Source organism: Pezoporus flaviventris, unplaced genomic scaffold (genome assembly GCF_033815535.1).
Source record: "Pezoporus flaviventris isolate CSIRO_AGI_PZ_B2104156 unplaced genomic scaffold, CSIRO_AGI_Pfla_v1 ptg000706l, whole genome shotgun sequence".
Lineage (NCBI taxonomy): Eukaryota > Metazoa > Chordata > Aves > Psittaciformes > Psittacidae > Pezoporus > Pezoporus flaviventris.
Window position 1 is genome coordinate 120,119 of NW_026893251.1, and position 70,303 is coordinate 190,421.

Sequence of the window (70,303 nt, forward strand, 5' to 3'; positions counted from 1 at the left end):
TGGACTAAAGTGGGCTGGCCTGGATTAAACTGAACTGGACTGGGTTAAACTTGGCTGCGCTGGGTTAAATTGAGCTGGACTGGGTTAATCTGGGCTGGACTGGGTTAAACTGGGCTGGGCTGGATTGAACTGAGGTGGACTGGGTTAAATTGGGCTTGACTGGGTTAAACAGTGCTAGAGTGAACTGAAGTGGGCTGGGCAGGATGAAAGTGGACTGGGCAGGATGAAAGTGAGCTGGACTAGGTTAAACTGGGCTGGGTTGTATCAAACTGGGCTGGCCTTGGTTAAACTGGGCTGGACTGGGGTAAAACTGGGCTGTACTGGGTTAAACTGGGCTGGATTGGGTTAAAGTGGGGTGGGCTTTATCAAATTGGGCTGGACTGGGTTAAACTGGGCTGGAGTGGATTATACTGAGTTGGAGTATATTAAATATGGCTGGACTGGGTTAAACTGGGCTGGGCTGGATCAAATGGGCTGGACTGGGTTAGACTTGGCTGTACTGAGTTCACCTGGGCTGGGATTGATTGAACTGATCGGGAGTGGATTAAACTGTGCTAGAGTGAACTGAACTGGGCTGGGCTGGATTAAAGTGAGCTGGACTGAGTTAAACTGGTCTGGTCTGGGTTAAACTGGGGTGGACTGGAGTACATTGAGCTGGTGTGTATTAAATATAGCTGGACTGGGTTAAACTGGGCTGGGCTGGATTGAACTGAAGTGGGCTGGGCTGGATTGAACTGAGGTGGACTGGGTTAAAGTGGGCTTGACTGGGTTAAACAGTGCTAGAGTGAACTGAAGTGGGCTGGGCAGGATGAAAGTGAGCTGGACTGGGTTAAACTGGGCTGGCCTGGGTTAAACTGGGCTGTAGTGGGGTAAAACTGGGCTGTAGTGGGGTAAAACTGGGCTGTACTGGGTTAAAGTGGAGTAGATTGAGCTGGTGTGTATTAAATATAGCTGGACTGGTTTAAACTGGGCTGGGTTAAACTGGACTGGAGTGGATTATACTGAGCTGGAGTGTATTAAATATGGCTGGACTGGGTTAAACTGGGCTGGACTGGGTTAAACTGGGCTGGGCTGTATCAAACTGGGCTGGCCTGGGTTAAGCTGGGCTGGGCTGTATCAAACTGGGCTGGCCTGGGTTAAACTGGGCTGGACTGGGTTAAACTGGGCTGGGCTGTATCAAACTGGGCTGGACAGGGTTAAACTGGGCTGGAGTGGATTATACTGAGCTGGAGTGTATTAAATATGGTTGGACTGGGTTAAACTGGGCTGGGGTGTATCAGACTGGGCTGGACTGGGTTAAACTGGGCTGGGCTGGGATGGACTGAACTGATCTGGAGTGGATTAAACTGGGGTGGACATCCTTTAACTGTGCTAGAGTGAACTGAAGTGGGCTGGGCTGTATCAAACTGATCTGGACTGAGTTAAACTGGGCTGGGCTGTGTTAAAGTGTGGTGGACTGGATTATACTGAGCTGGTGTGTATTAAGTATGGTTGGATTGGGTTAAACTGGGCTGGGCTGTATCAGGCTTGGTTGGACTGGGTTAAAGTGGGCTGGGCTGGATTGAAGTGAGATGGACCGGATTAAACTGGTCTGGACTAAGTTAAACTATGCTGGACTGGATTATACTGAGCTGGAGTGTATTAAAAATGGCTGGACTGAGTTAAACTGGGTTGGACTGTATCAAACTGGGCTGGCCTGGGTTAAACTGGGCTGGCCTGGGTTAAACTGGGCTGGAGTGTATTAAATATGGCTGGACTGGGTTAAACTGGGCTGGGCTGTAACAAACTGGGCTGGGCTGGTTTAAACTGGGTTGGACTGGGTTAAACTTGGCTGGGCTGGATTATACTGAGGTGGAGTGTATTAAATATGGCTGGAGGGGGTTAAACTGGGCTGGACTGGGTTAAACTGGGGTGGGCTGTATCAAACTGGGCTGGACAGGGTTAAACTGGGCTGGAGTGGATTATACTGAGCTGGAGTGTATTAAATATGGTTGGACTGGGTTAAACTGTGCTGGGCTGTAACAAACTGGGCTGGGCTGGTTTAAACTGGGTTGGACTGGGTTAAACTTGGCTGGGCTGGATTATACTGAGGTGGAGTGTATTAAATATGGCTGGAGGGGGTTAAACTGGGCTGGGCTGTAACAAACTGGGCTGGACTGGGTTAAATATGGCTGGACTGGGTTAAACTGGGCTGGGCTGTATCAAGGTGGGTTGGCCCGGGTTAAACTGGGCTGGGATGGATTGAACTGAGCTGGACTGAATTAAATTGGGCTGGATAGGGTTAAACTGTGCTAGAGTGAACTGAAGTGGGCTGGGCAGGATGAAAGTGAGCTGGCCTGGGTTAAACTGGGCTGGGTTGTATCAAACTGTGCTGGCCTGGGTTAAACTGGGCTTGCCTAGGGTAAAACTGGGCTGTACTGGGGTAAAAGTGTGCTGTACTGGGTTAAAGTGGGGTGGGCTTTATCAAATTGGGCTGGACTGGGTTAAACTGGGCTGGAGTGGATTATACTGAGCTGGAGTATATTAAATATGGCTGGACTGGGTTAAACTGGGCTGGGCTGTTTCAAACTGGGCTGGCCCGGATTAAACTGGGCTGGGCTGTATCAAACTGGGCTGGCCTGGGTTAAACAGGGCTGGACTGGGTTAAAGTGGGCTGGGCTGGATCCAACTGGGTTGGACTGGGTTAAACTGTGCTGGAGTAAACTGAACTGGGTTGGGGAGGATCAAACTGAGCTGGGCTGTGCCAAAGTGGGTTGGCCTGGGTTAAACTTGGCTGCACTGGGTTAAACTGGGCTGGAGTGTATTAAATGTGGCTGGACTGGGTTACACTGGGCTGGGATGGATTGAAGTGATCTGGAGTGGATTAAACTAGGCTGGACAGGGTTAAACTGTGCTAGAGTGAACGGAACTGGGCTGGGCTGGATGAAACAGGGCTGGGCTGGTTTAAACTGGGGTGGATTGCATTCTACTGAGCTGGTGTGTATTAAAAATGGCTGGACTGGGTTAAACTGGGCTGGGCTGGATCCAACTGGTTAAAGTGAGCTGGGCTGGATTGAACTGAGCTGGACTGGATTAAACTGGGTTGAGCTGGATTGAATTGAGCTGGACTGGATCAAACTGAACTGGCCTGGATTAAACACAGCTGGACTGGGTTAAACAAGACTGGGCTGGGTTAAACTCTGCTGCTGTGAACTAAAGTGGGCTGGACTGTGTTAAACTGCGCTGGGTTTGATTAAATTTAGCTGGAGTGGATTAAACTGGGCTGGACTGGGTTAAACTGAGCTGGACTGGGTTAAACTGGGTTTGTCTGGATTAAACTGGGCTGGAGTGTGTCAAACTGAGTTGGGCTGGATTAAACTGAGCTGGACTGGATTAAACTGGGCTGGACTGGATTAAACGGCGATGGAGTGTATTAAGCTGGACTGGACTAAAGTGGGCTGGCCTGGATTAAACTGAACTGGACTGGGTTAAACTTGGCTGCGCTGGGTTAAATTGAGCTGGACTGGGTTAATCTGGGCTGGACTGGGTTAAACTGGGCTGGGCTGGATTGAACTGAGGTGGACTGGGTTAAATTGGGCTTGACTGGGTTAAACAGTGCTAGAGTGAACTGAAGTGGGCTGGGCAGGATGAAAGTGGACTGGGCAGGATGAAAGTGAGCTGGACTAGGTTAAACTGGGCTGGGTTGTATCAAACTGGGCTGGCCTTGGTTAAACTGGGCTGGACTGGGGTAAAACTGGGCTGTACTGGGTTAAACTGGGCTGGATTGGGTTAAAGTGGGGTGGGCTTTATCAAATTGGGCTGGACTGGGTTAAACTGGGCTGGAGTGGATTATACTGAGTTGGAGTATATTAAATATGGCTGGACTGGGTTAAACTGGGCTGGGCTGGATCAAATGGGCTGGACTGGGTTAGACTTGGCTGTACTGAGTTCACCTGGGCTGGGATTGATTGAACTGATCGGGAGTGGATTAAACTGTGCTAGAGTGAACTGAACTGGGCTGGGCTGGATTAAAGTGAGCTGGACTGAGTTAAACTGGTCTGGTCTGGGTTAAACTGGGGTGGACTGGAGTACATTGAGCTGGTGTGTATTAAATATAGCTGGACTGGGTTAAACTGGGCTGGGCTGGATTGAACTGAAGTGGGCTGGGCTGGATTGAACTGAGGTGGACTGGGTTAAAGTGGGCTTGACTGAGTTAAACAGTGATAGAGTGAAATGAAGTGGGCTGGGCAGGATGAAAGTGAGCTGTACTGGGTTAAACTGGGCTGGGTTGTATCAAACTGTGCTGGCCTGGGTTAAACTGGGCTTGCCTAGGGTAAAACTGGGCTGAACTGGGATAAAACTGTGCTGTACTGGGTTAAAGTGGGGTGGGCTTTATCAAATTGGGCTGGACTGGGTTAAACTGGGCTGGAGTGGATTATACTGAGCTGGAGTATATTAAATATGGCTGGACTGGGTTAAACTGGGCTGGGCTGTTTCAAACTGGGCTGGCCCGGATTAAACTGGGCTGGGCTGTATCAAACTGGGCTGGCCTGGGTTAAACATGGCTGGACTGGGTTAAACTGTGCTAGAGTGAACTGAAGTGGGCTGGGCTGTATCAAACTGAGCTGGACTGGGTTAAACTGTGCTGGAGTAAACTGAACTGGGTTGGGGAGGATCAAACTGAGCTGGGCTGTGCCAAAGTGGGTTGGCCTGGGTTAAACTTGGCTGCACTGGGTTAAACTGGGCTGGACTGGGTTAAACTGGGCTGGACTGGGTTACACTGGGCTGGACTGGGTTACACTGGGCTGGGATGGATTGAAGTGATCTGGAGTGGATTAAACTAGGCTGGACAGGGTTAAACTGTGCTAGAGTGAACTGAAGTGGGCTGGGCTGGATGAAACAGGGCTGGGCTGGGTTAAACTGGGGTGGATTGCATTCTACTGAGCTGGTGTGTATTAAATATGGCTGGACTGGGTTAAAGTGGGCTGGGCTGGATCCAACTGGGTTGGACTTGGTTAAAGTGGGCTGGGCTGGATTGAACTGAGCTGGACTTGATTAAACTGGGTTGAGCTGGATTGAATTGAGCTGGACTGGATCAAACTGGGTTGAGCTGGATTGAATTGAGCTGGACTGGATCAAACTGAGCTGGCCTGGATTAAACACAGCTGGACCGGGTTAAACATGACTGGGCTGGGTTAAACTCTGCTGCTGTGAACTAAAGTGGGCTGGACTGTGTTAAACTGCGCTGGGTTTGATTAAATTTAGCTGTAGTGGATTAAACTGGGCTGGACTGGGTTAAACTGAGCTGGACTGGGTTAAACTGGGCTTGTCTGGATTAAACTGGGCTGGAGTGTGTCAAACTGAGTTGGGCTGGATTAAACTGAGCTGGCCTGGGTGAAGCTGGGCTGGACTGGATTAAACTGAGATGGAGTGTATTAAACTGGGCTGGCCTGGACTAAAGTGGGCTGGCCTGGATTAAACTGAACTGGAGTGGGTTAAACTTGGCTGCGCTGGGTTAAATTGAGCTGGACTGGGCTGGACTGGGTTAAACTGGGCTGGGCTGGATTGAACCGAAGTGGGCTGGGCTGGATTGAACTGAGGTGGACTGGGTTAAAGTGGGTTTGACTGAGTTTAACAGTGCTAGAGTGAACTGAAGTGGGCTGGGCAGGATGAAAGTGAGCTGGCCTGGGTTAAACTGGGCTGGGTTGTATCAAACTGTGCTGGCCTGGGTTAAACTGGGCTTGCCTAGGGTAAAACTGGGCTGTACTGGGGTAAAACTGTGCTGTACTGGGTTAAAGTGGGGTGGGCTTTATCAAATTGGGCTGGACTGGGTTAAACTGGGCTGGAGTGGATTATACTGAGCTGGAGTATATTAAATATGGCTGGACTGGGTTAAACTGGGCTGGGCTGTTTCAAACTGGGCTGGCCTGGATTAAACTGGGCTGCGCTGTATCAAACTGGGCTGGCCTGGGTTAAACAGGGCTGGACTGGGTTAAACTGGGGTGGGCTGTATCAAACTGGCCTGGACAGGGTTAAACTGGGCTGGAGTGGATTATACTGAGCTGGAGTGTATTAAATATGGTTGGACTGGGTTAAACTGTGCTGGGCTGTAACAAACTGGGCTGGGCTGGTTTAAACTGGGTTGGACTGGGTTAAACTTGGCTGGGCTGGATTATACTGAGGTGGAGTGTATTAAATATGGCTGGAGGGGGTTAAACTGGGCTGGGCTGTAACAAACTGGGCTGGACTGGGTTAAATATGGCTGGACTGGGTTAACCTGGGCTGGGCTGTATCAAGGTGGGCTGGCCTGGGTTAAACTGGGCTGGCCTGGGTTAAACTGGGCTGGGCTGTATTAAACTGGGCTGGCCTGAGTTAAACTGTGTTGAGCTGTATCAAACTGGGCTGGCCTGGGTTAAACTGGGCATGCCTGGGTTAAACTGGGCTGGGCTGGATCAAACTGAGCTGGACTGGGTTAAACTGCGCTAGTGTGAACTGAACTGGGCTGGGCTGGATTAAAGTTTGCTGGACTGGGTTCAAGTGGACCGGGCTGGATCAAATTGAGCTGGACTGTGTTTAAACTTAGCTGTAGTGGGTTAAAGTGGGATGGAGTGGGTTAAACTGTGCTAGAGTGAACTGAACTGGGCTGGGCTCGATCAAACTTAGCTGGACTGTGTTTAAACTGAGCTGGACTGTGTTAAACTGGGCTGGACTGGCTTAAACTGTGCTAGAGTGAACTGAAGTGGGCTGGGCTGGATGAAAGAGGGCTGGGCTGGGTTAAACTGGGGTGGATTGCATTATCCTGAGCTGGTGTTTATTAAATATGGCTGGACTGGGTTAAAGTGGGCTGGGCTGGATCCAACTGGGTTGGACTTGGTTAAAGTGGGCTGGGCTGGATTGAACTGAGCTGGACTGGATTAAACTGGGTTGAGCTGGATTGAATTTAGCTGGACTGGATCAAACTGGGTTGAGCTGGATTGAATTGAGCTGGACTGGATCAAACTGAGCTGGCCTGGATTAAACACAGCTGGACTGGGTTAAACATGACTGGGCTGGGTTAAACTCTGCTGCTGCGAACTAAACTGGGCTGGACTGTGTTAAACTGCGCTGGGTTTGATTAAATTTAGCTGGAGTGGATTAAACTGGGCTGGACTGGGTTAACCTGAGCTGGACTGGGTTAAACTGGGCTTGTCTGGATTAAACTGGGCTGGAGTGTGTCAAACTGAGTTGGGCTGGATTAAACTGAGCTGGACTGGGTGAAGCTGGGCTGGACTGGATTAAAGTGAGATGGAGTGTATTAAACTGGGCTGGCCTGGACTAAAGTGGGCTGGCCTGGATTAAACTGAACTGGAGTGGGTTAAACTTGGCTGCGCTGGGTTAAATTGAGCTGGACTGGGCTGGGCTGTGTTAAACTGTGTTGGACTGGATTATACTGAGCTGGTGTGTATTAAATATGGCTGGACTGTGTAAAACTGGGCTGGGCTGTATCAAACTGGGCTGGGCTGTATGAAACTGGGCTGACCTGGGTTAAACTTGGGTGGACTGGGTTAAACTGGGCTGGGCTGGATGAAAACTGTGCTGGGCTGGGTTAAACTTGGCTGGACTGGGTTAAACTGGGCTGGACTGTGTTACACTGGGCTGGACTGGGTTAAACTGGGCTGGGATGGATGGAACTGATCTGGAGTGGATTAAACTGGGCTGGACATGGTTAAACTGTGCTAGAGTGAACAGAGCTGGGCTGGGCTGGATCAAACTGAGCTGGACTGGGTTAAACTGGGCTGGAGTGGATTATCCTGAGCTGGTGTGTATTAAATTTGGCTGGACTGGGTTAAACTGGGCTGGGCTGGATGAAAACTGTGCTGGGCTGTGTTAAACATGGCTGGACTGGGTTAAACTGGGCTGGACTGGGTTAAACTGGGCTGGGATGGATTGAACTGATCTGGAGTGGATTAAACTGGGCTGGACATGGTTAAACAGTGCTAGAGTGAACTGAACTGGGCTGTGCTGGATCAAACTGAGCTGGACTGGGTTAAACTGGGGCACACTGGATTATACTGAGCTGGTGTGTATTAAATATGGCTGGACTGGGTTAAACTTGGCTGGGCTGTACCAAACTGGGCTGGGCTGGATGAAAACTGTGCTGGGCTGGGTTAAACTTGGCTAGACTGGGTTAAACTGGGCTGGGATGGATTGAAATGATCTGGAGTGGATTAAACTGGGCTGGACATGTTTAAACTGTGCTAGCGTGAACTGAACTGGGCTGGGCTGGATCAATCTGAGCTGGACTGGGTTAAACTGGGGTAGACTGGATTATACTGAGCTGGTGTGTACTAAATATGAATGGACTGTGTTAAACTGGCAGGGCTGGATGAAAACTGTGCTGGACTGTGTTAAAATTGGGTGGACTGGGTAAAACTGGGCTGGGCTGTATCAAACTGGGCTGGACTGGATTATACTGAGTTGGAGTGTATTAAATACGGCTGGAATGGGTTAAACTTTGCTGGACTGGGTTAAACAGGGCTGGGATGGACAGAACTGATCTGGAGTGGATTTAACTGGGCTGGACTTGGATAAACTGTGCTAGAGTGAATTGAACAGGGCTGGGCTGGATCAAAGTGAGCTAGACTGTGTTTAAAATGAGCTGGACTGTGTTAAACTGGGCTGGACTGGGTTAAACTGTGCTAGAGTGAACTGAAGTGGGCTGGGCAGGATCAAAGTGAGCTGGACTGGGTTAAAGTGGGCTGGGCTCGATCCAACTGAAATAGACTGGGTTAAACTGGGCTGGAGTGGATTATACTGAGCTGGAGTGTATTAAATATGCTGGACTGGGTTAAACTGGGCTGGGTTGGATGAAAAGTGGGCTGGACTGGGTTAAACTTGGCTGGACTGGGTTAAACTGGGCTGGGATGGATTATACTGAGCTGGAGTGTATTAAATATGCTGGACTGGGTTAAACTGGGCTGGGTTGGATGAAAAGTGGGCTGGACTGGGTTAAACTTGGCTGGACTGGGTTAAACTGGGCTGGGATGGATTGAACTGATCTGGAGTGGATTAAACTGGGCTGGACATGGTTAAACTGTGCTAGAGTGAACTAAACTGGGCTGGGCTGTATCAAACTGAGCTGGGCTGGGTTAAACTGGGGTACTGGATTATACTGATCTGGTGTGTATTAAATATGGCTGGACTGGGTTAAACTGGGCTGGGCTGTATGAAACTGGGCTGGCCTGTGTTAAACTTGGGTGGACTGGGTGAAACTGGGCTGGGCTGGATGAAAACTTGGCTGGGCTGGGTTAAACGTGGCTGGACTGGGTTAAACTGGGCTAGAGTGAACTGAAGTGGGCTGGGCTGGATCAAAGTGATCTGGATTGGGTTAAAGTGGGCTGGGTTGTATCAAAATGAGCTGGACTATGCTGGACTGTGTTTAAAGTGGGCTGGACTGGTTTAAACTGGGCTGGAGTAGATTATACTGAGCTGGAGTGTATTAAATATGCTGGACTGGGTTAAACTGGGTGGGGTTGGATGAAAACTGGGCTGGACTGGGTTAAACTTGGCTGGACTGGGTTAAACTGGGCTGGGACAGATTGAACTGATCTGGAGTGGATTAAACTGGGTTGGACGTGGTTAAACTGTGCTAGAGTGAACTGAACTGGGCTGGGCTGGATGAAACTGAGCTGGACTGGGTTAAACTGGGCTGGGCTGTGTTAAACTGGGTTGGACTGGATTATACTGAGCTGGTGTGTATTAAATATGTCTGGACTGGGTTAAACTGGGCTGGGCTGTATCAAACTGGGCTGGGCTGTATGAAACTGGGCTGGCCTGGGTTGAACTTGGGTGGACTGTGTTAAACTGGGCTGGACTGAATGAAAACTGTGCTGGGCTGGGTTAAACTTGGCTGGACTGGGTTAAACTGGGCTGGACTGGGTTAAACTGGGCTGGGATGGATGGAACTGATCTGGAGTGGATTAAACTGGGCTGGACATGGTTAAACTGTGCTAGCGTGAACTGAACTGGGCTGGGCTGGATCAAACTGAGCTGGACTGGGTTAAACTGGGGTAGACTGGATTATACTGAGCTGGTGTGTATTAAATATGGCTGGACTGGGTTAAACTGGGCTGGGCTGGATGAAAACTGTGCTGGACTGGGTTAAACTTGGGTGGACTGTGTAAAACTGGGCTGGGCTGTATCAAACTCGCTGGACTGGATTATACTGAGTTGGAGTGTATTAAGTACGGCTGGAGTGGGTTAAACTTTGCTGGACTGGGTGAAACTGGGCTTGGATGGACTGAACAGATCTGGAGTGGATTTAACTGGGCTGGACTTGGTTAAACTGTGCTAGAGTGAACTGAAGTGGGCTGGGCTGTATCAAACTGAACTGGACTGGGTTAAACTGGGCTGGGCTGTATCAAAGTGGGCTGGACAGTGTTTAAAGTGGGCTGGACTGGGTTAAACTGGGCTGGAGTGGATTATCCTGAGCTGGAGTGTATTAAATATGGCTGGGCTGGATCAGAGTGGGCTGGACTGTGTTAAACTTGGGTGGGCTGGATGAAAACTGGGCTGGAGTGGGTTAAACTGGGTTGGCCCGGGTTAAACGGGGTGGACTGGATTATGCTGAGGTAGTATTTATTAAATATTGCCGGACTGGGTTAAACAGGGCTGGGCTGGATCAAAGTGAGCTAGACTGTGTTTAAAATGAGCTGGACTGTGTTAAAGTGGGCTGGATTGGGTTAAACTGTGCTAGAGTGAACTGAAGTGGGCTGGGCTGGATCAAAGTGAGCTGGACTGGGTTTAAGTGGGCTGGGTTGTATCAAACTGAGCTGGACTGTGTTTAAACTGAGCTGGACTGGGTTAAACTGGGCTGTAGTGAACTGAAGTGGGCTGGGCTGGATCAAACTGAGCTGGACTGGGTTAAACTGGGCTGGGCTGGATGAAAACTATGCTGGACTGTGTTTAAAGTGGGCTGGACTGGGTTAAACTGGGCTGGAGTAGATTATACTGAGCTGCGGTGTATTAAATATGCTGGACTGGGTTAAACTGGGTTGGGTTGGATGAAAACTGGGCTGGACTGGGTTAAACTTGGCTGGACTGGGTTAAACTGTGCTGGGATAGATTGAACTGATCTGGAGTGGATTAAACTGGGCTGGACATGGTTAAACTGTGCTAGAGTGAACTGAACTGGGCTGGGCTGGATGAAACTGAGCTGGACTGGGTTAAACTGGGCTGGGCTGTGTTAAACTGGGCTGGACAGTGTTTAAAGCGGGCTGGACTGGGTTAAACTGGGCTGGAGTGGATTATCCTGAGCTGGAGTGTATTAAATATGGCTGGGCTGGATCAGAGTGGGCTGGACTGTGTTAAACTTGGCTGGGCTGGATGAAAACTGGGCTGGAGTGGGTTAAACTGGGTTGGCCCGGGTTAAACGGGGTGGACTGGATTATACTGAGGTAGTATTTATTAAATACTGCCGGACTGGCTTAAACTGGGCTGGGCTGTATCAAAGTGGGCTGGCCCTGGTTAAAGTGGGCTGGGATGGATTGAACTGAGCTGGACTGAATTAAATTGGTGTGGAGAGGGTTAAACTGTGCTAGAGTGAACTGAACAGGGCTGGGCTGGATCAAAGTGAGCTAGACTGTGTTTAAAATGAGCTGGACTGTGTTAAAGTGGGCTGGACTGGGTTAAACTGTGCTAGAGTGAACTGAAGTGGGCTGGGCTGGATCAAAGTGAGCTGGACTGGGTTAAAGTGGGCTGGGTTGTATCAAACTGAGCTGGACTGTGTTTAAACTGAGCTGGACTGGGTTAAACTGGGCTGGAGTGAACTGAAGTGGGCTGGGCTGGATCCAGCTGAGCTGGACTGGGTTAAACTGGGCTGGGTTGTATCACACTGACCTGGACTGTGTTTAAAGTGGGCTGGACTGGGTTAAACTGGGCTGGAGTGGATTATCCTGAGCTGGAGTGTATTAAATATGGCTGGGCTGGATCAGAGTGGGCTGGACTGTGTTAAACTTGGCTGGGCTGGATGAAAACTGGGCTGGAGTGGGTTAAACTGGGTTGGCCCGGGTTAAACGGGGTGGACTGGATTATACTGAGGTAGTATTTATTAAATACTGCTGGACTGGCTTAAACTGGGCTGGGCTGTATCAAAGTGGGCTGGCCCTGGTTAAAGTGGGCTGGGATGGATTGAACTGAGCTGGACTGAATTAAATTGGTGTGGAGAGGGTTAAACTGTGCTAGAGTGAACTGAACAGGGCTGGGCTGGATCAAAGTGAGCTAGACTGTGTTTAAAATGAGCTGGACTGTGTTAAAGTGGGCTGGACTGGGTTAAACTGTGCTAGAGTGAACTGAACAGGGCTGGGCTGGATCAAAGTGAGCTAGACTGTGTTTAAAATGAGCTGGACTGTGTTAAAGTGGGCTGGACTGGGTTAAACTGTGCTAGAGTGAACTGAAGTGGGCTGGGCAGGATCAAAGTGAGCTGGACTGGGTTAAAGTGGGCTGGGTTGTATCAAACTGAGCTGGACTGTGTTTAAACTGAGCTGGACTGGGTTAAACTGGGCTGTAGTGAACTGAAGTGGGCTGGGCTGGATCCAGCTGAGCTGGACTGGGTTAAACTGGGCTGGGTTGTATCACACAGACCTGGACTGTGTTTAAAGTGGGCTGGACTGGGTTAAACTGGGCTGGAGTGGATTATACTGAGCTGGAGTGTATTAAATATGCTGGACTGGGTTAAACTGGGCTGGGTTGGATGAAAACTAGGCTGGACTGGTTTAAACTTGGCTGGACTGGGTTAAACTGGGCTGGGATGGATTGAACTGATCTGGAGTGTATTAAACATGGCTGGACATGGTTAAACTGTGCTAGACTGAACTAAACTGGGCTGGGCTGGATGAAACTGAGCTGGGCTGTGTTAAACTGGGGTAGACTGGATTATACTGAGCTGATGTGTATTAAATATGGCTGGACTGGGTTAAACTGGGCTGGGCTGGATGAAACTGGGGTGGGCTGGGTTAAACATGACTGGACTGGGTGAAACTCGGCTGGGATGGATTGAACTGATCTGGAGTGGATGAAACTGGGCTGGACTGGGTTAAACTGTGCTAGAGTGAACTGAAGTGGGCTGGGCTGGATCAAACTGAGCTGGACTGGGTTAAACTGGGCTGGGCTGTATCAAACTGGGCTGGACAGTGTTTAATGTGGGCTGGACTGGGTTAAACTGGGCTGGAGTGGATTATACCGACCTGGAGTGTATTAAATATGTCTGGACTGGACTGGGTTAAACTGGGCTGGGCTGCATCAGACTGGGCTGTACTGTGTTAAACTTGGCTGGGCTGGATGAAAACTGGGCTGGAGTGGGTTAAACTGGGTTCGCCCGGGTTAAACGGGGTGGACTGGATTATACTGAGGTAGTATTTATTAAATACTGCCGGACTGGGTTAAACTGGGCTGGGCTGTATCAAAGTGGGCTGGCACTGCTTAAAATGGCAGGGCTGGATTGAACTGAGCTGGACTGAATTAAATTGGTCTGGAGAGGGTTAAACTGTGCTAGAGTGAACTGAACAGGGCTGGACTGGATCAAAGTGAGCTAGACTGTGTTTAAAATGAGCTGGACTGTGTTAAAGTGGGCTGGACTGGGTTAAACTGTGCTTGAGTGAACTGAAGTGGGCTGGGCTGGATCAAACTGAGCTGGACTGGGTTAAACTGGGCTGGGTTGTATCAAACTGAGCTGGACTGTGTTTAAACTGAGCTGGACTGGGTTAAACTGGGCTGGAGTGAACTGAAGTGGGCTGGGCTGGATCAAACTGAGCTGGACTGGGTTAAACTGGGCTGGGCTGGATGAAAACTATGCTGGACTGTGTTTAAAGTGGGCTGGACTGGGTTAAACTGGGCTGGAGTAGATTATACTGAGCTGGAGTGTATTAAATATGCTGGACTGGGTTAAACTGGGTTGGGTTGGATGAAAACTGGGCTGGACTGTGTTAAACTTGGCTGGACTGGGTTAAACAGTGCTGGGATAGATTGAACTGATCTGGAGTGGATTAAACTGGGCTGGACATGGTTAAACTGTGCTAGAGTGAACTGAACTGGGCTGGGCTGTATCAAACTGAGCTGGACTGGGTTAAACTGGGCTGGGCTGTATCAAAGTGGGCTGGACAGTGTTTAATGTGGGCTGGACTGGATTAAACTCGGCTGGAGTGGATTATACCGAGCTGGAGTGTATTAAATATGTCTGGACTGGGTTAAACTGGGCTGGGCTGGATGAAAACTGTGCTGGACTGGGTTAAACTTGGGTGGACTGGGTTAAACTGGGCTGGGATGGATTGAACAGATCTGGAGTGGATTAAACTGGGCTGGACTGGGTTAAACTGTGCTAGAGTGAACTGAACTGAGCTGGGCTGTATCAAACTGAGCTGGACTGGGTTAAACTGGGCTGGGCTGTATCAAAGTGGGCTGGACAGTGTTTAAATTGGGCTGGACTGTGTTAAACTGGGCTGGAGTGGATTATACTGAGCTGGAGTGTATTAAATATGGCTGGACTGGGTTAAACTGGGCTGGGCTGGATCAGAGTGGGCTGGACTGTGTTAAACTTGGCTGGGCTGGATGAAAACTGGGCTGGAGTGGGTTAAACTGGGTTGGCCAGGGTTAAACTGGGGTGGACTGGATTATACTGAGCTGGTATGTATTAAATACTGCTGGACTGTGTTAAACTTGGCTGGGCTGTATCAAAGTGGGCTGGCCCTGGTTAAACTGGGCTGGGATGGATTGAACTGAGCTGGACTGTATTAAATTGGGCTGGAGAGGTTTAAAGTGTGCTAGAGTGAACTGAACAGGGCTGGGCTGGATCAAACTGTGCTGGGCTGGGTTAAACTGGGGTAGACTGGATTATACTGAGCTGGTGTGTATTAAATTTGGCTGGACTGGGTTAAACTGGGCTGGGCTGTATCAAACTGGGGTGGCCTGGGTTAAATTTGTGTGGACTGGGTTAAACTGGGCTGGGCTGGATGAAAACTGGGCTGGTCTGTATCAAACTGGGCTGGACTGGATTATACTGAGTTGGAGTGTATTAAATACGGCTGGAATGGGTTAAAGTTTGCTGGACTGAGTTAAACTGGGCTGGGATGAACTGAAGTGATCTGGAGTGGATTAAACTGGGGTGGACATGGTTAAACTGTGCTAGAGTGAACTGAAGTGGGCTGGGCTGTATCAAACTGAGCTGGACTGGATTAAACTGGGCTGGGCTGTATCAAACTGGGCTGGCCCGGGTTAAACTGTTCTGGACGGGGTTAAACTGGGGTGGACTGGATTATACTGAGCTGGTGTGTATTAAATATTGCTGGACTGGGTTAAACTTGGCTGGGCTTTATCAGACTGGGCTGGACTGGGTTAAACTGGTCTGGACAGGGTTAAAGTGGGCTGGGCTGGATTGAATTGAGATGGACTGGATTAAACTGGGCAGGACTGGTTTTAACTGGGCTGGACTGGATTATACAGAGCTGGATTGTATTAAATATGGCTGTACTAGTTTAAACTGAGCTGGAGTGGGATTAACTGGGGTGTCCTTGATTAAACTGAGCTGGACTGGACTACACAGGGCTGGTGTGGAGTAAGCTGCGCTGGACGTCATTAAACTTGACTGGACTGGGTTAAACTGATCTTGACTGTATTCAACTGAGGTGGACTGGCTTATACGGGGCTGGAGCTGACTAAAATGTGCTGGACTGAGTTAAACTGGGCTGGGCTGAATTCAGGTGGGCTTGACTGGATTAAATGGAGCTGGACTGGATTAAACTGGGCTGGACTGAACTGGGCTGGGCTAAGTTAAACTGAGCTGGAGTTCTCTGATCTGCAGATCTGCAGTTCTCCACACCTGAGCACTGCCTACAGAAAACAATAATGAGGGATGTTTTAATTTCATGAAAATTATAAGACACTCAGTTGCTGATTCAGTCTGCAAAATATAGCTCACCTTGCTCAAGTCAGCTCTAGGTCACAGGTCTCACTTAGCTCCTTGTTCTGCACCTCCGAATTAAAAATACACAGCAAGTCATAAGCCCCCCAGGAGAATAAGGCATAACTTCCTTCTGACACAACAAGTTTACCTACCTGGTACCTTCAACACTGCTCAACCCTCCTCCCATAGTAGAGTCCAACACTGAGCCTCTCCTTCTCTCCAGGTCCTAGGAGTACAATAGAGACACATGACCACAGTGCTTGGAAAAAGTGCCCAACCTCACAATCTTTCTCCTTATCTCCCTGACTCACCTCAAGCACTCATCTGACTCCAGTGGTAGAAGGCAGACCCTGCAACACCAAACACAAATACTGAACCCCTTTGCCATGCTCTTCTCAACTCTAAACCACCAAACCCACACAGACAACCCCCTTACCTTCTCATGGCCCTCCTCAGTTGTCAGCTTCACCTCTCTGGAGTTACCTGCAGCACCTACAAAAGAAATGGAAACAAGCGCACACAAAGAGATATAGAAGCTGCACCCTGGCCTCAGCAACTATCATTTCTCTCTCCTGTCATTTCACTACTCATCCACTAAACTTGAAAGGTTTTCCATCCCTTTATTCTAACATGTACACCCCTTGGAAAACACTAACAAGAAATAAAAAATACAGTTTTATGAAAATGACAAGACCATGAAATACGTTGTTACTTGGGTGTTCTAAGCATGGCTCACCTTGGCTAAATAACCTCAATGTCTTTTTTCACTTAAAATGTGAAAGCAAGTCTGAGCCAGGGAGTCTGTGTTAGCCTCAATGTATGATTTGTGTGGATATGTGAGTCAGTGAATGCCAGGTTGAGCCTAAGTCTGAGCTGGAGTGTCTGTGCAGTTTAAATACATGAGACTGAACCAGCCTGTGTGGAAAGAAACCCATGTGAGTCTGAGCCCCAGAATCTGAGACAGAAAAACCCTATGTGCTCTGAAACCAAATATAATTCAAAATCTAACTGAATAAAAGTGAAGCTGTGTAGTCTGTGAATTTTGAATGCAAATCTAAAGCAAAAGAAGAAAGCCAAAAAGTTCAAGCCAGAAAACAACCAAGAAACCAAACCCAGATAAAAAAGACCCAGCTGTACCTTGTCAGGCTGTTTTTATCCTAGCTGGTAATTTGCCCCACCCCTGAGCCAGGGAATTGAGGGAGGGGTTGTGGGTAGGGCCTGGGGTATATAAGGCAGAGCTTTGAAACAAAGGAGCTTCTTTAAAGTTTGGCTCTTTCCAAGGTAAGGTCTCTGGGGTGTTTTGTGTTTTTAATGTTTTCTGTTTTGTTTTTGTAATTTTTAAAAATTTTTTTTTTTTTAGGTCTAAGTTTTAAGATGCCAGAATGTTTATGTGTCCATGTGCCACTAAAGTCTTTTGTGCTGTGATTTTCTTTGAGATGTTATTGTTATTGGTGGTACTAAGCTAAATGTTTTTTTTTTTTGTTGCTTTCAGCCACAGAAGTAATGGCAGAAGTTGGTTTTGGTTTATGTTCTTGTTAATGGGATTTTGTTTCTGTTCTTTTTTGTATATAGTGGTCATGGCTGTGGTTACTGAACAACCATACAGGTTATGTGGCTAAGAGCTTTTGTAAGAGTGCTTTTGGGTCTGTGGTATTACAAAATCTAAGTTCGATGCTTAGGTTTACAGAAGACCAAAAGGGGATATTATTATTGTTTTGGGATGAGGCTGTTAAAGAAATGGTGGTATTTGGCAGAGAAAGGTCTAAGAATGTTTTTTAGTTAGCTCATTTATTATGTTAAAAGTCTAAAGTATAGGAGACGCTGGTTCTTTACACTCTGCATGTAGTTAAGATTTCAGAGCATTTCTTTTTAATTGTTTGCCTTTAAAATGTTATATGGCTACTTTTTTGTTTGGGTTTTTCTTTCCTATTGTTATTGCAGATGAGAGAAATGAATTGGGTGGATGCTGTGAACACCCAGGTGTCTAGTATGAGACACCTGAGCAATAAGTACGATTTGAGACTTAAGTCGCTATAAAAACGAAGCAGGAAGACTACTTTTTGGCAGAAGAGGGGTGGGGAACAGCATCAGAATAGCAGGAATAGGTCTGAAATGCGCCATAAAGATGACAAAACCGAAATGGGATGTTTTATAGCACCATCTCACAGTGGGCAAAGTAATACAGCTTGGCTGTTTCAGTGAGTGCATTTGATTGTGATCTGTGTTGGCGTTTCCACATCACTGCTAAAACTAAAGGTGGTAAGCCTGTTGTTTGGACTCGTTCTTTCTATTCTGACTGATTACATTGGTTATTTAAAAGTGGGCTAAGTATTTGTTTTCAGTACTTGTAAGAGTTCAGGAAAGACCATACTTTGTTTCAGACACCTCAGCAATAGTCTTCTGGGGCACTGCTCCAGTTTCCTTTTCCAGTTGTGAAAAGGTGAGGGTTTGTTTTAGAGTGTGTTGTCTCAGTGTTTAGAAGAACACAGCAAAGGGGGTTCAGTTTGTGTTTGGTATTGCAGGTCTGGCCCTGGACCTTTGGAGTCAGATGAGAGCTTGTCTTGAGTCACGGAAGTAAGGAGAAGGATCGTAGGCTCGGTCAGTTTTGCAAGAACCATGGTCATTGGATTTTTTTGCTCTTCTAGGGCATGGAGAGTAGGAGATGCTTGGAATCAGACTGTGGAATGGCTTTCGGACAGGCGAGGCCAGTGTTGAGGCGCTTTGGAGGAGCTTGAGGGTTGGTAAGGAACAGGCTGGGCGGGACGGCTGGGGTGGTGGAGATGAGGGCCACCACAGGCTGTTCCCTGTTTTTGGTTTGTTTCTGGCAGATGATGAAGAGGAACTTGTCAAGGTCTGCAGCATGGCTGGTGTCTGCTGTGGGAGTTCTGAGCAGTGAGGCTGCCTCAAGACGCCTGGGACTCTGCATGCTAAGTAGAAGGACTGCTTTAGGAGGCGAGGGGGTGGGGAATAATGTCAGAATGGCCGGAAGGGGTTTGAGCTGTAGCCTTCCAGTGTAGTATTTGAGGCAGAATTTTCTGAGAAGACGCTTGGAGGTGGCTGGGAGGGGAATGGTCAGTTTCAGCGTAGGTAGTGCCTGGGAGTTAAATGCCAGGATGAGAAGGTGCCATTTGTGGGGCTTAAGTCTGGGGTGTCGTGTCAGGGGCAGTAGGTAACGGTCCTTGGTGAACCAGGCACGGGTGGGAAAGTAGTGTTTGTTGTCTTTGGCTCCTCGCACAGAGTTGTGCTGTGGCTGCTTCAGGCGAGGTCCAGCTTTGGTTCCTAGCCAGAGAGTTGTTCTTTAGAAGTGCCTGGAGAAGTCCTGACCCTGGGAGACCTTCCTAGATACGGCTGGCCGCTCCTTGCGACGTGGGCTGGCCCCCTGCGTAGCAATGAGCGTGCGTTTTTGTGAGTATGAAAGCCCGAGCCTCATGCTGTGTGAGGGAGGCAGAAGCTCATCCCAGGCAGGTGAACGTTGCCTGCGCGGGGACGCCCGCTAAGGTTGGGCCTGCCACCTCGCACTGCCATGACGATTGTCGGAGCTGGTTTGCTGATGGTCTTTCCGGGGTCCTTGGGGTTGGTAAGATAACGAACCATGAGAAGCATGCTTTGCTATCTGTATGGTTTTCTGTATTAATAAGCTAGCTGTGAGTTTTCTGATTTTCTCTGGTTTTCTGTCACCTGGAACTCTTGAACTGTGGAATGTATGTGGTGGGGTTTTATAATCACAGTGTAGTTCTTTCCTCTTGATGAGCTGTGTGAATGGAGAGAAGAACTCTGAGAATAAGCTTGTAATTAATGAGACAGGCCCAGACAGGCTGCTTGGGAGTGGGTGTGATAGTCTATGTAGAGTTAGTGTCTGAGCCAGAGGGTGTGAGGGTCTTTGCTGAGGTTGTCTGAATGTCAGTCTGTGTACGCCTGTCAACCTAAGGGTGAGTGTGAGCTTGGGGTGAGACTTAGAGGCAGAATAAGCTTTTGCTTGGCGTTGCTGTGAATAAGGCCAGGTTGTTCTTGCAGATGGTGAGATGGTTAGCCACGTGTAAGAGGCTCATGGAAGAGGGTTGAGCCGAGTGACAGAACCAGGTGAGCCAATTTGTGGTGTCAGAAGCAAGTTCCAGTTTATTCTCCTGGCTGGCTTATGACTTGCTGTGTGTTTTTAATTTGGCGGTGCGAAGCGAGCTGGGTGCCCCAGAGCTGTCCTGGGCTCAGTGAGTTCTGCTTGGCAGACTGAAGCAGCAATTGATGGAGCGTTGGTGGTTTTTGTGAAATGAAAACCAGCTCTTCATGTTGTGTTCTGCAGGCGGTGCCCGGGCTCAAAGAAGAGAAGGGAAGGCGTGCAAAGTCCAGCGGAGGAGTAGCAGAGTGACGGGAGAGGGAGTGGGCACTTGGTGAGTGAAGGGTGTTACTTTGAACCTTCTCTCAGGGTTTCTCTGTTTCCCTTTGTGTTTCAGGTGCTGCAGGTAACTCAGGCGAGGTGAAGGTGCCAAGTGAGGAGGGCTGTGAGGAGGTAAGGGGTTTGTGTGTGTGGTAGCTTAGAATTGAGAATAACATGTTCAGTGCTTTTAGTATTTGTGTTTTGTATTGAAGGTATTGCCCTGGACCTCTGTCGGATGAGTGCTTCTGGTGAGTCAGGGCGGTAAGGAGAAGGATTGTGGGATCGGTCAGTTTCGCAAGAACCATAGTCATTGGAGTTCTTTGCTCTTCTAGGGCGTGGAGAGCAGGAGACGCTTGGAATGAGACTGTGGAATGGCTCTGGGACAGGCGAGGCCAGCGTTGAGGCGCTTTGGAGGAGCCCGAGGGTTGGTAAGGAACAGGCCGGGCGGGATGGTTGGGGTGGTGGAGATGACGGCCACCATAGGCTGTTCCCTGTTTTTGGTTTGTTTCTGGCAGATGATGAAGAGGAACTTGTCAAGGTCTGCAGCATGGCTGGAGTCTGCCGTGGGAGTTCTGAGCAGTGAGGTTGCCTCGAGACGCATGGGACTCTGCACGCTAAGTAGCGGGACTGCTTTATGAGGCGATGGGGTGGAGGACAATGTCAGAATGGCAGGAAGGGGTTTGGGCTGTAGCCTTCAAATGTAGTATTTGCGGCAGAATTTTCTGAGAAGACACTTGGAGGTGGCTGGGAGGGGAATGGTCAGTTTTAGTGAAGGTAGTGTCTGGGAGTTAAATGCCAGGATGAAAAGGTGCCTTTTGTGGGGCTTAAGTCTGGGGTGTCGTGTCAGGGGCAGTAGGTAACTTTCCTTGGTGAACCAGGCAAGGGTGGGAAAGTAGTGTTTGTTGCCTTTGGCTCCTCGCAGAGAGTTGTGCTGTGGCTGCTTCAGGCGAGGTCCAGTTTGGTTCCTAGCCAGAGAGTTGTTCTTTAGAACTGCCTGGAGAAGTCCTGACCCTGGGAGACCTTCCTAGATACGGTTGGCCGCTTCTTGCGACGTGGGCTGGCCCCCTGCGTAGCAATGAGCGTGCGTTTTTGTGAGTATGAAAGCCCGAGCCTCATGCTGTGTGAGGGAGGCAGAAGCTCGTCCAGGCAGGTGAAGGTTGCCTGCACAGGGGACGCCCGCTAAGGTTGAGCCTGCCACCTGGCACTGCCATGACGATTGTTGGAGCTGGTTTGCTGATGGTCTTCCCAGGGTCCTTGGGGTTGGTAAGATCAGCAACCAGGAGAAGCATGCTTCACTATCTGTATAGTTTTCTGTATTAATAAGCTAGCTGTGCATTTTCTACTTGTCTCTGTTTTTCTCTTACCTGGAATTCTTGAACTGTGAAACGTATGTGGTGGGGTTCTGTATTCACAGTGTAGTTCTCTCCTCTTGATGAGCTGTGTGAGTGGACAGAAGAGCTGTGAGAATAAGCTTGGGTTTAATGAGTCAGGGACAAAGAGCCTGCTTGGGAGTGGGTGTGACAGTCTGTGTAGAGTTAGTGTCTGAGCCAGAGGGTGTGAGAGTCTGTGTTGAGATTGAAAGGCATACACAGACTCATATTCAGACAACCCAAGTGTCAGTGTGAGCTTAGGCTGAGTCTTAGAGGCAGATTAAGCTTTTACTTGGCATTGCTGTGAATAAGGCCAGGTTGTTCTTGCAGATGGCGAGATGTTTAGCCCTGTGTGAGAGGCTGATGGAGGAGGGTTGAGCTGAGTGAAGGAAGCAGGTGGGTAAATTTTTTGTTTCAGAAGGAAGCTATGCCTTATTCTCCTGGCTGGCTTATGACTTGCTGTGTGTTTTTAAATTGGTAGGTGCGGAGCGAGGTGCGAAGCAGAGCTGGGTGCCCCTGAGCTGTCTTGGACTCGTGAGTTCTGCTTATCAGACTGAAGCAGCAAGTGAGTGAGCGTCTTGAAGTTTTTGTGAAATTAAAACCAGCTTTTCATGTTGTGTTCTGCAGGTGGTGCCCAGGATCAAAGAAGAGAAGGGAAGGCGTGCAAAGTCCAATGGAGGAGTAGCAGAGTGACGGGAGAGGGAGTGGGGACTTGGTGAGGGAAGGGTGTGACTTTGAACCCTCTCTCAGGGTTTGTCTGTTTCCCTTTGTGTTTCAGGTGCTGCAGGTAACCCGGGAGAGTTGAAGGTGCCAAGTGAGGAGGGCTGTGAGGAGGTAAGGGGTTTGTGTGCGTGTGCGGTAGCTTAGAATTGAGAAGAACATGTTCAGGGCTATTAGTGTTTGTGTTTGGCATTGCAGGTCTTGCCCTGGATCTTTGGAGTAGGATGAGTGCTTGAGTTGAGTGAGGGAGGTAAGGAGAAGGATTGTGGGGTCGGTCACTTTTGCAAGAACCATGGTCATTGTTTTCTGTCGCACTCTTAGAGCACGGAGGGCAGGAGAGACCCCAGGTCACTCTGTAGAATGGGTTGGGGACAGGCAAGCACAGTGTTGAGGAGCTTTGGAGGAGGCCGAGGTTTGGTAAGGAACAGGCCGGGCGGGATGGCTGGGGTGATGGAGATGAGGGCCACCACAGGCTGTTCCCTGTTTTTGGTTTGTTTCTGCAGATGATGAAGAGGAACTTGTCAAGGTCTGCAGCATGGCTGGCGTCTGCCATGGGAGTTCTAAACAGTGAGGTTGCCTCGAGACGCCTGGGACTCTGCACGCTAAGTAGAAGGACTGCTTTAGGAGGCGAGGGGGTGGGGAATAATGTCAGAATGGCAGGAAGGGGTTTGAGAAGTAGCCTTCCAATGTAGTATTTGATCCAGAATGTATGAGAAGATGCTTGGAGGTGGCTGGGAGGAGAATGGTCAGTTTTAGTGAAGGTAGTGCCTGGGAGTTAAATGCCAGGATGAGAAGGTGCCATTTGTGGGGCTTAAGTCTGGGGTGTCGTATCAGGGGCAGTAGGTAACGGTCCTTGGTGAACCAGGCCAGGGTGGGAAAGTAGTGTTTGTTGCCTTTGGCTCCTCGCAGAGAGTTGTGCTGTGGCTGCTTCAGGTGAAGTTCAGCTTTGGTTCCTAGCCAGAGAGTTGTTCTTTAGAACTGCCTGGAGAAGTCCTGACCCTGGGAGACCTTCCTAGATACGTTTGGCCGCTTCTTGCGACGTGGGCTGGCCCCCTGCGTAGCAACGAGCGTGCGTTTTTGTGAGTATGAAAGCCCGAGCCTCATGCTGTGTGAGGGAGGCAGAAGCTCATCCAGGCAGGTGAACGTTGCCTGCGCGGGGACGCCCGCTAAGGTTGAGCCTGCCACCTGGCACTGCCATGAAGACTGTCGGAGCTGGTTTGCTGATGGTCTTCCCAGGGTCCTTGGGGTTATTAAGATAAGTAAGCAGGAGAACTATGCTTTGCTATCTCTATAGTTTTCTGTATTAATAAGCTAGCTGTGAGTATTCTGCTTGTCTCTGGTTTTCTGTCAGCTGGATTTCTTAACCTGTGGAACGTAGGTGGTGGGGTTTTATATTGACAGTGTAGTTCTCTCCTCTTGATGAGCTGTGTGAATGGAGAGAAGAGCTCTGAGAATAAGCTTGTAGTTAATGAGTCAGGGCCAGAGAGTCTGCTTGGGAGTGGGTGGGATAGTCTATGTAGAGTTAGTGTCTGAGCCTGAGGGTGTGAGGGTCTGTGTTGAGATTGTCTGAACATGAATCTGTGTATGCCTGTCAACCTAGGTATTGGTGTGAGCTTGGGGTGAGACTTAGAGGCAGAATAAGCTTTTGCTTGGTGTTGCTGTGAATAAGGCCCTGTTGTTTTTGCAGATGGTAAGATGGTTAGCCACCTGTGAGAGGCTGATGGAGGAGGGTTGAGCTGAGTGATGGTACCAGGTGAGTCAATCTGTGGTGTCAGAAGCAAGTTCCAGTTTATTCTCCTGGCTGGCTTATGACCTTCTGTGTGTTTTTAATTTGCAGGTGCGGAGTGAGGAGTCAAGTGAGCTGCGTGACCCCGAGCTGACTTGGACTCGGTGAGTTCTGCTTATCAGACTGAAGCAGCAAGTGAGTGAGCGTCTCGTGGTTTTTGTGAAATGAAAACCAGCTCTTCATGTTGTGTTCTGCAGGCGGTGCCCGGGCTCAAAGAAGAGAAGGGAAGGCGTGCAAAGGCCAGCGGAGGATTAGCAGAGTGATGGGAGAGGGAGCGGTGACTTGGTGACAGAAGGGTGTGACTTTGAACCCTCTCTCAGGGTTTGTCTGTTTCCCTTGGTGTTTCAGGTGCCGCAGGTAACTCAGGACAGGTGAAGGTGCCAATGGTGGAGGGCTGTGAGGAGGTAAGGGGTTTGTGTGTGTGTGCGGTAGCGTAGAATTGAGAAGAACATGGTCAGTGCTTTTAGTATTTGTGTTTGGTATTGCAAGTCTTGCCCTGGATCTTTGGAGTCGGATGAGTGCTTGAGGTGAGTCAGGGAGGTAAGGAGAAGGATTGCGGGATTTGTCAGTTTTGCGAGAACCATGGTCGTTGGAGTTTTTTGCTCTTCTAGGGCATGGAGAGTAGGAGATGCTTGGAATCAGGCTTTGGGACAGGCAAGGCCAGTGTTGAGGCGCTTTGGAGGAGCCCGAGGGTTGGTAAGAACAGGCCGGGCGGGATGGCTGGGGTGGTGGAGACGAGGGCCACCGCAGGCTGTTCCCTGTTTTTTGTTCGTTTCTGGCAGATGAGGAAGTGGAACTTGTCAAGGTCTGCAGCATGGCTGGAGTCTGCTGTGGGAGTTCTGAGCAGTGAGGTTGCCTCGAGACGCATAGAACTACGCAAGCTAAGTAGAGGGACTGCTTTAGGAGGCGAGGGGGTAGGGGACAATGTCAGAATGGCAGGAAGGGGTTTGGGCTGTAGCCTTCCAGTGTATTATTTGCGGCCGAATGTCTGAGAAGACACTTGGAGGTGGCTGGGAGGGGAATGGTCAGTTTCAGCATAGGTAGTGCCTGAGAGTTAAATGCCAGGATGATAAGGTGCCATTTATGGGGCTTAAGTCTGGGGTGTCGTGTCAGGGACGATGCGTAACGATCCTTGGTGAACCAGGCACGGGTGGGAAAGTAGTGTTTGTTGTCTTTGGCTCCTCGCAGAGAGTTGTGCTGTGGCTGCTTCAGGCAAAGTCCAGCTTTGGTTCCTAGCCCGAGAGTTGTGCTTTAGAAGTGCCTGGAGAAGTCCTGACCCTGGGAGACCTTCCTAGATACGGCTGGCCGCTCCTTGCGACGTGGGCTGGCCCCCTGCGTAGCAATGAGCGTGCGTTTTTGTGAGTATGAAAGCCCGAGCCTCATGCTGTGTGAGGGAAGCAGAAACTCATGCCAGGCAGGTGAAGGTTGCCTGCGCGGTGATGCCCGCTAAGGTTGGGCTTGCCACCTGGCACTGCCATGACGATTGTCGGAGCTGGTTTGCCGATGGTCTTCCTAGGGTCCTTGGGGTTGGTAAGATGAGCAACCATGAGAAGTATGCTTTTAGAATCTCTAGGTTCCTATGTTAAAGAACTAGTTGAGAGTTCTGTGTTTGTCTTTGGTTTTCGCTTACCTGGAGTTTTTGAACTCTGGAACGTATGTGGTGGGGTTTTATAACCACAGTGTAGTTCTCTCCTCTTGATGAGCTGTTTGAATGGAGAGAAGAGCTCTGAGAATAAGATTGTATTTAATGACACAGGCCCAGAGAGTCTGCTTGGGGGTGGGTGGGATAGTCTATGTAGAGTTAGTGTCTGAGCCAGAGGGTGTGAGGGTCTGTGTTGAGATTGTCTGAATGTCAGTCTGTGTGAGGCAGAATAAGCTTTTGCTTGGGGTTGCTGTCAATAAGGCTTGTTCTTGCAGCTGGCGAGCTGGTTGGTCTTGCAGATGGCGAGATGGTTAGCCACGTGTGAGAGGCTGATGGAGGAGGGTTGAGCTGAGTGACAGTACCAGGTGAGTCAATCTGTGGTGTCAGAAGGAAGCTGTGCCTTCTTCTCCCGGCTGGCTTTTGACTTGCTGTATGTTAATTTGGCGGCGCGGAGCGAGGAGCCAAGCGAGATACCTGCCCCCGAGCTGAATTGAACACGGTGAGCTATGCTTCGCAGACTGAAGCAACAGGAGTTTTGGCTTTTTGTAATCTTCGTGGAATTTGAAACATTCCTTGTGTTGTGTTTTGTAGGCGATACATGGTCTCAGACATAGACCCAAAGATCTGCACAGGCCAGCGGGCCAGCGGTAAAGTACCGAGAGAGGGAGATGGCACTTGGTGAGGGAAGGGTGCAGCTTTGAGCCCTCTCTCAGCGTGTCTGCTTCTGTTTCTTTTTCAGGTGCCGCAGCCAACTCGGGAGAGGTGAAGGCGCGAAGCGTGGGGAGCTGTGAAGAGGTAAGTGGGTTGTGTGTGTGTATGTGTGTGTGTGTGGGATGGCTGGGTGTTGAGGAGAACATGGTGAAGGGGTTTGGTATTTGTGTTTGGTATTGCAGGGCCTGGCCTCTGCCTTTGGACTGGGATGAGTTCTTGAGGTGAGTCAGTGAGGTAAGCAGAAGGATTTTGGGTTCGGTCCCTTTTTCAAACACCCTGGTCATTTCTCTCTATTGCTCTCCTAGGACTCGAAGGGCAGGGCAGGCCCGGAATCAGACTCTCAAATTGTTATGGGGCAGGCAAGGTGAGCACAATGTTGAGGAGCTTTGGAGGATGCAGATGGCTGTGACGCGAGAAGCCGCTGGGCTCGGCTGGAGTGGTGGTGATAGCGGCCAGCACAGCATGGTCCCCTTTCTTGGTTTGTTTCTGGCAGATGATGAAGAGGAACTTGGCAACGGCTGCAGCATCACTGGAGTCTGCTGTGGGAGTTCTGAGCAGTGAGGCTGCCTGAAGAGCTGTGGCAGGATGCACGCTAAGTAGAGGGACTGCTTTTTGAGGCGAGGGGGTGGGGGACAACATCAGTATGGCAGGAAGGGTTTTGAGATGTAGTGTTGTGATGTAGTATTTGATCCAGAATGTCTGAGAAGACGCTTGAAGGTGCCTGGGAGGGGAATGGTCAGCTCTAGTGAAGGTAGTGCCTGAGAGTTAAATGCCAGGATGAAAAGGCCCCATTTGTGGGGCTTATGTCTGGTGTGTTGTGTCAGGGCCAGTAGGTAATGGTCTGGGGTGAACCAGGCAAGGGTGGGAAAGTAGTGTTTGTTGTCTTTAGCTCCTCGCAGAGAGTTGTGCTGTGGCTGCTTCAGGCGAGGTCCAGCTTTGGTTCCTAGCCAGAGAGTTGTGCTTTAGAAGTGCCTGGAGAAGTCCTGACCCTGGGAGACCTTCCTAGATACGGCTGGCCGCTCCTTGCGACGTGGGCTGGCCCCCTGCGTAGCAACGAGCGTGTGTTTTTGTGAGTATGAAAGCCCGAGCCTCATGCTGTGTGAGGGAGGCAGAAGCTCATGCCAGGCAGGTGAAGGTTGCCTGCGCGGGGACGCCCGCTAAGGTTGGCCTTGCCACCTGGCACTGCCATGACGATTGTCGGAGCTGGTTTGCTGATGGCCTTCCCAGGGTCCTTGGGCTTGGTAAGATAAGCCAACATGAGAAATGTCCTTTACTGTATCCTTTACTAGTTCCATCATTTCTGATATTAAGCTTGTGGAGAGTTCCGTGTTGGTCTCTGGTTTTCTGTGCCCTGGAATTTCTGAACTTTTGAACCTCTGTGGTGGTTTTTTATAATCACAGTTTAGTTTTCTACCTTGGATCATGTGTGTGACTGATAACATTTCTCATCGCTTATGTTTGAGCAATGGTCCGTGCAGGGCCGTAGTTTTGTCAGCCAGGGTGTTTAGGATCTTCCTGGGAAGACGGTTCCTGCTGATTTATTCCAGGGAGGCAGAGGTAGGCTTGGCAGGGATGAGCGGAGGCAGAGTTTGGGCCCGTGTGAAAGGCATCAGGATGTTGCATTTGGCACGCGTATGGGCATATGTAGATCAGTGGAAGCGTGTATGGGTGTTTGTAGGCTTAGGGCTTGTGTGTGTGCGTGGGAGTGGGTTGTAGATTTAAAATATTTTTCCTTTCCAGGTCTTCAGATGTTTAGAACCTAAAATCGCAGCCATGGGATTTTTTTTCTTTTCCTCCCCAAGTTGGGTTTTTTACTGCTTCCAGCCAGTCTGCGAGTTGACGTTCGTCACTGCCTATGGTTGAGCGGCGGTCAGTGCAGGTACGGGGTTTTCAGGCAGGTTGATTTTGAGGCTTCAGGTGATTTAGTTGCTCAGAATTCCTGACGCCAGGCTGGGGGGTGTTGTTTTGTATTAGGAAAGAACATGTGAGAGTTGGTGTGGCAGCCCTTAAGTTGCTGTCTCATATAGGGGTGGAAGTGGTGGTTAAATCTGTTTCTGTGCAGTGAGTGTTGTCTGTTGGGTGCACGTAGTTAGCTTTGCGGACATAGAGAAAAATAAAGCGAGGGGAGGATGTTTAGAGGTCATATTGTAATGATACTGAGAGAAATGTATTTTTGTCTGCAGGTTAGTGTGTAGAGGACCTGTAGATTGCAGAGGCGCTCCTTCTGTTTCTGGATGGCAATTGGCAGCTTGTAGAAGATTCCAGAGGCAGGAAAGCTGTCGGTGTCAAATGGAAGGCTGCGTTGCCGTGTGTAAAGGACGTCTGATGATGGTTATGTGACAAAGCATGCTACCTGTCGAACATCTTGTGTAAGTAGTAAAGCGCTGTTGGATTTCTGAGGATGCATTGTAAAATGTGAATGATGCCATTTATGTATGTAAATGCCTTTAAATGAAATGTATGATGTGACCTTACATGAACTTGGTTAATTAGTAAATGTTACTGGTATTGGCCTTGGAATGCTGGTGTTAGACTTCGAATGCCGGTGTTAGGCTTGGAAAGCTGGTGTTCACCTTAAAATGCTGGTGCTAGTCTTAAAATGGATGTCTTAGTGCTAGAATGTTGGTGTTAGTTTTCAAATGGATGTCTTAGTCACAGAATTCTAGTGTTCGTCTTAGAGTGCTGGTATTAGTCTTAAGGTGCGTTTCAGTCTTAGAATGCATGACTTAGGGTTAGAATGCTGGTCTTAGTCTCTGAATGGTGGTGATAGTTTTAGAACGCATGTCAGTGTTAGTTTGTGGGTTGTTGTCTGTTTAGGGCTTGTGTGTATGGGTGGGATGTGGGTTGTCGATTTACAATGTTTTCCCTTTTTAGATTTTGAGATATTTAGAAACAAAAAGTCGCAGATGGGGGGTGTTGTTTTTCTCCCTCTACCGGCAGGGGATTTTTTCCCCAATGCCGGCTGGTCTGCGAGGCGACATTTGTCAACGCTTCTGTTTGAGCAATGTTGGGTGCAGGGACGGGGTTTTGGCAGGCACGGTTTTCAGGATGTTCCCAAGAGCGCGGTGCCCGTGTATTTATTCTCAGCGAGGCAGGGGTAGGCATCGGAAGGGAAGAGCAGAGGTGGGTTTTGGAGCAGTGAGGCCGGCGGCAGGGGAATGCGTTTGGTATGTGTGTGAGCGTATATAGATGTGTGCAAGCGTGTGTGGGCAGTTCTAGGCTTTGGGCTTTTGTCTTTGCATCGAACGTGGGTTGTCAATTTAAAATGTTTTTAGAACTTGGATGCTTTTACAACTTAAAAGTTTTTAGAAATTAGTGTCTAATTGGAGAAAGTACTGTCTCAAAGGAGAACTTAGTGTCTAAATGGTGTCTGTAGTGTCTAATTGGTGATCCTGGTGTCTAAGTGGAGATCCTTGTGTCTATTTGGTGATCCTTGTGTCTAATTGCAGAACCTTGTGTCTAACTGGAGAACTTTGTGTGTGCTTGGAGAAGGTAGCATTTCAATGGACAAGTTATAGTTTCAATGGAGAACATAGCGTTTCAAAGCAGAACATAGCATTTCAATGCAGATCTTGGCGTTTGAATGCGGAACTTCGCATTTGAATGCAGAACTTAGTATTTCGGTACAGAACTCAGCGTTTCGATGGATAAATTACCATTTCAATACAAAACTGAGTGTTTCAATAGATAATTTCTTGTTTCATTTCTGAATTTAACGTTTCACTGAAGAACTTAGCGTTTCACTGGAGAACTTGGCGTTTCAATGGAGAATGTAGTGTCTTAATGGAGAACTTAGCGTTTCAATGGCGTCTAACCCAGGATAATCTAAGGCCGGCTAAGCTAATCTGACCCGGGATAATCTGACCCGGGATAATCTGACCCGGGATAATCTGACCCGGGATAATCTGACCCGGGATAATCTGACCCGGGATAATCTGACCCGGGATAATCTGACCCGGGATAATCTGGCCCGGCTTAATCTGGCCCGGCTTAATCTGGCCCGGCTTAATCTGGCCCGGCTTAATCCGGTTTAGAAAAATCTGACCCTAAATTTTACCCTAATCCTAACCATAAACCTAATCCTAAACCTAACTCCCTAACACTACCTCTCACCAAAGAAGTCTCCCTAATCCTTATCCCTAAAATACACTAAACTGCAACAGCCAGACTGGGTTAAACTTGGCTGGGCTAGATTAAACTGGGCTGGACTGGATTAAACTGTGCTGGAGTGAACTAAACTGGGCTGGACTGGATTGAACTGGGCTGGATAGTGTTAATCTGTGCTACAGTGAACTGAACTACGCTGGGCTAGATCTAACTGAGCTAGACTGGATTAAAACGGACTGGACAGGGTTAAACTGGCCTTGTCTGGATTAAACTGAGCTGGACTGAGTTAAACTGGGCTAGACTGGGTTAAACTGAGACAGACTGGATTAGAGTGGGCTTGAGTGAACTAAACTGGGCTGAATTAAACTGAGATGGACTGGATTAAACTGGGTTGGACTCTGTTAAATTAGGCTAGACTCTGTTAAACTGTGCTGGACTGGGTTAAACTGTCTTGGGCTGGATTAAATTTATCTGCTCTGGATTAAACTGGGCTGCACTTGATTAAATTTAGCTGGACTGGATTATATTGGGCTGGACTGCATTAAACTGAGCTGGACTGGGTTAAAATGCGCTGGACTGGATGTAACTGAGCTGGAATGGATTAAACCGGGCTGGAAGGCATTGAAGTGGGCTGGACTAGTTTAAACAGGGCTGGCCTGGATCAAACTGAGCTGGACTGTGTTTAAAGTGGGCTTGACTGGGTTAAACTGGGCTGGGCTGGATTGAAGAGAGCTGGACTGGATTAAACTGGGCTGGACAGGGTTAAACTGTGCTAGAGTGAACTAAACTGGGCTGGGCTGGATCAAACTGAGCTGGACTGGGTTAAAGTGGGCTTGGCTGGATCAAACTAATATAGACTGGGTTAAACTGGTCTGGAGTGGGGTTAACTGGGGTGGATTGGATTATACTGAGCTGGTGTGTATTAAATATGGCTGGACTGGGTTAAACTGGGCTGGACTGTATCAAACTGGGCTGGACTGGGTTAAAGTGGGCTGGGCTGGATTGAAGTGAGCTGGACTGGATTAAAACGGGCTGGACTGCGTTAAATTAGGCTGGGCTGTATCAGACTGGGCTGGACTGGGTTAAACTGGGCTGGGCTGGATTGAACTGAGCAGGCCTGGATTAAACTGGGCTGGCCTGGATTATATTGAGTTGGAGTGCATTAAATATGGCTGGACTAGGTTAAACTGGGCTGTGCTGGATTGAACTGAGCTGGACTGAATTAAATAGGGCTGAACTGGGTTAAAAAGTGCTACAGTGAACTGAATTGGGCTGGGCTGCATTAAACTGAGCTGGACTGGATTAAATTGGCCAGGGCTGGATCAAACTGAGCTGGACTAGGTTAAACTGGGCTGGACTGAGTTAACCGGGGCTGGACTGGGTTAAATTGAGCCAGACTGGATTAAAGTGGGCTAGACTGGGTTAACCTGTGCTAGAGTGAACTAGGATCAAAGTGAGCTGGACTAGGTTAAACTGGGCTGTGTTGGATCAAACTGAGCTGGACTGGGTTAAACAGGGCTGGAGTGGATTATATGTAGCTGGAGTGTATTAAATATGGATGTACTGGGTTAAACAGGGCTGTACTGGGGTAAAACTGGGCTGGACTGGGTTAAACAGGGCTGGGCTGGATTGAACTGATCTGGACTGGATTAAAGTGAGCTGGAGTGGATTATACTGAGCTGGAGTGTATTATATATGGCTGGACTGGGTTAAACTGTGCTGGGCTGGATCAAACTGGGCTGGACTGGGTTAAAGTTGGCTGGACTGGGTTAAACTGGGCTGGGAAGGATTGAACTGATGGGGAGTGGATTAAACTAGGCTGGACAGGGTTAAACTTGGCTGGACTGGGTTAAACTCGGCTGGACTGGGTTAAACTGGGCTGGGCTGAATTGAGATGGACTGGATTAGACTGGTCTGGACTGGGTTAAACTGGCCTGATCTGGATTGAACTGAGCTGGACTGGATTGAACTGGGCTGGACAAGGTTAAACTGTGCTAGAGTGAACTGAACTTGGCTGGGCTGGATTAAACTGGACTGGAGTGGGTTAAATATGGCTGGACAGGGTTAAACCGGGCTGGGCTGGATCAAACTGGGCTGAACTGCTTTAAACTGTGCTAGAGTGAACTGAACTGGGCTGGCTGGATTAAAGTGAGCTGGACTGGGTTAAACTGGGCTGGCTTGGATCAAACTGAGCTGGACTGTGTTTAAAGTGGGCTGGAGTGGGTTAAAAGGGTCTGAACTGGATTATACTGAGTTGGAGTGTATTAAATATAGCTGGCCTGGCTAAACTGGGCTGGGCTCAATTGAACTGAGCTGGAGTGAATTCAATTGGGCTGGACAGAGTTAAACAGTGCTAGAGTGAACTGAAGTGGGCTGGGCAGGATTAAAGTGAGCTAGACTGGGATAAACTGGGCTGGGCTGGATCAGACTGAGCTGGACTGTGTTTAAACTGAGCTGGACTGTGTTAAACTGGGCTGGACTGGCTTAAAATGTGCTAGAGTGAACTGAAGTGGGCTGGGCTGGATCAGACTGGTCTAAGTTAAACTGGGCTGGGCTGGGTTGGGTTAAACTGGTCTGGAGTGGATTATACTGAGCTGGAGTATATTAAATATGGCTGGACTGGGTTAAACTGGGCTGGGCTGGATCAAACTGGGTTGGACTGTGTTAGACTTGGCTGGACTGGGTTAACCTGGTCTGGGATTGATTGAACTGATGTGGAGTGGATTAAACTGTGCTAGAGTGAACTGAACTGGGCTGGGCTGGATTAAAGTGAGCTGGACTGAGTTAAACTGGTCTGGCCTGGGTTAAACTGGGGTGGAGTGGAGTAGATTGAGCTGGTGTGTATTAAATATCGCTGGACTGATTTAAACTGGGCTGGGCTGGGTTAAACTGGGCTGGAGTGGATTATAATGAGCTGGAGTGTATTAAATATGGCTGGACTGGGTTAAAATGGGCTGGGCTGTAACAAACTGGGCTGGGCTGGGTTAAACTGGGCTGGGCTGTATCAAACTGGGCTGGCCTGGGTTAAACTGAGCTGGGCTGTATCAAACTGGGCTGGCCTGGGTTAAACTGGGCTGGCCTGGGTTAAACTGGGCTGGGCTGTATCAAACTGGGCTGGCCTGGGTTAAACATGGCTGGCCTGGGTTAAACTGGGCTGGGCTATATCAAACTGGGCTGGCCTGGGTTAAACTGGGCTGGAGTGTATTAAATATGGCTGAACTGGGTTAAACTGGGCTGGGCTGGGTCAAACTGGGTTGGACTTGGTTAAAGTGGGCTGGGCTGGATTGAACTGAGCTGGACTGGATTAAACTGGGTTGAGCTGGATTGAATTGAGCTGGACTGGATCAAACTGAGCTGGCCTGGATTAAACACAGCTGGACTGGGTTAAACATGACTGGGCTGGGTTAAACTCTGCTGCTGTGAACTAAACTGGGCTGGACTGTGTTAAACTGCACTGGGTTTGATTAAATTTAGCTGGACTGGATTAAAGTGGGCTGGACTGGGTTAAACTGAGCTGGACTAGGTTAAACTGGGCTTGTCTGGATTAAACTGGGCTGGACTTTGTCAAACTGAGTTGGGCTGGATTAAACTGAGCTGGACTGGGTGAAGCTGGGCTGGACCGGATTAAACTGAGATGGAGTGTATTAAACTGGGCTGGCCTGGACTAAAGTTGGCTGGCCTGGATTAAACTGAACTGGACTGGGTTAAACTTGGCTGCGCTGGGTTAAATTGAGCTGGACAGGGTTAATCTGGGCTGGACTGGGTTAAACTGGGCTGTACTGGGTTAAAGTGGGGTGGGCTTTATCAAATTGGGCTTGACTGGGTTAAACTGGGCTGGAGTGGATTATACTGGGCTGGAGTGGATTATACTGAGCTGGAGTATATTAAATATGGCTGGACTGTGTTAAACTGGGCTGGGCTGGATAACTCGGCTGGACTGTGTTAGACTTGGCTGGACTGGGTTAACCTGGGCTGGGATTGATTGAACTGATCTGGAGTGGATTAAACTGTGCTAGAGTGAACTGAACTGGGCTGGGCTGGATTAAAGTGAGCTGGACTGGGTTAAACTGGGCTGAACTGAGTTAAACTGCGCTGGGTTGGATCAAACTGAGCTGGACTGTGTTTAAAGGGGGCTGGAGTGGGTTAAAAGGGTCTGAACTGGATTATACTGAGTTGGAGTGTATTAAATATAGCTGGACTGGCTAAACTGGGCTGGGCTCAATTGAACTGAGCTGGAGTGAATTCAATTGGGCTGGAGAGGGTTCAACAGTGCTAGAGTGAACTGAAGTGGGCTGGGCAGGATTAAAGTGAGCTGGACTAAGTTAAACTGGGCTGGGCTTGGTTGGGTTAAACTGGGCTGGACTGGGTTAAACTGTGCTCAAGTGAACTGAAGTGGGCTGGGCTGGGTCAAAGTGAGCTGGACTGGGTTTAACTGGGCTGGGCTGGATTGAACTGAGATGGACCGGATTAAACTGGTCTGGACTAAGTTAAACTAGGCTGGACTGGATTATACTGAGCTGGAGTGTATTAAAAATGGCTGGACTGAGTTAAACTGGGTTGGGCTCTATCAAACTGGGCTGGCCTGGGTTAAACTGGGCTGGAGTGGATTATAATGAGCTGGAGTGTATTAAATATGGCTGGACTGGGTTAAACTGGGCTGGGCTGTATCAAACTGGGCTGGCCTGAGTTAAACTGGGCTGGAGTGTATTAAATATGGCTGGACTGGATAAACTGGGCTGGGCTCAATTGAACTGAGCTGGAGTGAATTCAATTGGGCTGGAGAGGGTTAAACAGTGCTAGAGTGAACTGAAGTGGGCTGGGCAGGATTAAAGTGAGCTGGACTAAGTTAAACTGGGCTGGGCTGGGTTGGGTTAAACTGGGCTGGACTGGGTTAAACTGTGCTCAAGTGAACTGAAGTGGGCTGGGCTGGGTCAAAGTGAGCTGGACTGGGTTTAACTGGGCTGGGCTGGATTGAACTGAGATGGACCGGATTAAACTGGTCTGGACTAAGTTAAACTAGGCTGGACTGGATTATACTGAGCTGGAGTGTATTAAAAATGGCTGGACTGAGTTAAACTGGGTTGGGCTGTATCAAACTGGGCTGGCCTGGGTTAAACTGAGCTGGAGTGTATTAAAAATGGCTGGACTGAGTTAAACTGGGTTGGGCTTTATCAAACTGGGCTGGACTGGGTTAAACTGGGCTGGAGTGGATTATAATGAGCTGGAGTGTATTAAATATGGCTGGACTGGGTTAAACTGGGCTGGGCTGTATCAAACTGGGCTGGCCTGAGTTAAACTGGGCTGGAGTGTATTAAATATGGCTGGACTGGGTTAAACTGGGCTGGACGGGGTTAAACTGGGCTGGTCTGTATCAAACTTGGCTGGCCTGGGTTAAACTGGGCTGGACTGGGTTAAACTGGGCTGGAGTAGATTATACTGAGCTGGAGTGTATTGAATATGGCTGGACATGGTTAAACTGGGCTGGGCTGGATCCAACTGGGTTGGACTTGGTTAAAGTGGGCTGGGCTGGATTGAACTGAGCTGGACTGGATTAAACTGGGTTGAACTGGATTGAATTGAGCTGGACTGGGTTAATCTCTGCTGCTGTGAACTAAACTGGGCTGGACTGTGTTAAACTGCACTGGGTTTGATTAAATTTAGCTGGACTGGATTAAACAGGTCTGGACTGGGTTAAACTGAGCTGGACTGGGTTAAACTGGGCTTGGCTGGATTAAACTGGGCTGGACTGTGTCAGACTGAATGGACCAGATTAAACTGAGATGGAGTGTATTAAACTGGGCTGGCCTGGACTAAAGTGGGCTGGCCTGGATTACACTGAACTGGACTGGGTTAAACTTGGCTGCGCTGAGTTAAATTGAGCTGGACTGGGTTAATCTGGGCTGGACTGGGTTAAACTGGGCTGGGCTGGGTTGAACTGAGGTGGACTGGGTTAAAGTGGGCTTGACTGGGTTAAACAGTGCTAGAGTGAACTGAAGTGGGCTGGGCAGGATGAAAGTGAGCTGTACTGGGTTAAACTGGGCTGGGTTGTATCAAACTGGGCTGTAGTGGGGTTAAAGTGGGCTGGTCTGGGGTAAAACTGGGCTGTACTGGGTTAAACTGGGCTGGAGTGGATTATACTGAGCTGGAGTATATTAAATATGGGTGGACTGGGTTAAACTGGGCTGGAGTGGATTATACTGAGCTGGAGTATATTAAATATGGCTGGACTGGGTTAAACTGGACTGGAGTGGATCAAACTGGGCTGGACTGGGTTAGACTTGGCTGGACAGGGTTAAACTGGGCTGGGATTGATTGAAGTGATCTGGAGTGGATTAAACTGTGCTAGAGTGAACTGAACTAGTCTGGGCTGGATTAAACTGAGCTGGACTGAGTTAAACTGGTCTGGCCTGCGTTAAACTGGGGTGGACTAGAGTAGATTGAGCTGGTTTGTATTAAATAAAGGTGGACTGGGTAAAACTGGGCTGGGCTGGGTTAAACTTGGCTGGGCTGGATTATACTGAGCTGGAGTGTATTAAATATGGCTGGACTGGGTTAAACTGGGCTGGGCTATAACAAACTGGGCTGGAATGGGCTAAACATGGCTGGGCTATAACAAACTGGGCTGGACTGGGTTAAACATGGCTGGACTGGGTTAAACTGGGCTGGGCTGTATCAACCTGGGCTGGGATGTATTGAACTGAGCTGGACTGAATTAAATTGGGCTGGACAGGGTTAAACTGTGCTAGAGTGAACTGAAGTGGGCTGGGCAGGATGAAAGTGAGCTAGACTGGGATAAACTGGGCTGGGCTGGATCAGACTGAGCTGGACTGTGTTTAAACTGAGCTGGACTGTGTTAAACTGGGCTGGATTGGCTTAAACTGTGCTAGAGTGAACTGAAGTGGGCTGGATCAAAATGAGCTGGACTGGGTTAAACTGTGCTGGAGTAAACTGAACTAGGCTGGGAGGATCAAACTGAGCTGGGCTGTATCAAAGTGGGTTGGCCTGGGTTAGACTGGGCTGCACTGGATTAAACTGGGCTGGAGTGTATTAAATGTGGCTGGAGTGGGTTAAACTGGGCTGGAGTGGGTTACACTGGGCTGGGATGGATTGAATTGATCTGGAGTGGCTTAAACTAGGCTGGACAGGGTTAAACTGTGCTAGAGTGAGCTGAACTGGGCTGGGCTGGATGAAACGGGGCTGGGCTGGGTTAAACTGGGGTGGATTGCATTATACTGAGCTGGTGTGTATTAAATATGGCTGGACTGGGTTAAACTGGGCTGGGCTGGATCAGACTGGGTTGGACGTGGTTAAAGTGGGCTGGGCTGGATTGAACTGAGCTGGACTGGATTAAACTGGGTTGAGCTGGATTGAATTGAGCTGGACTGGATCAAACTGAGCTGGCCTGGATTAAACACAGCTGGATTGGGTTAAACTCTGCTGCTGTGAACTAAACTGGGCTGGACTGTGTTAAGCTGCGCTGGGTTTGATTAAATTTAGCTGGACTGGATTAAAGTGGGCTGGACTGGGTTAACCTGAGCTGGACTAGGTTAAACTGGGTTTGTCTGGATTAAACTCGGCTGGAGTGTGTCAAACTGAGTTGGGCTGGATTAAACTGAGCTGGACTGGGTGAAGCTGGGCTGGACCGGATTAAACTGAGATGGAGTGTATTAAACTGGGCTGGCCTGGACTAAAGTGGGCTGGCCTGGATTAAACTGAACTGGACTGGGTTAAACTTGGCTGCGCTGGGTTAAATTGAGCTGGACTGGGTTAAACTGGGCTGGACTGGGTTAAACTGGGCTGGGCTGGATTGAACTGAGGTGGACTGGGTTAAAGAGGCTTGAGTGGGTTAAACAGTGCTAGAGTGAACTGAAGTGGGCTGGGCAGGATGAAAGTGAGCTGGACAGGGTTAAACTGGGCTGGGTTGTGTCAAACTGGGCTGGCCTGGTTTAAACTGGGCTGGCCTGGGGTAAACGTGGGCTGTACTGGGTTAAACTGGGCTGGAGTGGGTTAAAGTGGGGTGGGCTTTATCAAATTGGGCTGGACTGGGTTAAACTGGGCTGGTGTGGATTATACCGAGCTGGAGTATATTAAATATGTCTGGACTGGGTTAAACTGGGCTGGGCTGTATCAAACTGGGCTGGCCCAGGTTAAACTGGGCTGGGATGGATTGAACTGAGCTGGACTGAATTAAATTGGTCTCGACAGGGTTAAACTGTGCTAGAGTGAACTGAAGTGGGCTGGGCAGGATGAAAGTGAGCTAGACTGGGATAAACTGGGCTGGGCTCGATCAAACTGAGCTGGACTGTGTTTAAACTGAGCTGGACTGTGTTAAACTGGGCTGGACTGGCTTAAACCCTGCTAGAGTGACCTGAAGTTGGCTGGGCTGGATCAAAGTGAGCTGGACTGGGTTAAACTGTGCTGGAGTAAACTGAACTGGGCTGGGGAGGATCAAACTGAGCTGGGCTGTACTAAAGTGGGTTGGCCTGGGTTAAACTGGGCTGCGCTGGGTTAAACTGGGCTGGAGTATATTAAATGTGGCTGGACTGGGTTAAACTGGGGTGGAGTGGGTTAAACTGGGCTGGGCTGGATTACACTGGGCTGGAGTGGGTTAAACATGGCTGGACAGGGTTAAATTGGGCTGGACTGTGTTAAACAGGGCCGAACTGGATTAAAGGGGGCTGGAGGTAACTTAACTGGGCTGGGCTGGATGAAACTGAGCTGGACTGGGTTAAACTGGGCTGTGCTGGGTTAAATTAGGCTGGACTGTGTTAAACTGGCTTTGGCTTGATTAAATTTATCTGGGCTGGATTAAACTGGGCTGGACGTGATTAAATTTAGCTTGACTGGATTAAATTGGGCTGGACTGCATTAAACTGGGCTGGACTGTGTTTAACTGGGCTGGGCTGGGTCAAACTGGGCTGGACTGGGTTAGACTTGGATGGACTGGGTTAAACTGGGCTGGGCTGGGTTAAACTGGGCTGGAGTGTATTAAATGTGGCTGGAGTGGGTTAAACTGGCGTGGAGTGGGTTAAACTGGGCTGGATGGATTGAAGTGATCTGGAGTGGATTAAACTAGGCTGGACAGGGTTAAACTGTGCTAGAGTGAGCTGAACTGGGCTGGGCTGGGCTGGATGAAACGGGGCTGGGCTGTGTTAAACTGGGGTGGATTGCATTATACTGAGCTGGTGTGTATTAAATATGGCTGGACTGGGTTAAACTGGGCTGTGCTGGGTTAAACTGGACTGGAGTGGATTATACTGAGCTGGAGTGTATTAAATATGGCTGGACTGGGTTAAAGTGGGCTGGGCTGGATTGAACTGAGGTGGACTGGGTTAAAGTGGGCTTGAGTGGGTTAAAGAGTGCTAGAGTGAACTGAAGTGGGCTGGGCAGGATGGAAGTGAGCTGGACTGGGTTAAACTGTGCTGGGTTGTATCAAACTGGGCTGGCCTGGTTTAAACTGGGCTGTACTGGGGTAAAAGTGGGCTGTACTGGGTTAAACTGGGCTGGAGTGGGTTAAAGTGGGGTGGGCTTTATCAAATTGGGCTGGCCTGGGTTAAACTGGGCTGGAGTGGATTATACTGAGCTGGAGTGTATTAAATATGTCTGGACTGGGTTAAACTGGGCTGGGGTGGATCAAACTGGGCTGGACTGGGTTAGATTTGGCTGGACTGGGTGAAACTGGGCTGGGCTGGATTGAACTAATCTGGAGTGGATTAAACTGTGCCAGAGTGAACTGAACTGAGCTGGGCTGGATTAAAGTGAGCTGGACTGAGTTAAACTGGTCTGGACTGGTTTAAACTGGGGTGGAGTGGAGTAGATTGAGCTGGTGTGTAGTAAATATAGCTGGACTGGGTTAAACTGGGCTGGGCTGCGTTAAACTGGACTGGAGTGGATTATTCTGAGCTGGAGGGTATTAAATATGGCTGGACTGGGATAAACTGGGCTGGGCTGTAACAAACTGGGCTGGAATGGGCTAAACATGGCTGGGCTATAACAAACTGGGCTGGACTGGGTTAAACTGGGCTGTGCTGTATCACACTGGGCTGGCCTGGGTTAAACTGGGCTGGGCTGGATTGAACTGAGGTGGACTGGGTTAAAGTGGGCTTGAGTGGGTTAAACAGTGTTAGAGTGAACTGAAGTGGGCTGGGCAGGATGAAAGTGAGCTGTACTGGGTTAAACTGGGCTGGGTTGTATCAAACTGGGCTGGCCTGGGTTAAACTGGGCTAGAATGGGGTAAAAGTGGGCTGTACTGGGTTAAACTGGGCTGGCGTGGGTTAAAGTGGGGTGGGCTTTATCAAATTGGGCTGGCCTGGGTTAAACTGGGCTGGAGTGGGTTAAACTGCGCTGGAATGGATTATACTGAGCTGGAGTATATTAAATATGGCTGGACTGAGTTAAACTGGGCTGGGCTGGGTTAAAGTGGGCTGGGCTGGGTTAAACTGGGTTGGACTGGGTTAAACCTTGCTGGGCTGGATTCTACTGCGCTTGAGTGTATTAAATATGGCTGGACTGGGTTAAACTGGGCTGGGCTGTATCAAACTGGGCTGGCCCGGGTTAAACTGGGCTGGGATGGATTGAACTGAGCTGGACTGAATTCAATTGGTCTGGACAGGGTTAAACTGTGCTAGAGTGAACTGAAGTGGGCTGGGCAGGATGAAAGTGAGCTAGACTGGGATAAACTGGGCTGGGCTGCATCAGACTGAGCTGGACTGTGTTTAAACTGAGATGGACTGTGTTAAACTGGGCTGGACTGGGTTAAAGTGGGCTGCACTGGGTTAAACTGGGCTGGAGTGTATTAAATGTGGCTGGAGTGGGTTAAACTGGGGTGGAGTGGGTTAAACTGGGCTGGGATGGATTGAAGTGATCTGGAGTGGCTTAAACTAGGCTGGACAGGGTTAAACTGTGCTAGAGTGAGCTGAACTGGGCTGGGCTGGATGAAACAGGGCTGGGCTGTGTAAAACTGGGGTGGATTGCATTATACTGAGCTGGTGTGTATTAAATATGGCTGGACTGGGTTAAACTGGGCTGGGCTGGGTTAAACTGGCCTGGAGTGGATTATACTGAGCTGGAGTGTATTAAATATGGGTGGACTGGGTTAAACTGGGCTGGGCTGTAACAAACTTGGCTGGACTGGGTTAAACTGGGCTGGGCTGTATCAAAGTGGGCTGGCCCCGGTTAAACTGGACTGGGATGGATTGAACTGAGCTGGACTGAATTAAATTGGTCTGGACAGGGTTAAACTGTGCTAGAGTGAACTGAAGTGGGCTGGGCAGGATGAAAGTGAGCTAGACTGGGATAAACTGGGCTGGGCTGGATCAGACTGAGCTGGACTGTGTTTAAACTGAGCTGGACTGTGTTAAACTGGGCTGGACTGGCTTAAAATGTGCTAGAGTGAACTGAAGTGGGCTGGGCTGGATCAGACTGAGCTGGATGGCTTAAAGTGGGCTGGGCTGGGTTAAACTGGGTTGGACTGTGTTAAACTTGGCTGGGCTGGATTATACTGAGCTGGAGTGTATTAAATATGGCTGGACTGGGTTAAAGTGGGCTGGGCTGTAACAAACTGGGATGGACTGGGTTAAACATGGCTGGACTGGGTTAAACTGGGCTGGGCTGTATCAAACTGGGCTGGCCCAGGTTAAACTGGGCTGGGATGGATTGAACTGAGCTGGACTGAATTAAATTGGTCTCGACAGGGTTAAACTGTGCTAGAGTGAACTGAAGTGGGCTGGGCAGGATGAAAGTGAGCTAGACTGGGATAAACTGGGCTGGGCTCGATCAAACTGAGCTGGACTGTGTTTAAACTGAGCTGGACTGTGTTAAACTGGGCTGGACTGGCTTAAACCCTGCTAGAGTGACCTGAAGTTGGCTGGGCTGGATCAAAGTGAGCTGGACTGGGTTAAACTGTGCTGGAGTAAACTGAACTGGGCTGGGGAGGATCAAACTGAGCTGGGCTGTACCAAAGTGTGTTGGCCTGGGTTAAACTGGGCTGCGCTGGGTTAAACTGGGCTGGAGTATATTAAATGTGGCTGGACTGGGTTAAACTGGGGTGGAGTGGGTTAAACTGGGCTGGGATGGGTCCAACTGGGTTGGACTTGGTTAAAGTGGGCTGGGCTGGATTGAACTGAGCTGGACTGGATTTAACTGTGTTGAGCTGGATTGAATTGAGCTGGACTGGATCAAACTGAGCTGGCCTGGATTAAACACAGCTGGACTGGGTTAAACTCTGCTGCTGTGAACTAAACTGGGCTGGACTGTGTTAAACTGCACTGGGTTTGATTAAATTTAGCTGGACTGGATTAAAGTGGGCTGGACTGGGTTAAACTGAGCTGGACTAGGTTAAACTGGGCTTGTCTGGATTAAACTGGGCTGGACTGTGTCAAACTGAGTTGGGCTGGATTAAACTGAGCTGGACTGGGTGAAGCTGGGCTGGACCGTATTAAACTGAGATGGAGTGTATTAAACTGGGCTGGCCTGGACTAAAGTGGGCTGGCCTGGATTAAACTGAACTGGACTGGGTTAAACTTGGCTGCGCTGGGTTAAATTGAGCTGGACTGGGTTAAACTGGGCTGGACTGGGTTAAACTGGGCTGGGCTGGATTGAACTGAGGTGGACTGGGTTACAGTGGACTTGAGTGGGTTAAACAGTGCTAGAGTGAACTGAAGTGGGCTGGGCAGGATGAAAGTGAGCTGGACAGGGTTAATCTGGGCTGGGTTGTATGAAACTGGGCTGGCCTGGGTTAAACTGGGCTGGCCTGGGGTAAAAGTGGGCTGTACTGGGTTAAACTGGGCTGGAGTGGGTTAAAGTGGGTGGGCTTTATCAAATAGGGCTGGCCTGGGTTAAACTGGGCAGGAGTGGATTATACTGAGCGGGAGTGTATTAAATATGGCTGGACTGGGTTAAACTGGGCTGGCCTGGGTTAAACTGGGCTGGGCTGGATCAAACTGGGCTGGAGTGGGTTAAACTGCGCTGGGCTGGGTCAAACTGGGGTGGACAGGATCAAACTGGGCTGGACTGTGTTTAAAGTGGTCTGGACTGGATTGAACTGGGCTGGAGTGGGTTAAACTGGGCTGGAAAGGATTATACTGAGCTGGAGTATATTAAATATGGCTGGACTGAGATAAACTGGGCTGGGCTGGGTTAAACTGAGCTGGACTGGGTTAAAGTGGGCTGGGCTGGGTTAAACTGGGTTGGACTGGGGTAAACCTTGCTGGGCTGGATTCTACTGCGCTGGAGTGTATTAAATATGGCTGGACTGGGTTAAACTGGGCTGGGCTGTATCAAACTGGGCTGGCCCGGGTTAAACTGGGCTGGGATGGATTGAACTGAGCTGGACTGAATTAAATTGGTCTGGACAGGGTTAAACTGTGCTAGAGTGAACTGAAGTGGGCTGGGCAGGATGAAAGTGAGCTAGACTGGGATAAACTGGGCTGGGCTGCATCAGACTGAGCTGGACTGTGTTTAAACTGAGATGGACTGTGTTAAACTGGGCTGGACTGGGTTAAAGTGGGCTGCACTGGGTTAAACTGGGCTGGAGTGTATTAAATGTGGCTGGAGTGGGTTAAACTGGGGTGGAGTGGGTTAAACTGGGCTGGGATGGATTGAAGTGATCTGGAGTGGCTTAAACTAGGCTGGACAGGGTTAAACTGTGCTAGAGTGAGCTGAACTGGGCTGGGCTGGATGAAACGGGGCTGGGCTGTGTAAAACTGGGGTGGATTGCATTATACTGAGCTGGTGTGTATTAAATATGGCTGGACTGGGTTAAACTGGGCTGGCCTGGGTTAAACTGGGCTGGAGTGGATTATACTGAGCTGGAGTGTATTAAATATGGCTGGACTGGGTTAAACTGGGCTGGCCTGGGTTAAACTGGGCTGGGCTGGATCAAACTGGGCTGGAGTGGGTTAAACTGCGCTGGGCTGGGTCAAACTGGGGTGGACAGGATCAAACTGGGCTGGACTGTGTTTAAAGTGGTCTGGACTGGATTGAACTGGGCTGGAGTGGGTTAAACTGGGCTGGAAAGGATTATACTGAGCTGGAGTATATTAAATATGGCTGGACTGAGATAAACTGGGCTGGCCTGGGTTAAACTGAGCTGGACTGGGTTAAAGTGGGCTGGGCTGGGTTAAACTGGGTTGGACTGGGGTAAACCTTGCTGGGCTGGATTCTACTGCGCTGGAGTGTATTAAATATGGCTGGACTACGGTTAAAGTGGGCTGGGCTGTAACAAACTGGGCTGGACTGGGTTAAACTGGGCTGGCCCGGGTTAAACTGGGCTGGGATGGATTGAACTGAGCTGGACTGAATTAAATTGGTCTGGACAGGGTTAAACTGTGCTAGAGTGAACTGAAGTGGGCTGGGCAGGATGAAAGTGAGCTAGACTGGGATAAACAGGGCTGGGCTGCATCAGACTGAGCTGGACTGTGTTTAAACTGAGATGGACTGTGTTAAACTGGGCTGGACCGGGTTAAACTGGGCTGGACTGGGTTAAACTGGACTGGAGTGGATTATACTGAGCTGGAGTGTATTAAATATGGGTGGACTGGGTTAAACTGGGCTGGGCTGTAACAAACTTGGCTGGACTGGGTTAAACTGGGCTGGGCTGTATCAAAGTGGGCTGGCCCCGGTTAAACTGGACTGGGATGGATTGAACTGAGCTGGACTGAATTAAATTGGTCTGGACAGGGTTAAACTGTGCTAGAGTGAACTGAAGTGGGCTGGGCAGGATGAAAGTGAGCTAGACTGGGATAAACTGGGCTGGGCTGGATCAGACTGAGCTGGACTGTGTTTAAACTGAGCTGTACTGTGTTAAACTGGGCTGGACTGGCTTAAAATGTGCTAGAGTGAACTGAAGTGGGCTGGGCTGGATCAAACTGAGCTGGATGGCTTAAAGTGGGCTGGGCTGGGTTAAACTGGGTTGGACTGTGTTAAACTTGGCTGGGCTGGATTATACTGAGCTGGAGTGTATTAAATATGGCTGGACTGGGTTAAAGTGGGCTGGGCTGTAACAAACTGGGATGGACTGGATTAAACATGGCTGGACTGGGTTAAACTGGGCTGGGCTGTATCAAACTGGGCTGGCCCAGGTTAAACTGGGCTGGGATGGATTGAACTGAGCTGGACTGAATTAAATTGGTCTCGACAGGGTTAAACTGTGCTAGAGTGAACTGAAGTGGGCTGGGCAGGATGAAAGTGAGCTAGACTGGGATAAACTGGGCTGGGCTCGATCAAACTGAGCTGGACTGTGTTTAAACTGAGCTGGACTGTGTTAAACTGGGCTGGACTGGCTTAAACCCTGCTAGAGTGACCTGAAGTTGGCTGGGCTGGATCAAAGTGAGCTGGACTGGGTTAAACTGTGCTGGAGTAAACTGAACTGGGCTGGGGAGGATCAAACTGAGCTGGGCTGTACCAAAGTGGGTTGGCCTGGGTTAAACTGGGCTGCGCTGGGTTAAACTGGGCTGGAGTATATTAAATGTGGCTGGACTGGGTTAAACTGGGGTGGAGTGGGTTAAACTGGGCTGGGATGGGTCCAACTGGGTTGGACTTGGTTAAAGTGGGCTGGGCTGGATTGAACTGAGCTGGACTGGATTTAACTGTGTTGAGCTGGATTGAATTGAGCTGGACTGGATCAAACTGAGCTGGCCTGGATTAAACACAGCTGGACTGGGTTAAACTCTGCTGCTGTGAACTAAACTGGGCTGGACTGTGTTAAACTGCACTGGGTTTGATTAAATTTAGCTGGACTGGATTAAAGTGGGCTGGACTGGGTTAAACTGAGCTGGACTAGGTTAAACTGGGCTTGTCTGGATTAAACTGGGCTGGACTGTGTCAAACTGAGTTGGGCTGGATTAAACTGAGCTGGACTGGGTGAAGCTGGGCTGGACCGGATTAAACTGAGATGGAGTGTATTAAACTGGGCTGGCCTGGACTAAAGTGGGCTGGCCTGGATTAAACTGAACTGGACTGGGTTAAACTTGGCTGCGCTGGGTTAAATTGAGCTGGACTGGGTTAAACTGGGCTGGACTGGGTTAAACTGGGCTGGGCTGGATTGAACTGAGGTGGACTGGGTTACAGTGGACTTGAGTGGGTTAAACAGTGCTAGAGTGAACTGAAGTGGGCTGGGCAGGATGAAAGTGAGCTGTACTGGGTTAATCTGGGCTGGGTTGTATGAAACTGGGCTGGCCTGGGTTAAACTGGGCTGGCCTGGGGTAAAAGTGGGCTGTACTGGGTTAAACTGGGCTGGAGTGGGTTAAAGTGGGTGGGCTTTATCAAATAGGGCTGGCCTGGGTTAAACTGGGCAGGAGTGGATTATACTGAGCGGGAGTGTATTAAATATGGCTGGACTGGGTAAAACTGGGCTGGGCTGGATCAAACTGAGCTGGGCTGGGTTAGACTTGGCTGGAGTGGGTTAAACTGGGCTAGGATTGATTGAACTAATCTGGAGTGGATTAAACTGTGCCAGAGTGAACTGAACTGAACTGGGCTGGGCTGGATTAAAGTGAGCTGGACTGAGTTAAACTGGTCTGGACTGGTTTAAACTGGGGTGGACTGGAGTAGATTGAGCTGGTTTGTATTAAATATAGCTGGCCCGGGTTAAACTGGGCTGGGCTGGGTTAAACTGGGCTGGGCTGTATCAAACTGAGCTGGGCTGGGTTAAACTGGGCTAGACTGGGTTAAAGTGGGCTGGGCTGTATCAAACTGGGCTGGACTGGGTTAAACTGGGCTGGAGTGGATTATACTGAGCTGGAGTGTGTTAAATATGGTTGGACTGGTTTAAACTGGGCTGGGGTGTATCAGACTGGGTAGGACTGGTTTAAACTCGGCTAGACTGTGTTAAACTGGGCTGGGATGGACTTAACTGATCTGGAGTGGATTAAACTGGGGTGGACATCGTTTAACTGTGCTAGAGTGAACTGAAGTGGTCTGGGCTGTATCAAACTGAGCTGGACTGGGTTAAAGTGGGCTGGGCTGTGTTAAAGTGTGGTTGACTGGATTATACTGAGCTGGTGTGTATTAAGTATGGTTGGACTGGGTTAACCTGGGTTGGGCTGTATCAAACTGGGCTGGCCTGGATTAAACTGGGCTGGCCTGTGTTAAACTGGGCTGGAGTGTATTAAATATGGCTGGACTGGGTTAAACTGGGCTGGGCTGTATCAAACTGGGCTGGCCTGTGTTAAACTGTGTTGAGCTGTATCAAACTGGGCTGTCCTGGGTTAAACTGGGCTGGCCTGGGTTAAACTGGGCTGGGCTGGATCAGACTGGGCTGGTCAGGGTTAAACTGTGCTAGAGTGAACTGAACTGGGCTGGGCTGGATTAAAGTGAGCTGGACTGGGTTCAAGTGGACCGGGCTGGATCGAACTGAGCTGGACTGTGTTTAAACTTAGCTGTAGTGGGTTAAAGTGGGCTGGTCAGGGTTAAACTGTGCTAGAGTGAACTGAACTGGGCTGGGCTGGATTAAAGTGAGCTGGACTGGGTTCATGTGGACCGGGCTGGATCGAACTGAGCTGGACTGTGTTTAAACTTAGCTGTAGTGGGTTAAAGTGGGCTGGACTGGGTTAAACTGTGCTAGAGTGAACTGAAGTGGGCTGGGCTGGATGAAACTGAGCTGGACTGGGTTAAAGTGGGCTGGGCTGGGTTAAACTGGGTTGGACTGGGTTAAACCTTGCTGGGCTGGATTCTACTGAGCTGGAGTGTATTAAATATGGGTGGACTGGGTTAAACTGGGCTGGGCTGTAACAAACTTGGCTGGACTGGGTTAAACTGGGCTGGGCTGTATCAAAGTGGGCTGGCCCGGGTTAAACTGGACTGGGATGGATTGAACTGAGCTGGACTGAATTAAATTGGTCTGGACAGGGTTAAACTGTGCTAGAGTGAACTGAAGTGGGCTGGGCAGGATGAAAGTGAGCTAGACTGGGATAAACTGGGCTGGGCTGGATCAGACTGAGCTGGACTGTGTTTAATCTGAGCTGGACTGTGTCAAACTGGGCTGGACTGGCTTAAACCCTGCTAGAGTGACCTGAAGTTGGCTGGGCTGGATCAAAGTGGGCTGGACTGGGTTAAACTGTGCTGGAGTAAACTGAACTGGGCTGGGGAGGATCAAACTGAGCTGGGCTGTATCAAAGTGGGTTGGCCTGGGTTAAACTGGGCTGCACTGGGTTAAACTGGGCTGGAGTGTATTAAATGTGGCTGGAGTGGGTTAAACCTGGGTGGAGTGGGTTAAACTGGGCTGGGATGGATTGAAGTGATCTGGAGTGGCTTAAACTAGGCTGGACAGGGTTAAACTGTGCTAGAGTGAGCTGAACTGGGCTGGGCTGGATGAAACGGGGCTGGGTTGTGTTAAACTGGGGTGGATTGCATTATACTGAGCTGGTGTGTATTAAATATGGCTGGACTGGGTTAAAGTGGGCTGGGCTGGATTGAACTGAGGTGGACTGGGTTAAAGTGGGCTTGAGTGGGTTAAACAGTGCTAGAGTGAACTGAAGTGGGCTGGGCAGGATGGAAGTGAGCTGGACTGGGTTAAACTGGGCTGGGTTGTATCAAACTGGGCTGGCCTGGTTTAAACTGGGCTGTACTGGGTTAAACTGGGCTGGAGTGGGTTAAAGTGGGGTGGGCTTTATCAAATTGGGCTGGCCTGGGTTAAACTGGGCTGGAGTGGATTATGCTGAGCTGGAGTGTATTAAATATGGCTGGACTGAGTTAAACTGGGCTGGGGTGGATCAAACTGGGCTGGACTGGGTTAAACTGGGCTGGGCTGGATTGAACTGAGGTGGCCTGGGTTAAAGTGGGCTTGAGTGGGTTAAACAGTGCTAGAGTGAACTGAAGTGGGCTGGGCAGGATGAAAGTGAGCTGTACTGGGTTAAACTGGGCTGGGTTGTATCAAACTGGGCTGGCCTGAGTTAAACTGGGCTGTACTGGGGTAAAAGTGGGCTGTACTGGGTTAAACTGGGCTGGAGTGGGTTAAAGTGGGGTGGGCTTTATCAAATTGGGCTGGCCTGGGTTAAACTGGGCTGGAGTGGATTATACTGAGCTGGAGTGTATTATATATGGCTGGACTGGGTTAAACTGGGCTGGCCTGGGTTAAACTGGGCTGGGCTGGATCAAACTGGGCTGGAGTGGGTTAAACTGCGCTGGGCTGGGTCAAACTGGGGTGGACAGGATCAAACTGGGCTGGACTGTGTTTAAAGTGGTCTGGACTGGATTGAACTGGGCTGGAGTGGGTTAAACTGGGCTGGAATGGGTTATACTGAGCTGGAGTATATTAAATATGGCTGGACTGAGATAAACTGGGCTGGGCTGGGTTAAACTGAGCTGGACTGGGTTAAAGTGGGCTGGGCTGGGTTAAACTGGGTTGGACTGGGGTAAACCTTGCTGGGCTGGACTCTACTGCGCTGGAGTGTATTAAATATGGCTGGACTAGGGTTAAAGTGGGCTGGGCTGTAACAAACTGGGCTGGACTGGGTTAAACTGGGCTGGCCCGGGTTAAACTGGGCTGGGATGGATTGAACTGAGCTGGACTGAATTAAATTGGTCTGGACAGGGTTAAACTGTGCTAGAGTGAACTGAAGTGGGCTGGGCAGGATGAAAGTGAGCTAGACTGGGATAAACAGGGCTGGGCTGCATCAGACTGAGCTGGACTGTGTTTAAACTGAGATGGACTGTGTTAAACTGGGCTGGACTGGGTTAAAGTTTGCTAGAGTGAACTGAAGTTGGCTGGGCTGGATCAAAGTGAGCTGGACTGGGTTAAACTGTGCTGGAGTAAACTGAACTGGGCTGGGGAGGATCAAACTGAGCTGGGCTGTATCAAAGTGGGTTGGCCTGGGTTAAACTGGGCTGCACTGGGTTAAACTGGGCTGGAGTGTATTAAATGTGGCTGGAGTGGGTTAAACTGGGGTGGAGTGGGTTAAACTGGGCTGGGATGGATTGAAGTGATCTGGAGTGGCTTAAACTAGGCTGGACAGGGTTAAACTGTGCTAGAGTGAGCTGAACTGGGCTGGGCTGGATGAAACGGGGCTGGGCTGTGTTAAACTGGGGTGGATTGCATTATACTGAGCTGGTGTGTATTAATATGGCTGGACTGGGTTAAAGTGGGCTGGGCTGGGTTAAACTGGACTGGAGTGGATTATACTGAGCTGGAGTGTATTAAATATGGGTGGACTGGGTTAAACTGGGCTGGGCTGTAACAAACTTGGCTGGACTGGGTTAAACTGGGCTGGGCTGTATCAAAGTGGGCTGGCCCCGGTTAAACTGGACTGGGATGGATTGAACTGAGCTGGACTGAATTAAATTGGTCTGGACAGGGTTAAACTGTGCTAGAGTGAACTGAAGTGGGCTGGGCAGGATGAAAGTGAGCTAGACTGGGATAAACTGGGCTGGGCTGGATCAGACTGAGCTGGACTGTGTTTAAACTGAGCTGGACTGTGTTAAACTGGGCTGGACTGGCTTAAAATGTGCTAGAGTGAACTGAAGTGGGCTGGGCTGGATCAAACTGAGCTGGATGGCTTAAAGTGGGCTGGGCTGGGTTAAACTGGGTTGGACTGTGTTAAACTTGGCTGGGCTGGATTATACTGAGCTGGAGTGTATTAAATATGGCTGGACTGGGTTAAAGTGGGCTGGGCTGTAACAAACTGGGATGGACTGGGTTAAACATGGCTGGACTGGGCTAAACTGGGCTGGGCTGGGGTAAAAGTGGGCTGTACTGGGTTAAACTGGGCTGGAGTGGGTTAAAGTGGGGTGGGCTTTATCAAATTGGGCTGGCCTGGGTTAAACTGGGCTGGAGTGGATTATACTGAGCTGGAGTGTATTAAATATGGCTGGACTGAGTTAAACTGGGCTGGGCTGGATTGAACTAATGTGGAGTGGATTAAACTGTGCCAGAGTGAACTGAACTGAGCTGGGCTGGATTAAAGTGAGCTGGACTGAGTTAAACTGGTCTGGACTGGTTTAAACTGGGGTGGAGTGGAGTAGATTGAGCTGGTGTGTAGTAAATATAGCTGGACTGGGTTAAACTGGGCTGGAGTGGATTATACTGAGCTGGAGTGTATTAAATATGGCTGGACTGGGTTAAACTGGGCTGGGGTGGATCAAACTGGGCTGGACTGGGTTAGATTTGGCTGGACTGGGTAAAACTGGGCTGGGATTGATTGAACTAATCTGGAGTGGATTAAACTGTGCCAGAGTGAACTGAACTGAGCTGGGCTGGAGTAAAGTGAGCTGGACTGAGTTAAACTGGTCTGGACTGGTTTAAACTGGGGTGGAGTGGAGTAGATTGAGCTGGTGTGTAGTAAATATAGCTGGACTGGGTTAAACTGGGCTGGGCTGCGTTAAACTGGACTGGAGTGGATTATTCTGAGCTGGAGGGTATTAAATATGGCTGGACTGGGATAAACTGGGCTGGGCTGTAACAAACTGGGCTGGACTGGGTTAAACTTGGCTGGACTGGGTTAAACTGGGCTGTGCTGTATCACACTGGGCTGTCCTGGGTTAAACTGGGCTGGGCTGTATCAAACTGGGCTGGCCTAGGTTAAATTGGGCTGGACTGGGTTAAACTGGGGTGGGCTGTATCAAACTGGGCTGGACAGGGTTAAACTGTGCTAGAGTGGATTATACTGACCTGGAGTGTATTAAATATGTTTGGACTGGGTTAAACTGGGCTGGAGTAAACTGAACTGGTCTGGGGAGGATCAAACTGAGCTGGGCTGTATCAAGGTGGGTTGGCCTGGGTTAAACTTGGCTGCACTGGATTAAACTGGGCTGGAGTGTATTAAATGTGGCTGGAGTGGGTTAAACTGGGCTGGAGTGGGTTAAAGTGGGCTGGGCTGGATTGAACTGAGCTGGACTGAATTAAATTGGTCTGGACAGGGTTAAACTGTGCTGGAGTAAACTGAACTGGGCTTGGCTGGATGAAACTGAGCTGGACTGGGTTCAAGTGCACCGGGCTGTATCAAACTGAGCTGGACTGTGTTTAAACTTAGCTGTAGTGGGTTAAAGTGGGCTGGACGGGTTTAAACTGTACTAGAGTGAACTGAAGTGGGCTGGGCTGGATGAAACTGAGCTGGACTGGGATATTGGTCTGGGCTGGGTTAAACTGGGTTGGACTGGGTTAATCTTGGCTGGGCTGGATTCTACTGCACTGGAGTGTATTAAATATGGCTGGACTAGGGTTAAAGTGGGCTGGGCTGTAACAAACTGGGCTGGACTGGGTAAACTGGGCTGGGCTGTTTCAAAGTGGGCTGGCCCGGGTTAAACTGGACTGGGATGGATTGAACTGAGCTGGACTGAATTAAATTGGTCTGGACAGGGTTAAACTGTGCTAGAGTGAGCTGAAGTGTGCTGGGCAGGATGAAAGTGAGCTAGACTGGGATAAACTGGGCTGGGCTGCATCAGACTGAGCTGGACTGTGTTTAAACTGAGCTGGACTGTGTTAAACTGGGCTGGACTGGGTTAAAGTTTGCTAGAGTGAACTGAAGTGGGCTGGGCTGGATCAAAGTGAGCTGGACTGGGTTAAACTGTGCTGGAGTAAACTGAACTGGGCTGGGGAGGATCAAACTGAGCTGGGCTGTATCAAAGTGGGTTGGTCTGGTTTAAACTGGGCTGCACTGGGTTAAACTGGGCTGGAGTGTATTAAATGTGGCTGGAGTGGGTTAAACTGGGGTGGAGTGGGTTAAACTGGGCTGGGATGGATTGAAGTGATCTGGAGTGGCTTAAACTAGGCTGGACAGGGTTAAACTGTGCTAGAGTGAGCTGAACTGGGCTGGGCTGGATGAAACGGGGCTGGGCTGTGTAAAACTGGGGTGGATTGCATTATACTGAGCTGGTGTGTATTAAATATGGCTGGACTGGGTTAAACTGGGCTGTGCTGGGTTAAACTGGCCTGGAGTGGATTATACTGAGCTGGAGTGTATTAAATATATCTGGACTGGGTTAAAGTGGGCTGGGCTGGATTGAACTGAGGTGGACTGGGTTAAAGTGGGCTTGAGTGTGTTAAACAGTGCTAGAGTGAACTGAAGTGGGCTGGGCAGGATGGAAGTGAGCTGGACTGGGTTAAACTGGGCTGGGTTGTATCAAACTGGGCTGGCCTGGTTTAAACTGGGCTGTACTGGGGTAAAAGTGGGCTGTACTGGGTTAAACTGGGCTGGAGTGAGTTAAAGTGGGGTGGGCTTTATCACACTGGGCTGGCCTGGGTTAAACTGGGCTGGGCTGTATCAAACTGGGCTGGCCTAGGTTAAATTGGGCTGGACTGGGTTAAACTGGGGTGGGCTGTATCAAACTGGGCTGGACAGGGTTAAACTGTGCTAGAGTGGATTATACTGACCTGGAGTGTATTAAATATGTTTGGACTGGGTTAAACTGGGCTGGAGTAAACTGAACTGGTCTGGGGAGGATCAAACTGAGCTGGGCTGTATCAAGGTGGGTTGGCCTGGGTTAAACTAGGCTGGACAGGGTTAAACTGTGCTAGAGTGAGCTGAACTGGGCTGGGCTGGATGAAACGGGGCTGGGCTGTGTTAAACTGGGGTGGATTGCATTATACTGAGCTGGTGTGTATTAAATATGGCTGGAGTGGGTTAAACTGGGCTGGGCTGGGTTAAGCTGGACTGGAGTGGATTATACTGAGCTGGAGTGTATTAAATATGGGTGGACTGGGTTAAAGTGGGCTGGGCTGTAACAAACTGGGCTGTCCTGGGTTAAACTGGTCTGGGCTGTATCAAACTGAGCTGGGCTGGGTTAAACTGGGCTAAACTGGGTTAAACTGTTGTGGGCTGTATCAAACTGGGCTGGACAGGGTTAAACTGGGCTGGAGTGGATTATACTGAGCTGGAGTGTATTAAATATGGTTGGACTGGGTTAAACTGGGCTGGGGTGTATCAGACTGGGCAGGACTGGGTTAAACTCGGCTAGACTGGGTTAAACTGGGCTGGGATGGACTTAACTGATCTGGAGTGGATTAAACTGGGGTGGACATCGTTTAACTGTGCTAGAGTGAACTGAAGTGGTCTGGGCTGTATCAAACTGAGCTGGACTGGGTTAAAGTGGGCTGGGCTGTGTTAAAGTGTGGTTGACTGGATTATACTGAGCTGGTGTGTATTAAGTATGGTTGGACTGGGTTAAACTGGGCTGGGCTGTATCAGACTTGGTTGGACTGGGTTAAAGTGGGCTGGGCTGGATTGAAGTGAGATGGACCGGATTAAACTGGTCTGGACTAAGTTAAACTATGCTGGACTGGGTTATACTGAGCTGGAGTGTATTAAAGATGCCTGGAGTGAGTTAAACTGGGTTGGGCTGTATGAAACTGGGCTGGCCTGGGTTAAACTGGGCTGGCCTGGGTTAAAGTGGGGTGGAGTGTATTAAATATGGCTGGACTGGGTTAAACTGGGCTGGGCTGTATCAAACTGGGCTGGCTGGAGTTAAACTGTGTTGAGCTGTATCAAACTGGGCTGGCCTGGGTTAAACTGGGCTGGGCTGGATCAAACTGGGCTGGACAGGGTTAAACTGTGCTGGAGTAAACTGAACTGGGCTGGGCTGGATTAAAGTGAGCTGGACTGGGTTCAAGTGCACCGGGCTGGATGAAACTGAGCTGGACTGTGTTTAAACTTAGCTGTAGTGGGTTAAAGTGGGCTGGAGTGAGCTGAACTGGGCTGGGCTGGATGAAACTGAGCTGGACTGGGTTAAAGTGGGCTGGGCTGGGTTAAACTGGGTTGGACTGGGTTAAACTGGGGTGGACTGGAGTAGATTGAGCTGGAGTGTATTAAATAAAGCTGGACTGGGTTAAACTGGGCTGGACAGGGTTAAACTGGGCTGCACTGGGTTAAACTGGGCTGGAGCGTATTAAATGTGGCTGGACTGGGTTAAACTTGGCTGGAGTGGGTTGAACTGGGCTGGGATGGATTGAAGTGATCTGGAGTGGCTTAAACTCGGCTGGACAGGGTTAAACTGTGCTAGAGTTAGCTGAACTGGGCTGGGCTGGATGAAACGGGGCTGGGCTGTGTTAAACTGGGGTGGATTGCAATTTACTGAGCTGGTGTGTATTAAATATGGCTGGACTGGGTTAATGTGGGCTGGGCTGGATCCAACTGGGTTGGACTTGGTTAAAGTGGGCTGGGCTGGATTGAACTGAGCTGGACTGGATTAAACTGGGTTGAGCTGGATTGAATTGAGCTGGACTGGATCAAACTGAGCTGGCCTGGATTAAACACAGCTGGACTGGGTTAAACTCTGCTGCTTTGAACTAAACTGGGCTGGACTGTGTTAAACTGCGCTGGGTTTGATTTAATTTAGCTGGACTGGATTAAAGTGGGCTGGACTGGGTTAAACTGAGCTGGACTAGGTTAAACCTGGCTTGTCTGGATTAAACTGGGCTGGACTGTGTCAAACTGAGTTGGGCTGGATTAAACTGAGCTGGACTGGGTGAAGCTGGGCTGGACCGGATTAAACTGAGATGGAGTGTATTAAACTGGGCTGGCCTGGACTAAAGTGGGCTGGCCTGGATTAAACTGAACTGGACTGGGTTAAACTTGGTTGCGCTGGGTTAAACTGGGCTGGACTGGGTTAAACTGGGCTGGGCTGGATTGAACTGAGGTGGACTGGGTTAAAGTGGGCTTGAGTGGGTTAAACAGTGCTAGAGTGAACTGAAGTGGGCTGGGCAGGATGAAAGTGAGCTGGACTGGGTTAAACTGGGCTGGGTTGTATCAAACTGGGCTGGCCTGGGTTAAACTGGGCTGTACTGGGGTAAAAGTGGGCTGTACTGGGTTAAACTGGGGTGGCGTGGGTTAAAGTGGGGTGGGCTTTATCAAATTGGGCTGGAGTGGGTTAAACTGGGCTGGAGTGGATTATACTGAGCTGGAGTGTATTAAATATGGCTGGACTGGGTTAAACTGGGCTGGCCTGGGTTAAACTGGGCTGGGCTGGATCAAACTGGGCTGGAGTGGGTTAAACTGCGCTGGGCTGGGTCAAACTGGGGTGGACAGGATCAAACTGGGCTGGACTGTGTTTAAAGTGGTCTGGACTGGATTGAACTGGGCTGGAGTGGGTTAAACTGGGCTGGAATGGATTATACTGAGCTGGAGTATATTAAATATAGCTGGACTGAGTTAAACTGGGCTGGGCTGGGTTAAACTGGGGTGGACTGGGTTAAACTGGGCTGGAGTGGATTAAATATGGCTGGACTGGGTTAAACTGGGTTGGACTGGGTTAAACTGGGGTGGGATGGATTGGACTGATCTGGAGTGGAGTAAACTTGGCTGGACAGGGTTAAACTGTGTTAGAGTGAACTGAAGTAGCCTGGGCTGGGTTAAACTGGGCTGGGCTGGGTTAAACTGGGGTGGACTGGATTATACTGAGCTGGTGTGTATTAAATATGGCTGGACTGGGTTCAACTGGGCTGGACTGGGTTAAACTGGGAGGGAGTGGAGTATACTGAGCTGGAGTGTATTAAATATGGCTGGAGCGGGTTAAACTGGGCTGGATGAAACTGGGCTGGACTGGGTTAAACTTGGCTGAACTGGGTTAAACTGGGCTGGGATGGATTGAAGTGGTCTGGAGTGGATTAAACTAGGCTGTACAGGGTTAAACTGGGCTGGGCTGTATCAAACTGGTCTTTACTGGGTTAAACTTGTCTGGACTGGGTTAAGCTGGGCTGGGCTGTATCACACTGGGCTGGACTGGGTTAAACTTGGCTGGACTGGGTTAAACTGGGCTGGACTGAACTGAGATGGAATGGATTAAACTGGTCTGGATTAGGTTAAACTGGCCTGGGCTGGATTGAACTGAGCTGGACTGTATTGAACTGGGCTGGACAAGGTTAAACTGTGCTAGAGTGAACTGGACTGGGCTGGGCTGGATTAAACTGGGCTGGAGTGGGTTAAACATGGCTGGACAGGGTTAAATTGGGCTGGACTGTGTTAAACAGGGCCGAACTGGATTAAAGTGGGCAGGATGTAACTTAACTGGGCTGGGCTGGATGAAACTGAGCTGGACTGGGTTAAACTGGGCTGGGCTGGGTTAAATTAGGCTGGACTGTGTTAAACTGGCTTTGGCTGGATTAAATTAATCTGGGCTGGACGTGATTAAATTTAGCTTGACTGGATTAAATTGGGCTGGACTGCATTAAACTGGGCTGGACTGTGTTTAACTGGGCTGGGCTGGGTCAAACTGGGCTGGACTGGGTTAGACTTGGATGGACTGGGTTAAACTGGGCTGGGCTGGGTTAAACTGGGCTGGACAGGGTTAGACTATGCTAGAGTGAACTGAACTGGGCTGGGCTGGATTAAAGTGAGCTGGACTGGGTTAAAGTGTACGGGGCTGGATCAAAATGAGCTGGACTGTGTTTAAAGTGGGCTGGACTGGGTTAAACTGGGCTGGACTGGATTATACTGAGTTGGAGTGTATTAATTCTGGCTGGACTGGGTTAAACTGTGCTGGGCTAGATTGAACTGAGCTGGACTGTATTAAATATGGCTGGACTGGGTTAAACTGTGCTAGAGTGAACTGAAGTGGGCTGGGCAGGATTAAAGTGAGCTGGACTGGCTTAAACAGGGCTGGGCTGGTTTGAACTGATCTGGACTGGATTAAACTGGGCTGGACTGGGTTAAACTCTGCTGGGCAGTATTAAAGTGAGCTGGACTGGCTTAAACAGGGCTGGGCTGGTTTGAACTGATCTGGAGTGGATTAAACTGGGCTGGACTGGGTTAGACTGTGCTGGGCTGGATCAAACTGGGCTGGACTGGTTTAAAGTTGGCTGGACTGTGTTAAACTGGGTTTCGAAGGATTCAACTGATCTGGAGTGGATTAAACTAGGCTGGACAGGGTTAAACTGGGCTGGGCTGTATCAGACTGGGCTGGACTGGGTTAAACTGGTCTGGATTGGGTTAAACTGGCCTGGGCTCGATTGAACTGGGCTGGACATGGTTAAACTGTGCTAGAGTGAACTGAACTGGGCTGGGCTGGATCTAACAGAGCAGGACTGGATTAAAACGGGCTAGTCAGGGTTTAATTGCGCTGGACTGTATTACAGTTGGTTGGACTGGGTTAAATTGAGCCGGACTGGATTAAACTGGCCTGGACTGTGTTAAACTGTGCTGGAGTGAAGTAAACTGGGCTGGGCTGGATAGAACTGACCTGGACTGGATTAAACTGGGCTGGACAGGGTTATACTGTGCTAAAGTGAAGTGAACTGGGCTGGGCTGGATCAAACTGAGATGGAATGAGTTAAACTGGTCTGGACTGGGTTAAACTGGGCTAGGCTGGATCCAAGAGAGCTGGACTGGGTTTAAACTGGGCTCGACTGTTTTAAACTGGGCTGGGCCGGATCAAACTGAGCTGGACTAGGTTAAACTTGGCTGGGTATGATTAAAGTGGGCTGGACTAAATTCAGCTGAGCTGGACTGTGTTTAAACTGAGCTGGAGTGTATTAAGTATGGCTGAACTGGGTTAAACTGGGCTGGGCTGTATGAAACTAGGCTTGACTGGATTAAACTCAGCAGGACCGGGTTAAACTCGGCTGCCCTGGATTTAAATGAGCTGAACTGGATGAAACTAGTCTGGACTGTTTTAAACTTGGCTGGGCTGGATCAAACTGAGCTGGACTAGGTTAAACTGGGCTGGGCTTGATTAAAGTGTGCTGGACTGGTTTAAACTTGGCTAGGCTGGATTGAACTGAGCTGGAGTGGATTAAACTGGACTGGACAGGGTTAAACTGTGCTAGAGTGAACTGAACTGGGCTGGGCTGGATCTAACTGAGCTGGACTGGATTAAACCAGGCTGGACAGGATGAAATTGGGCTGGACTGAGTTGAAGTGGTCTGGATTGGGTTAAAGTGAGCTGGACTGGGGTTAATTGATATGGACTGGAATAAACTGAGCTGGACTGGGTTAAATTGAACTGGACAAGATTAAACTGAGCTGGGCTGAATCAAACTGAGCTGGGCTGGGTTAAACTGGGCTGGGCTGGATCCACCGGACCTGGACTGGGTTAAACTGGGCTGGACTGGGTTTGAGTGGGCTGGACAGGGTTAAATATAGCGGAACTGCATGAAACAGGGCTGGACAGGGTTATGGTTAGGGTTTATAGTTTTAGGGTTAGATTTATGGGTTAGGGTTCGGGTTAGCGTTAGGGTTAGAGTTAGAGCTAATATTAGGGTTAGGCTTTAGGATTAGGGCTTAGTGTTAGTGTTAGGTTTAAGAGTTAGGTTTAAGTTTAGGGTTAGGGTTAGAATTAGGGTTAGGGTTATTGTTAGTGTTAAGTGTTAGGATTACGCGTTAGGGTTAGGAGTTAGGTTTAGGGTTAGGGTTAGGGTTTAGTGTTAGGGTTACACGTTGGGGTTAGAGCTAATGGTAGGTTTATTCTTTAGTATTAAATTTTAGAGTTAGGGTTAGATTTAAGTATTAGGTGTTAGGGTGAGAGGGTTGGGATTTAGGGTTAGGGTTAGTGTTAGGTTTAATATTTAGGTTTAAGTTTAGGGTTAGGGATAGGAGTAGTTTGAGGGGTTGTGTTATTGTTAGGGTTAAGTGTTAGGGTTAAGCATTAGGTTTTGCGTTAGCATTGGGGTTAGTGTATGGAGTTAGGTTTAGGGCTATGGGTTAGGCTTATGATTTAGGATTGGGGTTAGCGTTGTGGTTAGGGTTAAGTTTTAGGGTTAGGGTTACGTGTTAGGGTTAGCATTAGGGTTAGGGTTAGGAGTTAGGCTTAGGGTTAAGTGTTAGGGTTCGGGTTACGGGTTAGGGTTAGGAGTTAGGATTAGGGTTAGGGTTATGGTTAGGGTTAAGTGTTAGGGTTAGGGTTACGTGTTAGGGTTAGCGTTAGGGTTAGGGTTAGGAGTTAGGCTTAGGGTTAAGTGTTAGGGTTAGGGTTACGGGTTAGGGTTAGGAGTTAGGATTAGGGTTAGGGTTATGGTTAGGGTTAAGTGTTAGGGTTAGGGTTACGTGTTAGGGTTAGCGTTAGGGTTAGGGTTAGGAGTTAGGCTTAGGGTTAAGTGTTAGGGTTAGGGTTACGGGTTAGGGTTAGGAGTTAGGATTAGGGTTAGGGTTATGGTTAGGGTTAAGTGTTAGGGTTAGGGTTACGTGTTAGGGTTAGCGTTAGGGTTAGGGTTAGGAGTTAGGCTTAGGGTTAAGTGTTAGGGTTAGGGTTACGGGTTAGGGTTAGGAGTTAGGATTAGGGTTAGGGTTATGGTTAGGGTTAAGTGTTAGGGTTAGGGTTACGTGTTAGGGTTAGCGTTAGGGTTAGGAGTTAGGCTTAGGGTTAAGTGTTAGGGTTAGGGTTACGGGTTAGGGTTAGGAGTTAGGATTAGGGTTAGGGTTATGGTTAGGGTTAAGTGTTAGGGTTAGGGTTACGTGTTAGGATTAGGGTTACGGGTTAGGGTTAGGAGTTAGGATTAGGGTTAGGGTTATGGTTAGGGTTAAGTGTTAGGGTTAGGGTTACGTGTTAGGGTTAGCGTTAGGGTTAGGGTTAGGAGTTAGGCTTAGGGTTAAGTGTTAGGGTTAGGGTTACGGGTTAGGGTTAGGAGTTAGGATTAGGGTTAGGGTTATGGTTAGGGTTAAGTGTTAGGGTTAGGGTTACGTGTTAGGGTTAGCGTTAGGGTTAGGGTTAGGAGTTAGGCTTAGGGTTAAGTGTTAGGGTTAGGGTTACGGGTTAGGGTTAGGAGTTAGGATTAGGGTTAGGGTTATGGTTAGGGTTAAGTGTTAGGGTTAGGGTTACGTGTTAGGGTTAGCGTTAGGGTTAGGGTTAGGAGTTAGGCTTAGGGTTAAGTGTTAGGGTTAGGGTTACGGGTTAGGGTTAGGAGTTAGGATTAGGGTTAGGGTTATGGTTAGGGTTAAGTGTTAGGGTTAGGGTTACGTGTTAGGGTTAGCGTTAGGGTTAGGGTTAGGAGTTAGGCTTAGGGTTAAGTGTTAGGGTTAGGGTTACGGGTTAGGGTTAGGAGTTAGGATTAGGGTTAGGGTTATGGTTAGGGTTAAGTGTTAGGGTTAGGGTTACGTGTTAGGGTTAGCGTTAGGGTTAGGGTTAGGAGTTAGGCTTAGGGTTAAGTGTTAGGGTTAGGGTTACGGGTTAGGGTTAGGAGTTAGGATTAGGGTTAGGGTTATGGTTAGGGTTAAGTGTTAGGGTTAGGGTTACGTGTTAGGGTTAGCGTTAGGGTTAGGGTTAGGAGTTAGGCTTAGGGTTAAGTGTTAGGGTTAGGGTTACGGGTTAGGGTTAGGAGTTAGGATTAGGGTTAGGGTTATGGTTAGGGTTAAGTGTTAGGGTTAGGGTTACGTGTTAGGGTTAGCGTTAGGGTTAGGGTTAGGAGTTAGGCTTAGGGTTAAGTGTTAGGGTTAGGGTTACGGGTTAGGGTTAGGAGTTAGGATTAGGGTTAGGGTTATGGTTAGGGTTAAGTCTTAGGGTTAGGGTTACGTGTTAGGGTTAGCGTTAGGGTTAGGGTTAGGAGTTAGGCTTAGGGTTAAGTGTTAGGGTTAGGGTTACGGGTTAGGGTTAGGAGTTAGGATTAGGGTTAGGGTTATGGTTAGGGTTAAGTCTTAGGGTTAGGGTTACGTGTTAGGGTTAGCGTTAGGGTTAGGGTTAGGAGTTAGGCTTAGGGTTAAGTGTTAGGGTTAGGGTTACGGGTTAGGGTTAGGAGTTAGGATTAGGGTTAGGGTTATGGTTAGGGTTAAGTGTTAGGGTTAGGGTTACGTGTTAGGGTTAGCGTTAGGGTTAGGGTTAGGAGTTAGGCTTAGGGTTAAGTGTTAGGGTTAGGGTTACGGGTTAGGGTTAGGAGTTAGGATTAGGGTTAGGGTTATGGTTAGGGTTAAGTGTTAGGGTTAGGGTTACGTGTTAGGGTTAGCGTTAGGGTTAGGGTTAGGAGTTAGGCTTAGGGTTAAGTGTTAGGGTTAGGGTTACGGGTTAGGGTTAGGAGTTAGGATTAGGGTTAGGGTTATGGTTAGGGTTAAGTGTTAGGGTTAGGGTTACGTGTTAGGGTTAGCGTTAGGGTTAGGGTTAGGAGTTAGGCTTAGGGTTAAGTGTTAGGGTTAGGGTTACGGGTTAGGGTTAGGAGTTAGGATTAGGGTTAGGGTTATGGTTAGGGTTAAGTGTTAGGGTTAGGGTTACGTGTTAGGGTTAGCGTTAGGGTTAGGGTTAGGAGTTAGGCTTAGGGTTAAGTGTTAGGGTTAGGGTTACGGGTTAGGGTTAGGAGTTAGGATTAGGGTTAGGGTTATGGTTAGGGTTAAGTGTTAGGGTTAGGGTTACGTGTTAGGGTTAGCGTTAGGGTTAGGGTTAGGAGTTAGGCTTAGGGTTAAGTGTTAGGGTTAGGGTTACGGGTTAGGGTTAGGAGTTAGGATTAGGGTTAGGGTTATGGTTAGGGTTAAGTCTTAGGGTTAGGGTTACGTGTTAGGGTTAGCGTTAGGGTTAGGGTTAGGAGTTAGGCTTAGGGTTAAGTGTTAGGGTTAGGGTTACGGGTTAGGGTTAGGAGTTAGGATTAGGGTTAGGGTTATGGTTAGGGTTAAGTGTTAGGGTTAGGGTTACGTGTTAGGGTTAGCGTTAGGGTTAGGGTTAGGAGTTAGGCTTAGGGTTAAGTGTTAGGGTTAGGGTTACGGGTTAGGGTTAGGAGTTAGGATTAGGGTTAGGGTTATGGTTAGGGTTAAGTCTTAGGGTTAGGGTTACGTGTTAGGGTTAGCGTTAGGGTTAGGGTTAGGAGTTAGGCTTAGGGTTAAGTGTTAGGGTTAGGGTTACGGGTTAGGGTTAGGAGTTAGGATTAGGGTTAGGGTTATGGTTAGGGTTAAGTCTTAGGGTTAGGGTTACGTGTTAGGGTTAGCGTTAGGGTTAGGGTTAGGAGTTAGGCTTAGGGTTAAGTGTTAGGGTTAGGGTTACGGGTTAGGGTTAGGAGTTAGGATTAGGGTTAGGGTTATGGTTAGGGTTAAGTCTTAGGGTTAGGGTTACGTGTTAGGGTTAGCGTTAGGGTTAGGGTTAGGAGTTAGGCTTAGGGTTAAGTGTTAGGGTTAGGGTTACGGGTTAGGGTTAGGAGTTAGGATTAGGGTTAGGGTTATGGTTAGGGTTAAGTCTTAGGGTTAGGGTTACGTGTTAGGGTTAGCGTTAGGGTTAGGGTTAGGAGTTAGGCTTAGGGTTAAGTGTTAGGGTTAGGGTTACGGGTTAGGGTTAGGAGTTAGGATTAGGGTTAGGGTTATGGTTAGGGTTAAGTCTTAGGGTTAGGGTTACGTGTTAGGGTTAGCGTTAGGGTTAGGGTTAGGAGTTAGGCTTAGGGTTAAGTGTTAGGGTTAGGGTTACGGGTTAGGGTTAGGAGTTAGGATTAGGGTTAGGGTTATGGTTAGGGTTAAGTCTTAGGGTTAGGGTTACGTGTTAGGGTTAGCGTTAGGGTTAGGGTTAGGAGTTAGGCTTAGGGTTAAGTGTTAGGGTTAGGGTTACGGGTTAGGGTTAGGAGTTAGGATTAGGGTTAGGGTTATGGTTAGGGTTAAGTCTTAGGGTTAGGGTTACGTGTTAGGGTTAGCGTTAGGGTTAGGGTTAGGAGTTAGGCTTAGGGTTAAGTGTTAGGGTTAGGGTTACGGGTTAGGGTTAGGAGTTAGGATTAGGGTTAGGGTTATGGTTAGGGTTAAGTGTTAGGGTTAGGGTTACGTGTTAGGGTTAGCGTTAGGGTTAGGGTTAGGAGTTAGGCTTAGGGTTAAGTGTTAGGGTTAGGGTTACGGGTTAGGGTTAGGAGTTAGGATTAGGGTTAGGGTTATGGTTAGGGTTAAGTGTTAGGGTTAGGGTTACGTGTTAGGGTTAGCGTTAGGGTTAGGGTTAGGAGTTAGGCTTAGGGTTAAGTGTTAGGGTTAGGGTTACGGGTTAGGGTTAGGAGTTAGGATTAGGGTTAGGGTTATGGTTAGGGTTAAGTCTTAGGGTTAGGGTTACGTGTTAGGGTTAGCGTTAGGGTTAGGGTTAGGAGTTAGGCTTAGGGTTAAGTGTAGGTTAGGGTTACGGGTTAGGGTTAGGAGTTAGGATTAGGGTTAGGGTTATGGTTAGGGTTAAGTCTTAGGGTTAGGGTTACGTGTTAGGGTTAGCGTTAGGGTTAGGGTTAGGAGTTAGGCTTAGGGTTAAGTGTTAGGGTTAGGGTTACGGGTTAGGGTTAGGAGTTAGGATTAGGGTTAGGGTTATGGTTAGGGTTAAGTTTAGGGTTAGGGTTACGTGTTAGGGTTAGCGTTAGGGTTAGGGTTAGGAGTTAGGCTTAGGGTTAAGTGTTAGGGTTAGGGTTACGGGTTAGGGTTAGGAGTTAGGATTAGGGTTAGGGTTATGGTTAGGGTTAAGTGGTTAGGGTTAGGGTTACGTGTTAGGGTTAGCGTTAGGGTTAGGGTTAGGAGTTAGGGCTTAGAGGTTAAGTGTTAGGGTTAGGGTTACGGGTTAGGGTTAGGAGTTAGGATTAGGGTTAGGGTTATGGTTAGGGTTAAGTCTTAGGGTTAGGGTTACGTGTTAGGGTTAGCGTTAGGGTTAGGGTTAGGAGTTAGGCTTAGGGTTAAGTGTTAGGGTTAGGGTTACGGGTTAGGGTTAGGAGTTAGGATTAGGGTTAGGGTTATGGTTAGGGTTAAGTGTTAGGGTTAGGGTTACGTGTTAGGGTTAGCGTTAGGGTTAGGGTTAGGAGTTAGGCTTAGGGTTAAGTGTTAGGGTTAGGGTTACGGGTTAGGGTTAGGAGTTAGGATTAGGGTTAGGGTTATGGTTAGGTTTTGTTAAGTGTTAGGGTTAGGGTTACGTGTTAGGGTTAGCGTTAGGGTTAGGGTTAGGAGTTAGGCTTAGGGTTAAGTGTTAGGGTTAGGGTTACGGGTTAGGGTTAGGAGTTAGGATTAGGGTTAGGGTTATGGTTAGGGTTAAGTGTTAGGGTTAGGGTTACGTGTTAGGGTTAGCGTTAGGGTTAGGGTTAGGAGTTAGGCTTAGGGTTAAGTGTTAGGGTTAGGGTTACGGGTTAGGGTTAGGAGTTAGGGTTAGGGTTAGGGTTAGGGTTAGGGTTAGGTGTTAGGGTTAGGTTACGTGTTAGGCGTTAGGGTTAGGGTTAGGGTTAGGGTTAGGAGGTTAGGGTGTTAGGGTTAGGGTTAGGGTTAGGGTTAGGTTAGGGTTAGGGTTACGTGTTAGGGTTAGCGTTAGGGTTAGCGGTTGGTTAGGAGTTAGGCTTAGGGTTAAGTGTTAGGGTTAGGGTTACGGGTTAGGGTTAGGAGTTAGGATTAGGGTTAGGGTTATGGTTAGGGTTAAGTCTTAGGGTTAGGGTTACGTGTTAGGGTTAGCGTTAGGGTTAGGGTTAGGAGTTAGGCTTAGGGTTAAGTGTTAGGGTTAGGGTTACGGGTTAGGGTTAGGAGTTAGGATTAGGGTTAGGGTTATGGTTAGGGTTAAGGTCTTAGGGTTAGGGTTACGTGTTAGGGTTAGCGTTAGGGTTAGGGTTAGGAGTTAGGCTTAGGGTTAAGTGTTAGGGTTAGGGTTACGGGTTAGGGTTAGGAGTTAGGATTAGGGTTAGGGTTATGGTTAGGGTTAAGTGTTAGGGTTAGGGTTACGTGTTAGGGTTAGCGTTAGGGTTAGGGTTAGGAGTTAGGCTTAGGGTTAAGTGTTAGGGTTAGGGTTACGGGTTAGGGTTAGGAGTTAGGATTAGGGTTAGGGTTATGGTTAGGGTTAAGTGTTAGGGTTAGGGTTACGTGTTAGGGTTAGCGTTAGGGTTAGGGTTAGGAGTTAGGCTTAGGGTTAAGTGTTAGGGTTAGGGTTACGGGTTAGGGTTAGGAGTTAGGATTAGGGTTAGGGTTATGGTTAGGGTTAAGTGTTAGGGTTAGGGTTACGTGTTAGGGTTAGCGTTAGGGTTAGGGTTAGGAGTTAGGCTTAGGGTTAAGTGTTAGGGTTAGGGTTACGGGTTAGGGTTAGGAGTTAGGATTAGGGTTAGGGTTATGGTTAGGGTTAAGTGTTAGGGTTAGGGTTACGTGTTAGGGTTAGCGTTAGGGTTAGGGTTAGGAGTTAGGCTTAGGGTTAAGTGTTAGGGTTAGGGTTACGGGTTAGGGTTAGGAGTTAGGATTAGGGTTAGGGTTATGGTTAGGGTTAAGTCTTAGGGTTAGGGTTACGTGTTAGGGTTAGCGTTAGGGTTAGGGTTAGGAGTTAGGCTTAGGGTTAAGTGTTAGGGTTAGGGTTACGGGTTAGGGTTAGGAGTTAGGATTAGGGTTAGGGTTATGGTTAGGGTTAAGTGTTAGGGTTAGGGTTACGTGTTAGGGTTAGCGTTAGGGTTAGGGTTAGGAGTTAGGCTTAGGGTTAAGTGTTAGGGTTAGGGTTACGGGTTAGGGTTAGGAGTTAGGATTAGGGTTAGGGTTATGGTTAGGGTTAAGTGTTAGGGTTAGGGTTACGTGTTAGGGTTAGCGTTAGGGTTAGGGTTAGGAGTTAGGCTTAGGGTTAAGTGTTAGGGTTAGGGTTACGGGTTAGGGTTAGGAGTTAGGATTAGGGTTAGGGTTATGGTTAGGGTTAAGTGTTAGGGTTAGGGTTACGTGTTAGGGTTAGCGTTAGGGTTAGGGTTAGGAGTTAGGCTTAGGGTTAAGTGTTAGGGTTAGGGTTACGGGTTAGGGTTAGGAGTTAGGATTAGGGTTAGGGTTATGGTTAGGGTTAAGTGTTAGGGTTAGGGTTACGTGTTAGGGTTAGCGTTAGGGTTAGGGTTAGGAGTTAGGCTTAGGGTTAAGTGTTAGGGTTAGGGTTACGGGTTAGGGTTAGGAGTTAGGATTAGGGTTAGGGTTATGGTTAGGGTTAAGTCTTAGGGTTAGGGTTACGTGTTAGGGTTAGCGTTAGGGTTAGGGTTAGGAGTTAGGCTTAGGGTTAAGTGTTAGGGTTAGGGTTACGGGTTAGGGTTAGGAGTTAGGATTAGGGTTAGGGTTATGGTTAGGGTTAAGTGTTAGGGTTAGGGTTACGTGTTAGGGTTAGCGTTAGGGTTAGGGTTAGGAGTTAGGCTTAGGGTTAAGTGTTAGGGTTAGGGTTACGGGTTAGGGTTAGGAGTTAGGATTAGGGTTAGGGTTATGGTTAGGTTAAGTGTTAGGGTTAGGGTTACGTGTTAGGGTTAGCGTTAGGGTTAGGGTTAGGAGTTAGGCTTAGGGTTAAGTGTTAGGGTTAGGGTTACGGGTTAGGGTTAGGAGTTAGGATTAGGGTTAGGGTTATGGTTAGGGTTAAGTGTTAGGGTTAGGGTTACGTGTTAGGGTTAGCGTTAGGGTTAGGGTTAGGAGTTAGGCTTAGGGTTAAGTGTTAGGGTTAGGGTTACGGGTTAGGGTTAGGAGTTAGGATTAGGGTTAGGGTTATGGTTAGGGTTAAGTCTTAGGGTTAGGGTTACGTGTTAGGGTTAGCGTTAGGGTTAGGGTTAGGAGTTAGGCTTAGGGTTAAGTGTTAGGGTTAGGGTTACGGGTTAGGGTTAGGAGTTAGGATTAGGGTTAGGGTTATGGTTAGGGGTTTAAGTCTTAGGGTTAGGGTTACGTGTTAGGGTTAGCGTTAGGGTTAGGGTTAGGAGTTAGGCTTAGGGTTAAGTGTTAGGGTTAGGGTTACGGGTTAGGGTTAGGAGTTAGGATTAGGGTTAGGGTTATGGTTAGGGTTAAGTGTTAGGGTTAGGGTTACGTGTTAGGGTTAGCGTTAGGGTTAGGGTTAGGAGTTAGGCTTAGGGTTAAGTGTTAGGGTTAGGGTTACGGGTTAGGGTTAGGAGTTAGGATTAGGGTTAGGGTTATGGTTAGGGTTAAGTCTTAGGGTTAGGGTTACGTGTTAGGGTTAGCGTTAGGGTTAGGGTTAGGAGTTAGGCTTAGGGTTAAGTGTTAGGGTTAGGGTTACGGGTTAGGGTTAGGAGTTAGGATTAGGGTTAGGGTTATGGTTAGGGTTAAGTGTTAGGGTTAGGGTTACGTGTTAGGGTTAGCGTTAGGGTTAGGGTTAGGAGTTAGGCTTAGGGTTAAGTGTTAGGGTTAGGGTTACGGGTTAGGGTTAGGAGTTAGGATTAGGGTTAGGGTTATGGTTAGGGTTAAGTGTTAGGGTTAGGGTTACGTGTTAGGGTTAGCGTTAGGGTTAGGGTTAGGAGTTAGGCTTAGGGTTAAGTGTTAGGGTTAGGGTTACGGGTTAGGGTTAGGAGTTAGGATTAGGGTTAGGGTTATGGTTAGGGTTAAGTGTTAGGGTTAGGGTTACGTGTTAGGGTTAGCGTTAGGGTTAGGGTTAGGAGTTAGGCTTAGGGTTAAGTGTTAGGGTTAGGGTTACGGGTTAGGGTTAGGAGTTAGGATTAGGGTTAGGGTTATGGTTAGGGTTAAGTCTTAGGGTTAGGGTTACGTGTTAGGGTTAGCGTTAGGGTTAGGGTTAGGAGTTAGGCTTAGGGTTAAGTGTTAGGGTTAGGGTTACGGGTTAGGGTTAGGAGTTAGGATTAGGGTTAGGGTTATGGTTAGGGTTAAGTGTTAGGGTTAGGGTTACGTGTTAGGGTTAGCGTTAGGGTTAGGGTTAGGAGTTAGGCTTAGGGTTAAGTGTTAGGGTTAGGGTTACGGGTTAGGGTTAGGAGTTAGGATTAGGGTTAGGGTTATGGTTAGGGTTAAGTGTTAGGGTTAGGGTTACGTGTTAGGGTTAGCGTTAGGGTTAGGGTTAGGAGTTAGGCTTAGGGTTAAGTGTTAGGGTTAGGGTTACGGGTTAGGGTTAGGAGTTAGGATTAGGGTTAGGGTTATGGTTAGGGTTAAGTGTTAGGGTTAGGGTTACGTGTTAGGGTTAGCGTTAGGGTTAGGGTTAGGAGTTAGGCTTAGGGTTAAGTGTTAGGGTTAGGGTTACGGGTTAGGGTTAGGAGTTAGGATTAGGGTTAGGGTTATGGTTAGGGTTAAGTGTTAGGGTTAGGGTTACGTGTTAGGGTTAGCGTTAGGGTTAGGGTTAGGAGTTAGGCTTAGGGTTAAGTGTTAGGGTTAGGGTTACGGGTTAGGGTTAGGAGTTAGGATTAGGGTTAGGGTTATGGTTAGGGTTAAGTGTTAGGGTTAGGGTTACGTGTTAGGGTTAGCGTTAGGGTTAGGGTTAGGAGTTAGGCTTAGGGTTAAGTGTTAGGGTTAGGGTTACGGGTTAGGGTTAGGAGTTAGGATTAGGGTTAGGGTTATGGTTAGGGTTAAGTGTTAGGGTTAGGGTTACGTGTTAGGGTTAGCGTTAGGGTTAGGGTTAGGAGTTAGGCTTAGGGTTAAGTGTTAGGGTTAGGGTTACGGGTTAGGGTTAGGAGTTAGGATTAGGGTTAGGGTTATGGTTAGGGTTAAGTGTTAGGGTTAGGGTTACGTGTTAGGGTTAGCGTTAGGGTTAGGGTTAGGAGTTAGGCTTAGGGTTAAGTGTTAGGGTTAGGGTTACGGGTTAGGGTTAGGAGTTAGGATTAGGGTTAGGGTTATGGTTAGGGTTAAGTCTTAGGGTTAGGGTTACGTGTTAGGGTTAGCGTTAGGGTTAGGGTTAGGAGTTAGGCTTAGGGTTAAGTGTTAGGGTTAGGGTTACGGGTTAGGGTTAGGAGTTAGGATTAGGGTTAGGGTTATGGTTAGGGTTAAGTGTTAGGGTTAGGGTTACGTGTTAGGGTTAGCGTTAGGGTTAGGGTTAGGAGTTAGGCTTAGGGTTAAGTGTTAGGGTTAGGGTTACGGGTTAGGGTTAGGAGTTAGGATTAGGGTTAGGGTTATGGTTAGGGTTAAGTGTTAGGGTTAGGGTTACGTGTTAGGGTTAGCGTTAGGGTTAGGGTTAGGAGTTAGGCTTAGGGTTAAGTGTTAGGGTTAGGGTT